The sequence below is a fragment of the Acinonyx jubatus genome, chromosome C1 (genome assembly GCF_027475565.1).
Source record: "Acinonyx jubatus isolate Ajub_Pintada_27869175 chromosome C1, VMU_Ajub_asm_v1.0, whole genome shotgun sequence".
NCBI lineage: Eukaryota > Metazoa > Chordata > Mammalia > Carnivora > Felidae > Acinonyx > Acinonyx jubatus.
This window is the reverse complement of record NC_069381.1, coordinates 214,807,274-214,863,486: the sequence shown is the minus strand read 5'-3', so window position 1 is coordinate 214,863,486 and position 56,213 is coordinate 214,807,274. Positions and strand designations below refer to the sequence as shown.

General features: G+C 56.5%; 1 protein-coding gene across 1 annotated transcript; it reads right to left on the bottom strand.

The window, feature by feature from the left end:
* Window positions 1-2,647: 2,647 nt before the first annotated feature.
* Window positions 2,648-47,954, bottom strand: MLPH (melanophilin). The gene is made up of 15 exons (XM_027046824.2): window positions 47,713-47,954; window positions 43,590-43,720; window positions 28,343-28,564; window positions 28,103-28,215; window positions 24,063-24,166; window positions 22,781-22,897; window positions 21,451-21,652; window positions 19,276-19,415; window positions 14,639-14,824; window positions 14,217-14,372; window positions 12,700-12,792; window positions 12,096-12,173; window positions 10,489-10,546; window positions 8,284-8,384; window positions 2,648-4,808 (listed from the first exon to the last, which is right to left on the bottom strand). Exons 2-15 carry the CDS (start codon window positions 43,697-43,699, stop codon window positions 4,782-4,784), a joined length of 1,707 nt encoding a protein of 568 aa, XP_026902625.2. The 5' UTR covers window positions 43,700-43,720; window positions 47,713-47,954; the 3' UTR covers window positions 2,648-4,781.
* Window positions 47,955-56,213: the final 8,259 nt, after the last annotated feature.

The following is a 56,213-nucleotide window of genomic DNA, read 5'->3' as shown; positions in this document are numbered from 1 at the left end:
TCTGGGCCTGGACCGCCATGTGTTGGGCGCTAGGTGATCTGAGCAGAGGGACTCATGCTGCCTATTCTAAGCTCACTTTAAACCATGAAGGATCCAGGGCACCTGGGTGGCTCAGTCGGTCGAGTGTCCGACTTCGGCTCAGGTCATGATCTCGCGGTTTGTGAGTTCGAGCCTGAGTCGGGCTCTGTGCCGACAGCTCGGAGCCTGGAGCCTGCTTCGGGTTCCGTGTCTCCCTCTCTCTCTGCCCCTCCCCAGCTCATGCTCTGTCTCTCTCTCTCTGTCAAAAATAAATAAACATTAAAAAGAAAATAAACTACAAGATCTGCACATTCAGCTCCTCATGATGCTTCTTTTCTTTTCTCTGATAAAGAAGACTGTTGGAGAATAAAACTCTGGAGAAATATTTTACTTTTTTATTTAAGTAGGCTTCATGCCCAGCTTGGGGCTTAAACTCACGGCCCCGAGATCAAGAGTCACATGCTCTACCGACTGAGCGCCCCCGGAGAGATGTTTTCAACGCTAACTCTAATACCCACTTGGAGTTGTAATGAAACCACGGACTCCTCTCGCTCTTGGTTGGAAGCAGCTGAACACCAGGGTCCCTGGTCACCCACCTCCCCGTAATCAGCTTCCAGGAAAGGTGCTTCTGGAATGACCGTCTGCTAGAAAAGGGACTCGGGAAAGCTCTTTCAAAGAATGGAATTTATTATATGAAAACGACCACCTCTTATTTGCTGCCATGGGGAGCCAGCACTCAGCTGTCGGCGTGGGCACCCAGTGAGCTCTGTGGATTAGACACCAGTCTGGGGAGAGTCCCACTGCGAGGGGGCAGGAAGCGCTTCCCTTGGGGACACAGCTGACTTTCGTCTCTGCCCCCCGTTTGACTCCCAGGGAAGCCCTGCCCCCAAGCAGGGCTGCAGCCTCAGGGCTCTGTCTGGAGTGAGCCACAGCGTTACCCCTGGAAAGGCCAGCACGGAGTGGGCAGTTCGGGGGCACTTTGAAATTGTAACCGTGGTGACAGCCACAGGGAGCCTCCCCTCTCTCCGAGTGGGGAACGCTGGTCCTACTCAGGCTGTCCACATGCCACTGCCTCTTGGGGGGGGGGGGGGACGGTCAGTCGTGCCTGGGAGCCTCCTGGAAACCGGCAGTCTGGTGGCTCCGTGGCCGTTCCTGGGTGCTGTGCTGGCTGCCGTGGACTCCACGGGCGTGGGCCTGCTTGTGCCCAAGCCCCCAGGTCACTGCTCGGTGAGGTCACACGCACAGCCATTGTTCCTGAAGCTTTTCTACCACGTCTCGGCAGGCTGGGCCGTGGACACTCGATGCACTCAATGCACCGTCTACCCCCTCCCAGTCCCCCTTCCCTGAACTGGTGGGACAGGAGGTTTACTTGCACAGAGTGGGTCCTCTGGCCTTGAGTGGGGCAGTGAGTGCCAAGTGTCCTGCTGCTGGGTGATGTGAGAACAGTCACGGGGGGGGGGGATTCTATGAGGATGGGGGTGCAGAGGACAAGGGGGAGCGTGTGGCAAAGCCAGTGGACGGGACGGGGAGGATGCCTGTTGTCCATGCTCCTGGTGGCTCTCGGAAGTGAAGCGTGTGCCTGAGCCCAGGGCTCCCTGGGAGGCTGGGAGGAGGCCGTTCACGGGAGCATGTGCCATGAACTTCTGCTTTCCCCGTGCTCTCTCTTAGGGTCTGGCCGGGGGAGGGGGGGTGTTCCACTGATCTCTCTGTCAGCATGATTATAATTTAGCTACAGTGGGCTGAATGGTGGCTCCCCAGACTCCTATCCTAACTCCTAGAACCTGTGGATGTGACCCTATTTGGAAAACGGGTCCTTGCACATGAATTTAGGGTAAAGATCTCCAGATGAGATTACCCTGGATAATCCAGCTGGGTCCTAAATCCAAGGGCAAGCGTCCTCATGAGAGAAGGGCAGAGGGAGACTTGGGAGACCCAGAAGGCCTCGTGAGTCCTTCCCGTGAAGGGTCAGATGGTATACCCTCAACTCTGTTTTTGCAGCACAAAAGCGACACAGACAATAAGGTGGCAGGTGGGCGTGGCCAGGTTTGTGGACCGAGGCCCAGAGGCTGGGCAGGCGACCTGAGGAAGGAGGAGCTTTGGAGAAAAGAGACGGGGCCGGCTTGCCTTGGACAGGGGTCCCCCAAACCCCCAAACCGACAGGCCTGGCGGATCCCAGGCTGGGGCTTGTTTGGAAGGCACGGGGATCCCTGTAGTGAGGTTCACGGCCACCCTTCTGACTCCCGGGCTGCCCCCATGCACGGCACGTGGAGTAGCTGGGGCTCCCTGGGGACGCGCGTTCGTTCACAAGTCACAACGAAGGTCTCGGTAGAGTAACGGAGCACCGGCCACGGAAGCGAGAGCAGAGACAGCACGGATACGACAGGACACAGCTGTAGACTAAACACACGGATTTGTCACGAGACGAGGGACAAGATCCAGGCGTCGTGGAAAAGAACTGAGTGGCAGTCTTTGGCGTAAAGGTATATTCCCAACAGCCAGGTTCTCCCGACAGAATGTTGGGGTGAAGGAGAAGACAGCCCCAAGCCCTGGAGCGAGCTGCTGGAAGGCTGGGGTGGACATTACTGGGCACAGCAAGGGGCTGGGGGCGGTGAGGCCAAGTTCGGCCGGAGGAGGGGGTGGCTGGTCTCCGGTGTGGAATTGGCTGCACTTCCAGCCCACAGGTGCGCAGAGCCGTGGGGCTTGATGGGGGTTGGAGAGGAGCTTTGGAGGGGTGGAGGGACCGGTGCTGGGGGCTGGGAGGACGCCCGCCAGGTCAGCACAGGTCACCGGGCCTCTGTGGTGCCGCTGAGTGAACGAGTGAATGAGTGAATGAGTACGTGCTCTCGCTCTGATGGCGCTCGAGTCGGCAGTGGAGGAACGAACGTGGCTAATAAAGCCCTCCGGTAGGAACAAGTAGTACCTGGGACCCTTTGTCCCTATTACATGAACACTCGGGGACACACGGCCGGCAGACCGTCTCCTCTCTAACTCCTAGGAACTCACGTTGACTTTGATTTACTTTGTGGATAAGGAGAGGTGTACCCCCCCCTCCCCATTGATCTCCTTTCATTTGTAGGAAGCTTTTAATCGTTTTTAGCACTGAATTAGGAGCTACGTATTTGCACCAGCTTCCATCCAGAGAAGGGGCCTCACGTCTGTCTTTTCTACAGACCCCAGCATAACCTGAAGCCCAGTCGTTCAAATTGATTTCTGAAACCCGCGGGCGGGCCTGGGGACGGCGTGAGCTCTGCGGCCGTCGCCTTTGGGCTCAGTGGAAACACAGAGCTAGCGGTCCAGGGTCCGCACGGCGGTGGGTGGGGGTGGGACTCTGACCCCCGTCAGGTCAGAAGACAGGCTCGCTCGCTCCCCTTGCTTCTCCACCTGCCTTTCGTTCCCTTCCGTCCCCGAGCAGTTTAAGAGAGAAAAGTTCAAGCTGGCCCAAAGTCACTTTAGAAAGTATCACGTGGTAGCCTCTAGCTCCCAGGGCTGGCTGCCTCACACACAGGGCTCAGTGTCCCCTTCTGCAAAATGGGCTTAAAAGTGGGGCGCCTGGGTGGCCCGGTCGGTTAAGTGTCCAACTCTGGATGTCAGCTCAGGTCACGATCGCACAGTGGGTGGGACCGAGCTCCACGTGGGGCCTTGCGATGACAGCGCAGAGCCTGCTTGGGATTCTCTCTCACTCTCTCTCTCTCTCTGCCCCTCCCCAACTCATGTTCTCTCTCTTTCTCACAAAATAAGTAACCTAAAAAAATTGGCTTAAATTTAACCCAAGGAGTAAAGAGTCTCTGGGAAGCATGTAATGATGCTCAGTTGGGGGGGAGTGCCATTACCATTACTATGTTCCAGGGCAGCCCCAAGGGTCCCAGTGGGCTCCCCTTAAAGCTGGATAAGCCACACAGATGCCCAGAAGTAACCCCGAATCCCAGGCTGTCCTGGTGGAGGAGCACTCGGAGCTCACCTACAAGACTGACGACAGGTGGGCAGCAGGCATCACTAAGCGGTCCTGCTCCCCTGTCCCACTGGATGCCACCGCAGGAGTGGCAGTGCCGGCTGGAACCCGCCGTCCTGCCTGTCTAGAGCCCCAGCGTCCACCTCTCCAGCAGGTCCTCTGTACCTGCACTTGGACATCGATCAGATGCTCACCAGCTACCAAGTGCTTGCTCTGCCCTTGACCCCAGTGGAATTTCTCCTGGTCTGTGAGCCACAGATGAACTTGCAGAATAGGTGTGAGGGGCGGGGGGCGGGAATCAATCCCTCTCTGTCAGCTGGCCATGAGTTCAGTCACTTGCCTTGACGCCCAATTTCCTTGTCTGACTGCACACACGCGCACACACACACACCTGCTCGTGCTCCGGTACGGTGTGGGGCACACACATAGCAGGTGCTACGCGGGGCCAGCCCTTTACTGTCCCAGCCAGCAGGGAAAGGGCTGAAAGATGACACTGAGAACATTCCACTTTGTGTCCTCCAAAAAGTTGAACACGGTCCTAAAGGAAAGAGTGTCAGCTTAGATGTTTCTCACAGATCAGAGCAGGCCGGCAGGGGTGGTGTTGGAGGGCGTCAGGGAACGTGGGCAAATAGCTGAAGGTCTGACGACGGCAGTCCCCTCGCAGGTGGGGTTCCATTACGGACGCTGTTCTGTCGCGTCTCTCTGCTGGACTGAGTGCAGCACAAAGTGCACGGCAGGCGGAGGAATGTGATGGTTGAGGTGGAGGGAAAGCCGGGGCTCCGGGGTCGCTCCGTCCTCTTCTGACAACCCCCCTTCAGGGCCGCTGGGTCATCACGGGTTTCTGCGAAGCACAAATACGTGTAGGCGTGGCTGTGCACAGCTGGGTGTACACACAGACATGTGCGCACAGGCATGCACACACATGCACACACGCGAGAGTGCACACAGGCATACAAGCGTGGGCACACGTGCACAGACATATGAGCACGTACACACGTGCAGAGGAGTGCACTCATGCAGACACACGGTACACACACACAATACACATGAGCGTGCACACAGATACAGACGTATGATCATACACAGACACAAGCGTGCACACACGAGCATGCACACACGTAGACACATGAACATGCACGCACACGCGCGGCACACGTGCACAGACACACTAGTGTGTACACACAGGCACATGAGCACACACACGTGCAGACATATGAGCACGCACAGACACACGAGTGTGCAGACATACGAGCACACACATACACAGACACACAAGCACGCACATATGCACACACAGGAGCATGCACACAAGACACATGAGCGTGTACACACGCACAGACACACTGGCATGCACACAAGACACACAAGCACTCACATGCACAGACACATCAACGCGCAAGCAAGACACACGAGCGTGTGCACATGCACAGGCATGCCAGTGTGCATACACACAGACACATGAGTGTGCACCTAAGACACACGAGCGTGCACACAAGCACAGACATACAAGTGTGCACACACAGGCATATGAGCGCACATGTGCACAGACACACAAGCGTGCACATGCGAGCATGCACACACGTAGACACATGAACATGCACACACACGCGCGGCACACATGCAGACACACTAGTGTGCACACACACAGGCACAGGAGCACACACACATGCACAGACATATGAGCACGCACAGACACACGAGCGTGCACACACATGCACACACGAGTGTGCACACAAGACACACGAGCGTGTACACACGCACAGACATGCCGGCGTGCGCACAAGACACGCAAGCACGCACACGCAGACACATCAGTGTGCACACAAGACAAATGAGCATGTGCACACGCACAGACACACGAGTGCGCACATAAGACACACGAGCGTGCACACACAGAGTGTACACAAGACACATGAACATGTAGTCAATCCCCTTGGGGGTTTTTACACAACTTGTCTACCTCTGTTTCCCCAGCTCTGAAGCTGGGTCAGTGGCACTGGCCTCTCATCAAAGGGGGTGAGTGGACGGAAAGTATCTGAAAACTTAAGGCTCGGAAATACAGGGAGGTATATTCTAATTTGAAAGCATTTAGGTTTTCAATCCCTGTTGGCAAGTTTCTTATTAATGGTTATCAGCCCTCCGTCGGGGACGGCCATGCTCCAGCCACAGTCCCGATGCCTCCTTCTGGTGAAGGTGGGGCCCACGGGGCGCCTCCGTTCTTTGTCATTGTCCCTACACACAGCCCTGTCCCCCCGTCGGTGCGGCTTAATGACAGCCATATCGCCCCCATCCCCGTCTGCCAGCACGAGGCTCACACAGTTAGGGACAGCCTTATCCCTGTATTGGGGTATCGCTATCACGAGAGGCTTTGAAATTCTTTTTAAAAGCCAGAGTCCATGGAGAGAATAAGTCACCGGTGGGAGGTGGGGGTGCAGAGCCATCTGGGCCTTGACTGTGACCACTGGCACCCACTCATCACGTCCATCCCCAGGACGTGGGCGTGGCCTTGAGGTCCCAAGAGATCAGCTTTTCTGAGCTGTGACAGTGCCATGTTTGCGATGTGCCGCTGGGGTCGCCTTGACCTCTCTCCCACAGACCTGGGGACACCCTGACCCCAGCATCTGTACATGCGGTTTGCTGAATGACCTTTACAGCACCGGTAAGCCGGTGGGGCTATGAGGACAGTGTTCTCACTGTCTCCTGGACACTCTCTTCCCCCGAGTGTCCTGTTTCGTGGAGGATCCCCTCCCCCTCCCCCGAATGTCCTGTCTCGTGGATGGTCCCCTCCCCCTCCCCCGAGTGTCCTGTCTTGTGGAGGGTCCCCTCCCCAGTGTCCTGTCTCGTGGATGGTCCTCTCCCCCTCCCCCAAGTGTCCTGTCTCATGGAGGGTCCCCTCCCCCGAGTGTCCTGTCTCGTGGATGGTCCCCTCGCCCGAGTGTCCTGTCTCGTGGATGGTCCCCTCCCCCGAGTGTCCTGTCTCAAGGATGGTCCCCTCCCCCTCCCCCGAGTGTCCTGTCTCGTGGAGGGTCCCCTTGCCTGAGTGTCCTGTGTCGTGGATGGTCCCCTCCCCTGAGTGTCCTGTCTCGTGGAGGGTCCCCTCCCCCGAGTGTTCTGTCTCGTGGAGGGTCCCCTCCCCTGAGTGTCCTGTCTCGTGGATGGTCCCTTCCCCCGAGTGTCCTGTCTTGTGGATGGTCCCCTCCCCCTCCCCCGAGTGTCCTGTCTTGTGGAGGGTCCCCTCCCGAGTGTCCTGTCTCGTGGATGGTCCTCTCCCCCTCCCCCAAGTGTCCTGTCTCATGGAGGGTCCCCTCCCCCAAGTGTCCTATCTCGTGGATGGTCCCCTCCCCCTCCCCCGAGTGTCCTGTCTCGTGGATGGTCCCCTCCCCCTCCCCCGAGTGTCCTGTCTCGTGGATGGTCCCCTCCCCCGAGTGTCCTCTCTCGTGGATGGTCCCCTCCCCGAGTGTCCTGTCTCGTGGAGGGTCCCCTCCCCCGAGTGTTCTGTCTTGTGGAGGGTCCCCTCCCCCTCCCCCAGGTGTCCTGTCTCCTGGATGGTCCCCTCCCCCGAGTGTCCTGTGTCGTGGATGGTCCCCTCCCCCGAGTGTCCTGTGTCGTGGATGGTCCCTTCCCCCGAGTGTCCTGTGTCGTGGATGGTCCCCTCCCCCGAGTGTCCTGTGTCGTGGATGGTCCCCTCCCCCGAGTGTCCTGTGTCGTGGAGGGTCCCCTCCCCCTCCCCTGGGTGTCCTGTCTCGTGGAGGGTCCCCTCCCCCTCCCCCGAGTGTCCTGTCTCATGGATGGTCCCCTCCCCTGAGTGTCCTGTCTCGTGGAGGGTCCCCTCCCCCGAGGGTCCTGTCTCGTGGATGGTCCCCTCCCCCTCCCCCGAGTGTCCTGTCTCGTGGATGGTCCCCTCCCCCGAGTGTCCTGTCTTGTGGATGGTCCCCTCCCCCTCCCCCGAGTGTCCTGTCTGATGGATGGTCCCCTCGCCCGAGTGTCCTGTCTCATGGATGGTCCCCTCCCCCGAGGGTCCTGTCTCGTGGATGGTCCCCTCCCCCGACTATCCTCACTGTCTCATGGTCGGTCCCCTCCCCTGAGTGTCCTTTCTCCATGGATGGTCCCCTTCCCCGAGCTGAGACCCATCCCTGGGTAGGCAGAGACCCTTATCATCGGTGTATTCTGGTACCTTTAAGAAACCGTGTTCAACTTTCCTTTAAATTTTTGCTGGTTTTACTGCACTTGTCAGTTTATCCCTATTTTCTTTGCTCCACAGTCTTAACGTCAATCTGTAAATCTGACAGGCCTCAGGAAGCAAGGTCAAAGCTTACTGCAAAGCTGTGGTTGGCCACTCCCTTCCTGCTGTTGGGGTTTCTCTGCGTCAGGGATCCGCGGTACGCTGACTGCCGGTCAAAGGAGTCGCCAGCCTTATCTTTAGGGGAAACAGAGGCACGTCAGCAGGTGTGCAAGTGAACAACAGCAGGTGTGCAACAATTCAGTCCAATTCTTTCTCCCTGCCTTGGAGTGAGCACTAAAGCCCCACCTCACCAGGGCTCCAGAGACTGCCACTGCCTCTCCTTTAGTTCCGTGATGTGACACGGGCTGCGGGGGTCTCAGGACCCCGCCCCTCAGAGCGAGGCATTTGGGGTCACACCCTAGTGAACTGTTTGCGTGCGTGGCCACAAGCGAGCAGAGCCCGGGGGTGGGCAGGCAGCCCCCCTTCCTCTCTGGCAGGTGTGGCGTGGGCCCCGCCTGGCACACTGCACCTGTTCCTCGGGGGTGTGGGGGGCACGTCCCCTCTTCCCAGCCCCGAGTTCCGGGACATCAAGGCGGCAGCTTGAGATCAGCCCCGGGGGAGGTGTTCACACCAGGGAAATCGGCAGATGCTGCAAAGGGTTCTGGGTGGTGGCTTGTTCGTCGGCAGGGGGCTGGCGAACCCGTCCATGGTTCCGTGCTGGGCAGAGGGCGTGTGGCCTGCCTTGGCCACACGTCCCTGCTCTGGGACCAAACTCCAACGAGGGAGTTGCTAAGCCAGCAATCCCAACTCCGGGGCGGTGAGGACACACGTGGCCCTTCCCATCTGTCACGCAGGCGTGGGGACCTGCGGCCCGCGCGGGGGTGGCCCTCTGGCAGAGGGCGAGAAGCCCCCCGCGGGGGCTGGCCGCGGTGGCAGGCGAGTAGCCTCGCCTGTGCCGTTTAGACCCTAAAATGCCCGTCGGCTTCAGGGGGCCCGGCGGCAAGGTGCCCTGGGCTGGGACTGGTGAGAGGCCTCTGACCGACAAGGGGCTCATCGCTCGTCCCCCTGCTGGAAACGTGGGCCTCCACTTGGGTTGTAGCCTTGAGACCTGCTGGGAGCGCCCCCAGCGTCAGCGCACCCGGGAACCTCCCGCTGGCCCCGTGGCAGGTGGTGTCTCTGGCAAAGTCCATCACGTGGCCGGTGGCTCTGAGTCGGGGATTCGCCTCAAAGGACCTCGGGACCCACCGTGTCTCTGGACTGACCTGCCTGTGTCTGGGGAGCTCTGGGGCGGAAGGAGGGGGCCGGCACGGAGGTGAGCTGGGTGCAAACATGGACGCTCAAAGTCGTGCCCGAGGAGGTGGAGGAGAACGTCCTGGGAGGAGGCACTGCACTTGGCCTGGAAGGGCTTTGGAAGGTGGAGGCGGGTGGGAAAGGAAGAGAGCACCCCAGGCAGAAAGCCCGGCCCAGGCAAAGGCACGGAGGCGTGTGTTTGCACCGGGCGCTCTGAACCCCACGTGTGGCTGTGAGGTGTGTGTTGTCCAGTGTGGAGGAAAGCGCTCCCAGGGCACCCATGTGGCTCAGGCAGCGAGGGTCTGGAAGCCCGTGCTAAGTAATCCCACTCATTCTGCAGGCAGGTGGGAGCCAACGATTGTTCTGGAGCAGAGCAGGAGCGGAAAGAGAGCTTGGGCTGGGACCATGGCTATGACAGGGCTGTAATGATGGAGTGGTGAGGACAGAGCTCAGATGCAGGGATAACAGGGGATGCCACGGTGGCGAAGGGACTCAAATGGCAGTGGAGGGACTGGACCCTGACGGGGGAGGGGGCCACTTTCTTCTGGTGACCCGCACTCAGGCTGCAAGGGGAGCAACGGACGAGTATACGATTCCCCGAGAGCCCGGCCACGTGCTGTGGATGGGGCAGCCAGGCTTTCCATCCTGTTCCATCTGGAACAAAGTTGATGTCCTAGTCACCATGGAGACATCAAGGGCGGCTAAGGTATGTTCTGTGCTTTGCATAAGGAGGTGGGGGGGTTGAGCACAGCATCAGAGCAATTCACAGGGCAACACCCCCCCCCCCACCTCTGCATGCTCAACCAGCAAATTCCAGTTATCCAGAACACCAACCCACTGGAGTGCTCCCCGATGGTGGCCGGAGTGGTCCCGGGAGTGTCCCAGGCACAGGGACATGGGATGCCGTGTCCCCGGATTACACAGAAATGCAGAACTCCCACTGGCCACTTTCACAGCCCTGAGCTCACCTCCCAGGCCCACGGGGACTGGGGAAGCCACTAAACCTTACCTTGACTTTTTGGGGGATTACTGAACTTCCTTCTCAGAAGGTAGGGTGCAGTCATCACCTGGAAGAAAGAAGAAGTCTCTGGGCTTCGCGAAATTGCTGTAATTCTCAGCCACACTGGGAGCCAAATTTGGACTTTTTATCATTCTTCCAGATTCTAGAGAATCGGGTCAGCCGTCTCCTGTTCTCAGGCAGCATCTGAACTTTCGTCGTATTAATATACATGGTGTCAGTACACAAAGCACCAAACTCCAGAGTATAAAAGAGAGGTTTATGCTCGTCAACTGTGGGCGGACAGTAGGGAGGGCACACGTCTCAGCCGCGCAGACCTGGGTTCACATCCAGGCACCACCCCCACCCCCGTGGTGTGGACGACTTGCGTGTCCTCTCTGGACTCATCTGGAAACCGGGCCAGCGGCCCCTTCTCGGGGACTCTGGAAGATGAACTGTTCCTCACGGCTGGGGGTCCCCACACCTTCCCTTCCGTCCCACCTTCCTGTTGACTGCCTCTCTGCCGGGGGATCGTCCACTCCCCGTTTTGCCCCCTTCGGGCACGAGCGGTTGGCCTGGCTCCCCCGGATATCTTCCTAGAATCTGGCACCCTGGGATTCTGCCTGGCTCCTTCCGTGGGCTGCCCCCGGAGACCCACTGCACAGAGGCCTTCGGGGCCGGGCTTCCCTGGGCAGATCGGGAAGGATCCTAGAAGAGGGAGGGAGGTCAGGGCCAGGAGGCCTGGGCTGAGACCCCCTCCGTCACTTACGGTCTGCGTGATCTCAGTCATAGATGTCAACCTCCCTGAGCTTCTGTTTGCTCATTGCTATGACAGGGTGAATACCAGTGTCTACTCACCAGCTTTGTAAACGTCACTTGGAAGGAGGGGAAAAACGCTGTTCCCAACTGTGAAAAGCTACCCGGTGTCACCGTTACGATAAGCAGAAGTGACTGGATGTTCCCTACGGCTCCTAGCGGGCAGCAGGCAGGGCTGGGAGCAGGTACCATACTTTCTGGGGCACTGAGGGTGGCACCCGCACCCCTATACCCAGGAGATCTGGCTCCCTCCCAGGCCGGCCCCTCCCCTGCATGCTGCAGCTGTTAATAGTGCCATCGTCGCCCACGGTCCTGGTCCCTGGGCCACTGCACACACACACACACACGCACACGCACACACACACACGGGCTCCTGCTGCTCCCACCGCTGAGTCGGCACCTGCCTCCCCTAGACGTGGGTCCATCCCCAGGCTGCTGGAACCCGCCAGCCTGCACGGGGCCTGGGAGAAGAGCCCAGAATGGATGTCGTCCATGACGGACGGGCCCTGCACAGGAGACTGTGCTGCGTTACTCCGAGCTGAGGACCCCTTGCGTGGGGTCTGTCACCGTGGGAGGTTTGCTTTGTGTTTCCCTCTCTGTCCCACCTTCCCGCGCCCCAGCTGGGTGTTCCTGGGTTTCCCCAACAAACACGTCAACGCTCACCCTGTCTCAGCACGCGCCTCTGAGGAAGCCACCCTGAGGGACTGGCCGAGAAAGCAAGCTCTGTGTGGCTCAGCCCCACCACTCCCTGGAACCTTCTGGAAAAAGCTGTGCCGACCTCTTACTCTTGGAACAACACATACCTTGACCTCATCCGAAGGCCCTGTGTTTGGATCCTTAGGGGTCTGGTCCAATCTCCCAGCGAGTCGGGGAAGAAATATCTGTGGAGGACGAGGAAGAGGCCTATACCTGATTACTGCTTATCTGATCCCTGTCACAGGAGGGCTGGAGGCCGGAGGGACCGAAGGACAGGATGCCTGTTCTCTGTAAATACTCGGCCCGTCAGCAAACCACCCCCCCCACCCCCACACACCCCCCTGCACCACCCCTGCACCCTGCCAAAGTGGCTGGTTAGCGTTGAATTTCAGACAAATGACGAATGTTTGTTTATAAGAATGTTTCAAATATTGCACGGGATGTACTTACACTAGAAAATGATGTGTCCTTTATCTGAAGTTCAGGTGCACTGGGCGTCCTGTATCTTCCCTGCAGTGGGACCTAGGGCCCTCCCCAGACCATCCTCCGCTGGCCTTCCAGGTTTCCCCACTGCTGTGACCCGCCTAGAGACCGCAGCTGGAATCTGGGGAGGAGGCCGTTGGCCCCAGACCTGCCCTGCCATCCCCAGCCGTCTGCTCCGGTCACACCCAGCTGGGCACAGACCTGCGGGCTCTGGCCCCCCGCACTCACCGGGAGGTTGGACCTCCGCTGGGGATTTCCCGAGGGTCTCACCGAGAGCCCGGCAGCCTGCAAGGCGGCAATCTTGGACTTGATGTTAGAAACCTGGGGGGACAAAGGACAGGCACACGGACGTTATTCTGATGTGCCAACCCAATGTCCCAGTAGAGCAGCTGCTGATTCACTGATTTTGTTGTCTCCCCTCCTGGGGTCCCGTTGTCATTCATCTTGCAGGGCCATCGGGAGGGGGCTGGTGTTCCTTGTAGGTCACCCTAGGCAGGAGCAGGGGGGCTCTGGACCTTTCCTGGCACATCAGGGAGCTTGGCTCCCACAGGGATGGAAGAAGCAGCAGTGATCGGGGACCGTGTCACCGCAGCCCTACGGGACGGGGCTACATTTTATGGGCAAAGGCTTGGCTGGCATCGGGCAGGGTCTGCCTTCCTGGCATCATTTCAAATCACCCCCCGACCCCAGCTCTCACACCAGCCAGAAGAAACTTCTGGAAACAGAAACAAGGCCCCATTGCCCCTGTTCTGATCCCTCCAACAGCTCTCTGTAATCTGCTCTCCTCTCAGACCTGCCTCCCACCCCCGCCCCCTCGCTCCCTCTGCCCCAGGCTCAGGGTTTCACTGCTGATTCCTGAACATGCCAAGTCCGACAGCACCCCAGGACCTTTGCACGTATGCACTGCCATCTTCTTGTAACATCCCTTCCTGAGCAGCTCACCTGACCGCTCTGCCGGGCTACCGTCACTTCCTGCCTGCACGGCTCTCTTCCTGAACTGAGTTCCTCCATCAATGGCCTGTCCTCTGTCCCCACCTGCTACAGGCGTAAGCTCCATGAAGACAGAGGCCCCATCTAAGAATGTTACAGCTGTGTCTTTTGTGTTCTACACAACGCCCGCCACATTCAGGAGTTTGAAAACTGTTTGCCGGGCAAGAAGGAATAAAAGAATACAGTCGTTGGGCTGACCTGGCCTCCTAATGTGCACAGCTCTGGGGACACGCCCCATCCTCCTGGGCCTGGAGAGCACTTGCTGATGAGCAGAAGTGCTGGCTCCTCTTGTAGCCTGAGGGGGAGACGCTCTCTTCCCTGCAGGCCCCCAGGGGGAGGGCAGAGCGGAGCCCGGTCACCTCGCCGTCTCTGGGAGGCCCCGGCTCTGCCCTTTGACCTTTGTATGCTACGGACACAACCCTCACCCAACTCAAGCCCTGGCCCTATGCTCAGGCTCACAGGATGTCCCTCGGGTGACAGTCTGGTCCTGAGCCCCAGGGCTGTCCTGAGCCTGCTTCTAGAGAAGCCCCTCCTCCTGGGAAGCCCCTCCTCCAGCATCTTCCTAAGGGCGGAAAACCCTGCCTGCCTCTCTCCAAGGCAAACGGGATGGCGGCCAGGGTAGTGCCCTGGGTGATTCCCACAGAAACCCCCGAGCTCCTCTTCTGGAGCTCGGGTGGATGTCCACGGCTGCCAGACCTTCAGGGCCCATCACTATCCCTCCTGGGGAGCCGCCCGCCCCTGGGGCTAGTGGCTACCTCACTCTCCACCTGCTGAACCTCGGAGGCCGTCACGGCCACTCTGTCTTCCAGCTCCAGCAGCTCCTGGTCCGTGGTTCTGCCGGGCTGCATGAGTTCCTGAGGACCCCGGGGGCTTGTTTCCTGTCTGGACATTTGGCCCGCAGCCATGAGCACCTAGGAGAGGGGAGCACGGAACATGACCACCAGCGGGAGAGACCGCAGGGCTCTCCCCAAGACGGGCCCAGGCTTACGACACTCTTCCCCTGAACTCAGAGCTGATCGGCCAGCGGGGGCTGGGTCTCCCGTGCAGCTCTTGCTGGGGCCCAGTGCCCACCGGGGGGGTGGCTTCCTGCCTGGGGTGGGCCAGTGGCTTGGTTACAAACCCTTGACTCCTGGCCCCACCTCTGCCCAGGTCTTGCCAAGCCCTCGGGTGGCCTCACCTCTGGGGCTGCCCCAGGGAGGCCCTCGATGGAGGTTTTCCTGTTCAGTCCTGCCTCTTCCTCCTTGCTCCCCTCCTCCTCGGACGAGGCCCCCTGGTCACTGATGTGGCTGGTCATCTCCTCCAGCTTCCTCTTTAGGGTCTCTTCTTCTCTGTCGGCGTCTGTGGGCTGGTGGCCGGTGAGATGCTGAAATGCACAAGCGGATCTGTGTTCAGTTGGTCCCCTGTGTGCACCGTGCTCAGAGGCAGGGCTCTGGGAGAGGTCTCCGTCCACACTCCAGAAGAGCCTGTCCGCAGTGCCCGTGCTGGGGGGCCAGTCCCGGCCCTCAGGAAGCAGGCTGTCAGGGGAGGGGGGGCACTCCCAGCGATGCTGCCACCACCCACGCCAAAGACCCACGATGTGTGAACTAGACATTGAGCTTTCCTTCGTGGACATTTTCACCACGGGAGGACGCTTCTGCCCTCTAGTCCCAAATCAGGTCCCCAAGCCGAGGGGGTGGCCGGGGGACACAGTCCGGTCTCACCAGGCACCCATCACGGCACAAATTCCTGAGCAGCGGAAGGCCAGCTAAGGCCGCCATCCGTGACGTGAGCTGGGAAGGGTAAGCACGAAGCCCATTTTGACACAGAAAGTTCTGGAACACCAAGAGAAAGCTGGGAGCGGTCCCAGCAGAGAGGGTAAGGGGGTGAGCACAGCAGGGGAGGTGACAAATTCAGCAAGACCAGGAAGCTGCATCTGAAGGGCGTCTGACACGGCCCGGCCGCTCCCCATCCGCACAGGAAGGCGCCAATGAATTACGCCAGGTTGCTTGACCTGAAAGTCGTCAGCTGGCCAGAGCCGGGGTCACTGCGGGCCAGGAGGGACCACTAACACCTGAAACAACGAAAAACACAACTTCCTCGTCCCCTGAGTCACCAGAGTCTCTCAGCTCCCAGACCAGGACCCGAGAAAACCAATTCTTCGGTTTTCCTCCAAGCCCAGCCTCCGCGTCCTTCCGGCCATTATCTCCTCCGTGGCTCACCTGGTTTTAAAAGGGACATTTAAGAGGCACTTGTGGAGTGGGAAGGTGCTTTTGCTTTGTGGGGCAGGTCATTAGTTTGGTGTCCACGGCAGTGCCGCAGCCAAAGCTGCCCAGAAAAGAGCGGAAAGCTGAGCGACACAAGGCAAGGGTCTCGGTTAGGATTCGGCCCTCAGTCTGAGTGGCGACTGGTGACGGAGCCCCCCCTCTGGTGGCACTGGGTGGCCGGAGGCGCGATCGATACGGGGAGGCGGGGGCAGTGTTCACAGACAGCTCGTCTCCCTGAGAGCAGCGTGCGTGGGACACGTCCTGCCACCACACGCCCCAAGAAGAGTCCTGACGCCATCATGGTCTAACGTCACCTCCAGAGTGGCAAAGAGAGAAAAGCACCCAAGACGAGTTGGAAAGTTCTCATCTGGGGCTGGGGGGCAGCAGGGAGCCACGGAGAGGCTGGAAGGCCGCGGCCGGGATCTGAGGGCCCAGGGCTGCTCTGAGCAGGGCCCTGGCGGCCTCCGGGCTCCCGAGGCAGGGGGAGGTAGGAGGCATCCAGGACGGCGTGGACGCCGCAACTGTAACACCACTCTGGTCTTCCATCTGGTGTGCACGGCCGCCGGCCCCTTCCCGGAACCCCTGTGGGACGCCCGCTTCTCAGGTACTCGTGAGGGACCCCCACGAGGCTGGTGTGGCCTCGTCCTTTCTGCCCAAAGCAGCAGCTGCTTGGCTGGTGGCCTCCGCCCCTGTGTGAGCTCCAGCTGTCGGCCTTACCACGTTTCGTGGACACATTCGGACATAAAGCTCGGCACGGACGCCTGGTGCTTTCAACTCGGAGGCAACAAAACCGAAATTCGCAATTTATAAACACAACGCAGACTCAGGCCGTGGATTAAAATGGAACCACCACAATTTGGCACCCGTGAGGCTTCTGCGGGGAAACCGAGTCAGAGTCTGCAGCCTGTGCCCAGCATCAGGGGCCTCGAGGCTGGGTTTGGGGAGTGGGGGCTCGCACCCCACCACGGGGAGGCGTGGGGGTGCATGCCGGGGCTGTGGTTTCCCGGCTTTCCGGATCTCAGCCCCATGGAAGCGCCCTTCACACCCATGCTGGCCTTCTCTTGGCGTGAGCAATTCTTTACAGAAGGCCTTTCCTGAATGTCCATCATCCAGAAAGTCTTGACCTTGAATACAGGACAGAGACAGGGACCAGAGCACAACAGGACATGCCGATGAACCCCAGGGCGCATCATGCTGAAGGACTCTGGGCACCCCAGGGCGTGTCTGTGAGTCTGGGTTCAGGAACAATGCTCTGGGGGCAGGCAGGCGTGGGGGGGTCCTGCAGCGGCTCTCACATGGTCCCCTGAAAGAGTCTGTCCCAGGCTTTTACCCACATGCCGGGCCCCCTGCCCTTTGCACCAGCCCTGTGAGCAGCCGGTCGCCTTTACGTGAAGATTCAGGGGAAGGGAGATGTCGCTCAAAGTGGAGTCAGTGGAAATAAGTGAAGACAGGAAATTCCAAAGATGAGCTAGAGGAACGAAATGGGGGATAATTCAAGGATTCAAGGAGGCACAAAGGACGGCCGGCCCTGGGAGGGCTAGAGACCAGCGCGTGTGTGTTCTTGCAAGTTCCCACAGTCGTTAAATTAAAAACTGACTGAAAGGCAATTCTAGTCTGGATCCCACTGTCTTCTGATCCGGCTCCTCTGCCCGCTGTGGTCCTGCCACACGGGACGGTCCCTGCCCTGGCCTCACTCCCCCCTCCACCACCATCCCCCCCGGCCCTCCCGGGGCCAAGCCTTGGTCTGGTCAAAGGTCACTTCCTTGAGCCAGTGTTTTCCTTGCTATTCTGTAAAAGGGGGTTCAGGCTCCAAGAAGTGTGGGCCACCCTGGGTGCAGAATGCTAGGTGGCTTTTCACTACAGACCTTCTCAGGGCCTTTCACACCCTGCCTAGCTCAGGGCAGAAGGGGCGGGGGTTGCACTGCTTCCAGAGACAGAAAGTGGGCAGGAGAGCTTCCAGCCCATGCTTGTAGGACAATTCTGGGTGGCATCCCAGGAAGGGGAGTCAGCTGTGACTCTGGAGAGGCCGAGTTCAAAGACGCCATGTTTCTGTCCTGCTGACGTTTTTTAGCCCCATCAATTTTACAACAAAAAACGTACAGTGGTTCCTCAAAACCCATGCAAGACAGGACTCCTTCTCCAAGCCTGCCGCTGTTTTCAGCAGATCGTGTCCTGGGGCTCGGCAGCGAGAGGATGGAGGTTAGAGGAAACCCTGACCCTTCCTACATCAGCCGAGCCTGGGGAGCCTGGGGACAGTGGGTTCAGCAGAGCCCAGGCCCTGCCGGGCAGCTCCATCCGTCAGCGATGGTCCTGGGCAGCGCTGGTCTACCCACGGCCAGGACTCAGCCCGCCGTGGAGCCTGTGGCTGTGAGTCAGGCTCCTCCTGGGTCGTCCGGGTGCCCGGAAGGGGTGAGGGGCCGGGGAAGGCCCAAGTCCCCTGCGGAGCAGCCCCTCCCAGCTCGGGCCCCTCGCCTGCCCCTACCATCTGCTCCTTGAACTGCAGCGACCACAACCGTCCTCCCCTGTCCTCTTCCTGCCTTTTCTGAACACGCTCAACATCTGCTCAGTCTTTCCACCTGGCGGCCCGGAGCTCAGTCCGTGGGTGCCCGGAAGGGAAGCTCGCCGGAGGCATCCCCGACCCCTCAAACCTCCCTGGGGGAGGGTCCCAGGAGGAGCTCTGTGCCATGCATCATGGTGCACGGGAGGCTGAACCAGCACTCATCCTGGCTCCTGCAAATGTGCCTGAGACGGGCCTGGGCTGAGCTACAGTTCAGAGTTCTCCATCCCGAGTGGGGGCCCTTCTCCTACTCAACCTGCCTCTGGGCTCCTCAGTTACAAAACGGCCCGGCCTCACGATTTCACCCGTAGCAGTCGAGACCTTATCAGGATCATTGATGAGTCTTTATCAACCTAGCGGTCACGACGGCCTCATATAAAGCATCGTTGCCTTTCCCCCCAGTTAAGTGTACCTGCTCAAACCGAAATCAGTGGTCTGTAAACGGGATCATGGTTTGAATTCCGCGAAGGAAACCTGGGTACTTACAGGAATCTTGTGACCGATTTTATAAATCAGGGCTTGCAGTGTGAGTCGCACTCATTCAACAGGCGTCAAGTGTTGTAAGTTACATTTTCTTAAAAGCTGCATAAAGTCTGCTAAAGGTATAAATCGACGGATTATTTCCTCCTCTTATAAATGACATAATGCTTAATAGGGTGCATAGTAAACATTTTCATCACAAGGAATCAAGTATTGGGACACCTGGGTGGCTCAGCTGGTTAACTGTCTGACTTCGGCTCAGGTCATGATCTCACAGTCTGTGAGTTCGAGCCCCACATCGGGCTCTGTGCTGACAGCCCGGAGCCTGGAGCCTGCTTCCGATTCTGTGTCTCCCTCTCTCTCTGCCCCTCCTCCACTCATGCTCTGTTTCTGTCTCTCTCAAAAACAAATAAGCGTTAAAAAAAATTAAAATGAAATATCAGAAGCTTTGATTCCTCTGTCGTGACTTGGTGTGAAGGTAAAAGGCCTCCATCCACAGCGACGGCAAGAACGGATCCGTCCCAGCTGCCTTACCTGACTCTCAGCCGGGGCGCAGTCCCTCCACGTGAGGCTCTGGGAGGCCACACCATCAGCCCCGGTGTCCTCGTCATCGGAGGTGCCTTCGTCAGCCGGGTACCAGGAGGAGAGCCGCTCACTGCTGCTGACGCCCGGACCTTTGGAGTGACAGTGGGTTCGAATTATTTGTGGTGAAAAGCCGAAAGCCGGCGGACACGTTTTTCCCAATAAGAGGTCAAAGAAACCGAAGACGTGACCGCCGCCCCCTGAGGTCAGGGAGCGGAGTGCCTGAAATCGAAGTAAGAGTGGGGCTCGTTGTGCGTCCTCTCGCAAGGAGCTTCAGGCCCCTCGCGGTGACGCCCGGAGAGGAGGAAGCCAGGTCCGCAAAGCAGCAGGTGGGGGATGATTACAGCACACCCCTGTCCACGTGCCTGGAGGGTGGCACACGTGGGTCCTGGGGAGTTTCCCCGAGTGGAGGAGGCATCGGAAGTCTTTCCACATCGGGCACTCCGGGCCGTTTCTCATGCCAGACTCTTGGAGGGCAGGGATCACCTGGGTGTCGGGCCGTGCTTGTCCTGGGCTCCAGCCGTGGCGGGAAGCTCGCCGTCCCCACCGCCTCACCCACGGCCCCAGGCAGCCTGGGCGGCACCACACACGGCCACGCGAGGTGCGTTCAGGGTTGACCAGCCCGGAGGCACGGCGGGAGCGGCTCTGCAGGGCCCCACGGGTGCCGTGAGCTCTGCCGAGAACCCGAGTGAGCCTGGGGAGAGGGTCCCCGAGCTCCAGCGAGACTCCAGTGCAGGGAACACGCGGGTTTTAGCCTGGGACACCGTGTGCTGAGGGCGCCTGGACTCCGCCCACAGTGAGATTTCCAGCCGGTGTGTTGGTGACGATTTGCTGTGTGGTAACACTTAGCGGACACGACCGTCTCTTTTCCGCCTATAACCGTGCCGCGCGTTGGGCACACGCCCCTCTTGGCAACGAGGAAACGGAGTCACGATGGCCAAGTGGGTTGATCAGGTGGCAGCACATCTCACCTCAGGTGATGCACCTGCAGGCCGTGATGTGCTCCCAATGCAACGCGGCCGATCAAACTCCCCGGTTAAGGGACGGGGTGCAAATTGTGTGTTAGCATCAGTCAAATAGAGCAACTATTGGTCAGGAACGCCGGGGCTGGAGCTCAGTGCGGACGGTCTCCCTCGGCCTCTCCTTCCCCGCCCGCCGCCCTGCGTGCTCGGGGAGGCCAGGGATCACGGGGCAGGGGAAGGGACACCATGTCTGTGCAAGTCCCCATCCTACGACCTGTTCAATGTAGATACATTTATTCACTGATTAGAGGGAACAATGCCTCCCCAATGCCTCCCGCATCCTAATCGGCCTGCAGACCATGAGATTATGTCCCTGTAATATAATGAGAAGGGAAAACAGAAAAAGGACCTATTTCCTGGCAGACGGTGTGTTAACCACATTTCCCCGGCAGCTGGCCCCACGCCGCGGCCACGTGGGGGCTCATTAGCAGGAAGGCTGCGCGGCCACCGTGATCTCATTTGCTGCGACATCAGTAGGGGGTCTCAACTCCTGAACCCACACGCCCACAGGGCACAGGAAAAGACGGCGATTCAGGATTTCATTACGAAGCGAACTGTCTGACAACGAAATTACACTGAGCAAATCCAGGTTCTGGGCATGTACAGACCTCCTGAGTCACAGCTGGGAGCCAACGGTGGGCCAGGGGAAGCAGTGCCCCAATGGAGCCTGTGCCACCGTCCCCGAGTGTACCAACCATCCCCGAGTGGACTCTTGGTCTCCAAGTGTACCATCAGTCTCCAGGTTTGGAGCTGCCCTATTCTTTGGTCAGGATTGTTGGTCCAGGTGACCAGGGATCCTAATCATTTCAGGGAAACGTGCGTCTCCCTACCCCAAGCCAGGTCCATATCCTCCCTAAAAGGCGTCAGGGTTAGAGCTGTGTGGCCAGATGAGGCGTTAATGCTGGGTATTCTGAGCGTTACGAGAGAAGCACCCAGCCCGGAGGAGGCCGGTGTTGATGGCGTTAGCCGGGACTGGCCGTGCTGGACAATCACGGGGAAGGAAGGAGTTGCTACAAACCGGCCAGTGTGTCTGCAGGAATCAGGACCTCCAGGCAGGTCTTTACCTTCCCCTCCCCCACCTGCACACCCCAGCCAGGGCACCTACCGGGTGTGACAGCCGACCCCAGGGCTGTTGTGCAGGACTGTCTGGGGAAGTGGGGCTCAGTGAGGGTGTCCTGTCTGGCAGCTGAGAGGCTGTCTGTCTGCTCTTCTGGATGAGGGTGGCGTCCAGGGGCACCGACATCAGCCTCTTCCGGGACCACGGTCTCCTGGGAGGTGTCCTTGGCACGGGGTTCACCTGTGAGGGCCTGAGCACACAGGACCCCCCAGTTGCGGGACGTTTCACCAGGAGGGGGCTGCTCCTTGGCATGGGGGTCTTTCCAGTCCCGGTCTTGGGGGTGTCCACACATCATCCGACTGACCGCACGCTAGACAGCCATCTGCTATGCCCCCTTCCAACTCAGTTCCCTTCGATTTCAGAAATTCTGCCAAAACCATTTATTGCCCACTCTGTATCATGTGTCCATGGAAGGTTGGGGCTCCCGATGCCCTGACCCCTCATCACACAAGGGAACTGAAACCGATTTGACAGCCTCGGGGGCTCTGACCCTCCTAGAGATGGAACCCTTGAGAATACGGATGGGGAAGTTATCTTTTTTGGGGGCGGGTGCATTTTTCTAACTGCGTGCACCTTAATACTCCTAGAAGACCAGGGGGGCAAGAGTGAGTGCGGGCAGGGCTCCCGGGTGGCCCCTTGGCTGCAACCCCAACACTCTCCCTTCCTCAGGCGGCAGAGGGTTCTCTCTGCTGTGCCGTCACCCTAAGGGAACCAAGGTGCTGAGGGCTTCGGGAAGCCACGTGCCCCAGCCCCTTTCCAGCTGGAGGGGGGCAGGAAGGAAGCAGTCCTCAGGCCCTGGAGGCCACGGGAAACGGAGACGGCAGTGGCTGGTCCTGTGGCCGGAGCAGGACCTGGGGCCCAGAGACCTCTGGGGTGCCGGCTCCCTGCCCTGCTGTCCTCTCCCCCAAAGCAGTTTGCAGATCAGCCAGGGCAGGTGCGTCCCTGCCCCAGCTCTGGCCTGGTACCTCCAGATGGATGTCCAGGCACACGTCAGGCCCGGACTCCAGGGCAGAAGCCATTCTTCTGGCCCTCCCAAATCACGGGGTTTCTGCCTTACTTCTGGGACAAGCAGCCAGCCCGAATTCCCTCGGCCCCTTCGTCTGTCCAGCCTTAGTTCCCATCCTGCACTCCACTTGCCCAAGCTGCCAGCCCCGTCTCTGCAGAGACCCTGGGCCCCCTCCCCAACTCTCCCCTGGCCTGTTGTGCCCTGATACTGGCTATGGTCATCGGACTCCTTCCCAGAGTGCCCTCCCCCACCTACCCCCCCGGGGCCCCGAGTGGCCGGGAAGGACGGGGGCAGAAACGAGAGCCCACTGACCTGCATGCTGTCTGTGGCCATCGGGACTGGGGACAGATATGGGGGGTGACCGCAGGACTGAGTCGAGCCATCAGAGTCTGCCTCAAAGTCCAAGCCGTGAATGGAGAGGCGCTTTTTCTGAGCAGGTGTAGACACGGGCAAGAAGGGGGGAGTCAGGGTCAGCCTGACAGAGAGGACGGGGGCCCCCTCAGCCCTGGGGTGGGAGCCTCCACGGGCATATGTCCACCTCCCGCACTAGAAACAGACCCAAAGGAGCTCCAAGGCCGCGCCAAGGGGCCCAGAGCGCCTTTCCCCGACTCTGCGAGACCTGCTTCCTCAGCATCTCCTAGAGGAGCAGGGCAGGTATCCAGCTGCTCAGAAGTGCTGAGGACACAGGCCCCGGAGCACCGCGGCCCTAGGGTGCGGGGAGGGCAGGCAGTCTGCTTGAGGGCCGACAGGTGCCTCTCTCCCTTGGGAGGTGTCAGGGGGCGGGGGGAGGAGGCTCAGACAAATGAGGGGCACCTGCTGTGGGGGTGCAGAGGCGGGGAAGAGTTCCATGCTGTTCAGATGAAGGGCATACGTCTACTGAAATCCTCCCTCACAATGATCTTGATCCTTTAAAGGTATTGTATAGGGAATATTCCAGACACTGGCTAGTGCTCTTTAAGCTCAGGACGAGGCAGGAACACAGTGTTCTCACTGTAGACTGGCCAGACGTGTCCAGTGTCATATCTCAAAGACCCTGGCCTCCTCCCCGTGGCTCCATCATTGTCCCCCTGCCCCAGCCTGCTCCCCTTCCGTCATCCCACCCAGATGCTTCTCTATCACCAAAACTAACTGAAAAATAAGTTGCTGTTCTTAAGACAGAAACAAACACCAACAAAGGCAAGGCTCGTGGTTGGCTTTTAAACAGAAGCAGAAGTGTTCACAGAGGGGAGTCTAAAGGGGCCTTGCTTCCCTCAAAGATGCAAAGGCCACCTTGGGAGACACCAGCGCGCCCTCTGGGACCCCTGCCTGCCCTGACAACCTGACACGCGGGGCCCCGGGGCCCTGACCCGCAGGCCAAGCAGGCTTCGCGGCAGGCTCTGCCTACCCCGCAGCCTGCCCCCGGGGTTTCTGATGGTGACACCACATGGTGAAAGCACGCTCTCATTTGCTGCTCAGTGTCTCACGGACCGTCTGGGCATGGCAGAGGGGGCAGGCTCTCCGTGCTCCTGCTGGAGTGGAGAGCACTGAGATTCTTAGGAAATCTGAGCCCAAGGCTCCAGGTGGGGGAGGGGCGGGGTGACTGGGGAAGACTTACTTTGCTCCCAAGGGGTTGGGCCTGGGCCACTGTGTCCAGTTCTCCATCCTCTTCTGTCTGCTCACTGTCTCCACTTCCCTCTCCAGGGCTTGGCTCAGGCCCACCTGCAGCGGATACCGGCATGAGTCCACCCAGGGCGGGGAAGATGGGGGCAAACCATCCATCCACCCACCCACCTGCTCATCCATCCACCCATCCCACCTGCCCATCTACCACCCCCCCACCCATCCATCCATCCACCCACCCACCCTCCTACCCATCCACCTGCCCACCTGCCCATCTAGCAGCCATCCACACACCCATCCATCCACCCACCCACTGTGACACTTCCAGGCAAGGCCATCTGCTGGCCTTACAAAGACCTAGCCAAGCATCAGTTAGAACCGGTCTGAATCTCAGCAGAAAGCTATTATTCTGCATCAATTTTGTCGAGGTTCACCCCTACAAACCCATTCATCGGTTCCCTCTTGGGCAATCGGAATCACTGATGTTTGTGGTGGGTGAAGGAGGACTCTAGCTACGTCATGTTTTCTCAGATGGACTGCTTCACCCACAATCAGTTCATCTGCTTGTCTGCAGGCGTCAGACACAATTGGGACGGAGGTGAGCCTCAGCCCCGGGGCTCCCACCCCTCCTTTCTCGGCCCCCCAGACCCCCTGCTTCACCTGAGCACCCAGGTGGCCCCCTGTCAAGACCTCTTCCCCCTCTTCTCCTGCTCACCCTGGCCTGGCCTGCCCCTCTAGGCCGCCAGAGAGGGATCCAGGAAATGGGCCCTGGGGTGGATCACCCGCCGTCTCTCAGGGGCCACAAGGGCCGGCACTGGGTGCTTAGGCCTGTGGGACCTGGCCCAGCACGTGCTGCCCTGCACGCCCGCACCCCGTATCCCGGCCCTCAGCCCCTGGGCCTTTGGGTGCGGGGAGGTCTCAAGTGCAAGCAAGCAGTGAATTGCACATATCTGCGAGCGCCCTGCAAGCCCTTCTCTGCCCCCCTCAGAACTCAGAACCGTGCAGCCGGCAGACTGGGTAATTATTTTCGATTCTCTGGGTAGTGGCAGTCTTGAGGGAATGCACCCCAAACTGCCAGACAGAAGACGGAGAGACGAACGCTATCTGCACTACGGGAATGTAGAAGTGCTTCCTGGAGGCCTGTGTGTGTGTGTGTGTGTGTGTGTGTGTGTGACATCCCCCCCCCCCAACCCCAGACTGAATATGAACAGGATCTCTGTGCCCCTGTTTGTAACCAACTCCTTCCGTCCCTCTCTCCACCTGGGACAAGGGTTTGAACGACTTTAAGCCATCTCCGGAGATCAAGTCATTCTTAATAAAACCCAAGGAAGAGATTTCTCGACCGCTCTTGATAGCGGGGTGGAAACAAAAGTAAAGCCATGTGAGCACGAAGGACTTACTGTGGCGGTCAGGTGAGTCACGTGCCCTGTCAGGCAAACCTACAGCCAAAGAAAAGGCTCTGAGAAACACAGACACCCTCCGGAGACTGTGTGCTGAAGGATGGGGTTTCCTGTCATTTCCTTCCTGGCCCTGGGACCGTCTCCCGCAGCATCTGCCCATCCTGATGTGGGGGACTCGGGAAAACACCCCCATTGCTCTGCGGAGCACAGCACCCCCCCCCCCAGTGGCTGAAACACCCCCATTGCTCTGTGGATTCCCTGGGAGAAGACCCCCCAGTGGCCCCCACCAGCTCACCAGTCATTAACTTCAATCGTTTCTATTTTGTTCAGTTTGACCGCTTAAAAAAAGCCACACACAACCTTCCTTCCCTGCACCCTCTCTGACTCAGTGTGCTGGGCTCCCAGGCGCCCAGCAGGGAGAATGCACCCTGGGCATCCCTCCGGCGGACCTGAGACGCCCCTCACTGGGGAGGGCAGCCACTGGGAGCCAGGGTTCCTGTTGCCCCACAGCGCCACCTGGTGGCCGTCGGTGGTGACTACTTTGAAACTGGAAGGTTACTTGGGGTGTTGGCTCCAGCAGCTGGGGACGCTGGCCGGGCATCAGAATCCCCACAGCCTTTCACACAACACAGATTCCTGAGCCCACCCGGCCCCTGGAAATCCGCACCTCTCAGGGTGAGGCCAGGTCCCCAGGGGTTCTAACGCGGTGGCCTGCGGTTTCCTCTGTGAGCAGGGCCGCCTCTGGGCTTGAGGGTCTCAAATGCTTTGCAGTGTGGCTTTCCGCCCTGCTTCCTGTGGTTCTCACCCGTGAGCCCTGTCAACCTCCTTCACCTGCCAAGCCGGCTCCTGGCTGGCCAAGGGGGCATGGGGTCATGGGCTTTACTGATGGGCTCCAGCCTGAGACACAGATACGGCCTTGAGAAGCAGTGGGAGGGCAGAGGGAGATGAGGAAGGGCCTTCAAGGATTGGGCACCTTCCTGTGCCACCTCGGTCACATCTGTTGTCTCGGCATAGTTATCCAGAAAGTCTCCTTTTACTCATGAAAATGTTCTTATTTGAATGATTTATCATATGCCTCCCTCCCCAAGAAGCCCCCTCACCCCACGGTCCACTGTTCCAGGTGCTACAAGTCATTCCGAGTGAGGGTGCCTCGGGGTGGTCCCCGTCCTAAATTCAGGAGTGTGCTAAGATGCCTCAGAAACACCTCAGTGGACGCCCAAGCGCTCTGGGGGTGGCTGTGCCCAACTTCAGGTCCTGCCTACCAGCGTGGGGCTTTATAGGACACGGACACAAGTAAGACCTCTCCCCAGAAGGCCTGGGAGGAGACACCTCCAATCCAAACAGCACAGAACCTGCCCCCGATGTGCCTCCTGCCTTAGGGCCCTTGCCTCCCGGTCCCCCAGATGGAGATATTCAAGACGCCCAGCCTGCCCCCCCACCCCCACCCCCAGCCTGGTGAGCTCTCCCAGCCTGAAGCCTTGGCCAGGCTTAATGGCAGAGCCTGGGATTCAAGTGGCAGCGAATGACAGCGACAAGGCACGCTCCCTGCAAACACTGCTTAATTATCTCCGCTCAAGTTCAACTTCCAAACTTCAACCTTCCCCTGAAATGATCTCCCTTTCCAAACACCTTAAAGGTGGACAAGACAGGTGAACATACCTGTCAGGTTTGGTGTAAGATCACAGTATGGATTTCAAGTTCATTATGAAATAATACCTGGCGGGGGGGCCTGGGGGGCTCCGTCGGTTAAGCATCCGACTTTGGCTCAGGTCATGATCTCGCAGTTTGTGAGTTTGAGCCCCGTGTCCAGCCCTGTGCTGACAGCTCGGAGCCTGGAGCCTGCTTCGGATGCTGTGTCTCCCTCTCTCTCTGCCCCTCCCTGCTTGTTTTCTCTCTCTCTCTCTCTCTCTCAAAAATAAATAAACATTAAAAAAATTATTAAAAAGAAATGGGACTTCCAGGTGCCTGGGTAGCTCAGTCAGTTAATCATCTGACTTCAGCTCAAGTCATGATCTCCCTGTTCCCAAGTTCAAGCCCCACGTGGGGCTCTGTGCTGACAGCTCAAGCCTGGAGCCTGCTTCGGATTCTGTGTCTCCCCCCCTCTCTTCCCCTCCCCCTCTCATGCTCTGTCTCTCTCTGTCTCAGAAATAAATAAACGTTAAAAAAATGAAATCAATACTTGGATTCAAAATATGAAAACACACCATTGAGTTAGAACGAATTTCTTTAAGTCTTGATAAACACCCAACTCCCAGGGAATGTGTGTGGAAAGAGGGAGTCTCGGCCCCAAACCAGGCGCCCAGGGAGGAGGGGTCTGGAGAACACAAGTGCCTTATTATTCGATTAGCCACTGAGGTTCAGAATCTTTGGCTCTGAGTTCTCAACTTGCTAGGAAGCACTGGAAAAATATGACTTCAAAGAGTGGGGGGTGTGAATAGCATGCAGGACTTCCCAGGGGGCCAGGCCAGGGGGGTGCAGAAGTTTGCACCACATGAAAAGCAGCCAGTTTCACAGAAAATACCCGAAATGCACGGACAGGTGCACACACACATTCCAAAGGATCTGCTGGGTCCGGAAACGTTACGACACGCCTGGGAACAGAAAAGAGCCCCCCCGAGACAGGTACACTCCTCACCTCCACCCTGCAGCCGCCCGCACAGGGACCGGATCACTTTGGCACTCCCGAACCGCTTGAAGCGGGCTCTCAGGTGCCCGTAGTACCACTCCAGTGAGCCCATCTTCACAACCCTGCGGACACACGGAGCTCAGGCCCACGGCCCCGCCCACCCTTTCTTCGGCCAGCCGCTCTGAGGGGACGTGTCGGGCCCTGAAACCCACAGGGTCACCTGGACCCCAGGCACCCGCCCCGGCTCACCTGGCCAGGTGGCAGGGGTCACAGAGCCAGCCCTCCTCCTCCGGGTGGGCGTGGCTACAGTCTTGGCAGGTGAAGAGGTGACAGTCCAGGCATTGCCTCTTGGGGGCCACGAGGAGCCGGTAGGGCTGCAGGCAGAGGGCGCAGTGGGTCTCATGCAGGTGGGCGGCATCCGAGAGCAGCTCCCTCTGGGAGCTCTCCTTCTTAATCCTGTCCTTCAGTCCCCTAAGGAAGATATCAGACACAAGAACTATATTAGACACCTTGTTCTTGCAACAGGTTTTACACGCCTGCACGCGTGTGTGTGCAAACACACACACACACACACACACACACACGGGAACTTTCTCATACGCAGAGAAAAGTGACCCCAACTCGGGTAAAGGCACCCACGGGCAGCCTTTACTCTCTGCCGTGGGAGCTCCACGCTCCCACTGTCTCCCGACGGGGGAGCCCAGCAGGCCGGGTTCACACATGTGCAGTCTGAGTAGGCTGGAATTGAAACACCTGACTCTTAAAGAAATGAAACCGCGTTTAAACATATCTGTGACTGTTCACAATTGTACAAATTTTCAGGCTGCGTACCCGTGACTTTCATCCAGTGCCAAAGAGCCAAGAACCATAAAGGCTCGGGATCACAGGCTGGGACAGCTGTCACCTGCCCGCGCAACCTCACACAACTCATAACGGAAAGATGGACAGAGGTCCTGAACTCCAGGTTTGAGCTGGAGCCCGCGGAGCCTGGAGCTTTTCTGCTGCACAGCGTGGAACTCGGAGACCGTGTTCGGGCTCCCTGCTTCACCGGACGACGGTGAGCCTGCAGTCATCACCACTGGGTGTCCAGCCTTCCTTGGAGGGGGCGAGGTTGGTGGCTTTGGGGAGCCCCGCAGGGCCAGGGGGAGTCCTGGGAGTGTAGCCGGTCAGGCCACGCGGTTACTTAGAACCAATCTGTTGCACAGGCTAAGAGGAGGCTAGAGAAGAGAGAAAAATCCAAGCGGTTCACAGCAGAAGCCACAGAGAAGGCAGAGATCAAGCTCATCAGGGGGGCGAGGCTGGCGCTCCTCTCCGTGAGGGCCTGGCCGCTCACACCTACTCTGTGTGCCGGCCCAACCTGACGTCTGGTCACACCTGCTCCATGGGCCGGCCCGACCTGATGGCCAGTCACACCTGCTCCACACGCCAGCCTGAGCTAATGGCCCTGCGTGGAGGACAATACCAGGTAAGTGGGGGTTGGGCTGTGACCCTACTGAGAAAGTGACAGGTCACTGCACTCTCCCTAGGAGGTCACACAGGGTTCTGGGGGCCAAGCCAGGAGGGATCCCTCGCAAGCAGTTTTGGGTGTCTTCCAGCAGGGAAGCAAGTTGAGCTGACCCCCCACGGAGCAAGGCTGACGTGGCCTGGTTTGCACAGTGTCCGTGGCGGGAACCATCCAGCACCACGGGGTCCTGGGAAAACCACAGTTCTCCCAGACCTTTCTGGTGAGCTTGCCCAAACTGAACGGACTAGAAGATGTACACATTCCTTTTGTTCTGGATTTCAGAGAATGTCTGCCAAAGGCAATATTTCTAGCTTTAGATGCGATCAAACCGATCCATTCTTAGTGACAAAAACCAGACCCTGGGTGCCACGGTCTTATGAGAACTCTGCACCTGTGGTTTCTGGTGGGGTCGCCCCAGGGCCGGTGGAGATGAAGGACAAGACAGCAGCTCTAAGAGGCCCTGGGACACCACTTCCCGCGTTGAGTGACACGGACTGCACATCGCCGATTTCCCTCTCCCCACTCTCCGTTCAAACACTCTGGAAGACAGGCACACACACGAAACTCTTGTGTCAGCTTGGAAAACCAAGAGAGCATGGCCGAGCGCTGGTGGCATCCAGGGTGGGTGATGTCATCCACCGACCACGGTCCAGACACAGCTGTGTCGACAAGGTAGACTTTGCCTCACAGAGACAAGTACAGGCACCTGAAGCCAGGAGGGGAGGGCCAACCCTCCTCCACTTCCACTTGGACTGTATCTGCATCAGTCAGAAAATCTAGAGGCCACCCTGTGTCCCTCTCCTACTGAATGCCCGTCATTCTCTATCCAGGCAGAACTACCTCCCAGCACGGCAGGAAGAAAGATGAGGACATGTGAGGCACCGTGCGTCCCAGGATGCAAAGTCCCCTGAAATAACAGCCCCAGGGGTGGTGGCTGGAGACAGACAGTGCCAACTATGGGGGAAGGGACAATTATACTCTGCCTCAGATTCTCTAAAACATAACTTCTCTTCTTCATAGCTGGACAGCAGGAAAGGAGAGAAGGGGAGAGCCCGTGCTGGTCCAGCGCAGTGACCCCAGCTGGCTCCTGCCGGCTGCAGGGCAATCACCCTGACCTGGAGCTGCACAGGGAAGAGGTGGGCGGGGCCAGGCCAATGCACACAGGATGCTCATTGCAAACACGGGGTTGACCAGATGTCCTTCCACTGTGGGTGCCTCGGCAGACATAAGTCTAAGTCACCGTCAGGAAGAAAAGACACCCTGAGTGCGACTGTCGGAAACAGAAGACAACTTGAAACAAGTGTGTTTGGCACGTTCACTGGGATTGAGAGAGAGGAGGGGATAAAGAAGGAACCAGGCTGAGATGGAAAGACCACAGGCTATGTTCACCGAGGTGGGGAAGAGACGGCCAAAATAAAGATGGGAAGGAATGAAGACGGACAGTGGGGAGGAAGATGGGCAGAATTACCACCGGAGCTTACGAAGCCCAAAGATTTCGACCAGTGGCCCTCAAGGCGGGGTCCGGGAACCTCTGGAAGTACCCAAGACCCTTTCAAAGGGTTCACAAGGCCAAAATTATTTTAGTAATGATGCTGAAATGCTATTCCTCGTTTGCTCTCTGACGCCTACAGTGGCGGTAGAAAAGCAATGATGGCCAAACAGCTAGGACCTCAGCACGAGTCAAGGCAGAGGGACAAACTGTACAAATTGCCATTCCAGTCTTTGTCACAGAAGTAGAGGAGAGCATGTCTTTGATGAAGTGTGTCCTGATGAAAGGCAGGTGCTCGATGCTACAATGACAGGTATTCAACTAATTACACCTTGACCCTTGAGCACGTGTCTTTTTAATATTCTGCATGAATGGAGAGACGGGACGCACACACAGGAAGCGTTTCTGCTACATTCTGAAACACCACCAAGGTCCTGATGAGGGGAAGCAGGCACTCGCCGGACTTCCAACGGGAGCTAGAAGCTTTTTTCACGGGACATCACTTTTACTTAAAAGAACAAATGAAAGAGAAACTATTCTGACTTGGGCGTTCGCCAGACATTGTCTTAGGAATGAACAGAGGGAGCCCGTCACCTCGAGGAAACAAGTGACAGTTTGTGGCCAATGACAAAATTCAAGCTTTCAAGCACCAAGAAGGATCTTGGGAGATTTATGTCTGCCGCCATGAGTTTGATGGTGGCCAATGCTAATGTTTATTTATTTATTTATTTATTTTTGCTAATGTTTTTTTAGAGGTTGCTGATGACATCAGTGGCGATGGAGTCAATGTGATTCCTTTGGGTATATAATGAGATGTGTCACCAGAAGATGCATACTGCGCAAGAAAACTACAAATGGATAAAAGATTCACTTTGAGTGCAAGACAGATCAATGGATTTTAATGTAAAAGGGAGGGAAAAGTTCACTGATATGGTTTCAGATTCCACCGTGCAACCTCCTTTAAGAAATTACTAGTTGTGGGGCTCCTGGGTGGCTCAGTCAGTTGAGCGTCCAACTTCGGCTCAGGTCATGATCTCGTGGTTCGCGGGTTCGAGGCCCGTGTTGGGCTCTGTGCTGACAGCTCGGAGCCTGGAGTCTTCTTCGGATTCTGTGTCTCCCTCTCTCTCTGCCCCTCTGCTATTCTCTCTCTCAAAAATAAATAAACCTTAAAAATTTTTTTAAAAAATTACCCATTTGTTGTGTTTCCATGTAGAATCAAAATACAATGTTCATAATCATCTAGCTATTGAAACACCCCTCTTTTTTCCAAATATACATTTGGAGGAGGCCAGATTTTCTTCAAATTCCTCAGCCAAGACAACATACTACAATGCACTGAAAACAGAAGCAGATATGAGAATCCAACCATCTCCTCTTACACCAGACACTGAAGGGATTTCCAAAAATATAGAACATGCCAGGGGCACCTGGGTGGCTCAGTCGGTTGAGCGTCCGACTTCGGCTCAGGTCATGATCTCACGGCTGGTGGGTTCGAGCCCCACACTGGGCTCTGTGCTGACAGCTCAGAGCCTGGAGCCTGTTTCAGATTCTGTGTCTCCCTCTTTCTCTGCCCCGCCCCCACTCATGCTCTGTCTCTCTCTCTCAAAAAATAAACATTAAAAAAATTTTTAAAAATATAGAACGTGCCAGACTTCTCATTTGCTACGGAAAAAGTTATTGTTCATAAAAAATGTTATTTATGTTAACACATACGGGGTTTACTGTTGTTACTTAAGCGAATGAATGAATATTTTTTAAATGTCTGGTTTCAATTTCTGATAGGGTAAATATTGACATGAATAACCCACATGAACAGAAGCTCTTGGGGGTTTCTCTATAATTTAAGAATGTAAAGGGGACCCTGAGGCCAAAATACTTGAGAACGGCGGACTTGGAAGCAAGTTTGCTGCCCCAGACGCAGAGAAAAGGGCTAAAGGGACGGGAACGAGGAGGAGGAGGGCAGAGGTGGAAACAGGGACGGATGGAGGAGGAGATTAGCAGAGGGGTGTCTGGGGACCAGAAGCCCACAGCCGACTTCCAGCCCCCTCTGAGACACCAACGTCAAGTGCTCTCTGCAAGACAGGCTGAGGGTCCTCTGAGGACAAGGTGGAGCGGGGGGTCTGGTGCAAGGAAAGCCCTTTCAAGACAGGGCAGGGCAGGGAAGTCCCCGCTTGGCAATGACCGGGCGTGGAAGGGAGAAGGGCTGGAGGTGACGCAAAGAGGTCAGAACTATCTGTCCTTGCTCTCCTCCTCTCGGGGGGAGTCCGGAGGGGAGCGGGGTGGAAATGTGTGAGTACCGGGGACAGCCAGGACCCAGGGGCTGGTGGTGCGCCCTCCAGGTCCGCTAGGGAGGAGCACACTGTGGCCACAGCACCAACGTCCCACAGCAGTCACTGAAAGAGGGATGGGCTCGGACCAGTGTTCTGCTCTCTGCCTTTTGGGCCGGGCGGTCCTTAGCCTGTGTCCCTGCAGGGTGGCACGAGGTGCCGAGGGACCAGGGGACTGGCAGTCTGGGGGCTGGGGCGGAGAGGGGTTGATGGCTGGGATCGGGGATCTCAGCAGCGGGTGCCAGCCGTGCCAGACGCCGGGAGATTTCACACACAAGTGATGGTCCCGATCCTGGAAGCAGACCTGACCCTCCACTCCGTCACAGGGACCAGCAAGGAGCCAGGAGACAGTGGGTGGAGTCGAGACCCCAGCAGCACTGTCACCCTGGGGGCCAGGAGCTGCTCCCCCCACACCCACCGCTGCCCTGGCCACAAGCAGGGGCTGTGGGGATGCGGGACTCGGAAGGAGAAGACTGAGCCGCGAAGAGTCCGTCCGTGTAAGTGAGCAGAGTCTCGGAAACTGGAAACCGACAGGCTGAAGCCATCTCCTGCCCCAGCGGTGGGGACTCACGGGCAATCTTGGACGGGTACTAAACGGACTGCTTTTCTCGGCACGGCTTGGTTGGCTGTGAGTCCTGACCAAGCTGCGGAGACAGTGATCACCGGAAGAACACGCAGTCTCCTGGCCAGGAGACAAGGAGGATCCGGGCCTTCAGGTCAGGAGTTGCTGGCCTGTAGACCGCACAGGGGCAGGCTGCCGGCACCGCTCGGTTCCGACGAAGCGGGCTCGCTCTCGGGGAACGTGGGTGGGCTGGCAGGTGGCTTCTCTGCAAGGCCGAGAGAGAGAGAGAGAGAGCTAGCAGCAATGGGCCAGCTTCCTGTTGCTGCTGTCGCAAATTCCCACACATCTCGTGGCTTAAAATAACACCTTCTCTTCATTTGATGGCTCCGAAGGTCAGAAGCCTGACGTGGGTGTCACTGGGCCCAAATCAAGCTGTTGGCAGCACGGAATCCTTCCGGGAGGCCCTGGGGGAGTACCTGTTCTTGTGCTCTTTCCAGCGTCCAGAGGGCTCGTCGCGGGCCCGCGGCCCCGTCCTCCACCTTCAGAGCCCGTGTGGCAGGGGGGCTCCTCCCCACGGCGGAGCATCTGGCTCTTGTGCTGTCCTGCCTCCCTTCCTTCCACCTGCCGGCCCCCTTCTGATCACCCTGGGCCATGCGGGTCATCCAGGACCGTCTCCCCAGGTCCAGGCCAGCTGATTAGAGGCCTTAATGGCCTCTGCAACCTAATCTTCCTTTGGCACACGGCCGGACGCGCTCACGGATTCGGGGGATCAGCACGTGGGCGTCTTTGGCGGGGGAGGGTGTTATCCCACCAAAATTCCAAAGGGGAAGTGTGAGCAGAGGTCTCCCTCCCGGCTGAGAGATTCCCGATCGCCAGTTCCACGGGCCACGCCTCTCTGGAGAACGTAAGCTGCAGACGTGCCCCCCACGGAGAGACGGGTCCCAGGGGTGACCCTAAGAATGGGGCGTGGGGGCCCGAAGGCACCATTGAATCGCAAACTCAAGAGGCAAAATTCTTGAAGGTATGGCGCCCAAACGCAGCGTGACCGTCCCACACAACTGAGGAAAGAGACCGTGTCGTGCAACGGTAACTGAAGAGCGGACACGGGGCTCTAAAGTCCCGATTATGGGAAGGAGTATCGGGAATGATAGGGAACGAGAACAGAAACTTGCTAACGTCCCGTGCAGTCCTTGGAAGAGAGCGGCCACAGGATGAGGAGGAAATCCTTGCGGCTGCGTGAGCCACGGGCCCCGAGTGTCATGGGAGTCTCGGCAGTGGTCTCGGTCGGTCTGGGGTGCCAGGGGGCCCGGCTGGGGGCACACTTCACATTCCTTGGTGGCAGTATCTCCAAAGCGAGCCACGAAAGCTCACGTCTCACGCAGGGAGAACTTTCAGAGAGGATCTCAGGAGCCCTGGTCTGTTTGCGGAAACAGCAATCCACAACCCCACCTGTTTGCCTTCCTGGGGAAGGTTCGCAGGCCTAATATTTGATTTTCGGGCTGTGCCCTTTGAAACAGGGTGTTCTATTTAGGTAAGCTCCGTCCTCACCCAGGGGCATGAGTCACTGTGCTGAGCACTCTTGTGCCCCCAGGGCTTTCGGATTACCCAACCCTTCCCACCCCGGACACAGCTGCGAGGCCACTCCGGGTGGATCTGCGGGAAGGTCCTCATGGGAGCACAGCAGACAGCAGGCTCTCCGGCAGGGGGTGCGGGCTCCGGATGCCACACGCAGGCTCGCCATCCTCTCCCCTGCGCGCATCCGTGGGGTCCAGGATGCGGGTGTCCACAGGACTGGCTCTTCCCCAGATGGAGCGAGCGAAAGAGCGGGGCCACTATCTGGAGGTTTACTACTCTGTACCGATGCGACATCAAAAAATAACGTGTATCTTTCCTGTAGCTAACGTTCTCAACACCCGAATAACGGGAACAAACGGCGAACACGGAGAGGAGCGATGGTACAGACCGACACCCAGCAAGACGTCCCCTCCCCCCGATATTCCCATGGCTAAAGACTCCTGGACATTCTTCACAGCCGGGAGACCTGGCCCATTCCCAGTGTCCTCCCCTACGAACGGGGATAATAGTAAGAGCCGCGTGGCAGGCTTGTCCGGGGAGTAACCGATGTAACTCAGTGCACATTCATAATGATCCGTGCGCAAAGACAGCTTTTGAGTCTGTCCGTGGTCAGGTACTGTGCTGGGTGCTAGTGACAAAATAGAGCCCTCCCTGGGCTGAGACGTGGGTGGGGAGGCCAACTCTAACTCAACAAGTACGGGACTCATATGGATTCAGACGGGCCCTAAGTGCTATGGAGGGAGATCCAGGAGGCTACGCAGAAAGAAGTGGAACTGGGAGGGTGGTGGCTATTTTAGAAAGGGCAATCCAGGGAGGCCTCTCTGAGGAGGTGACATCGGAGAAGGGACGTGAGGGAGGCAGCAATAGGAGGAAAGGAGCTTCCTGGGGGCCACAGAGAGAAAGACAACAGGGCAGGGAGGGCGGAGGGGAGACGTCCAGCAGAGGTGGTGTGGCATGAACTGGGTTGGCTGTGTGGCTGGTGAGCCACAGCTGGGATTTATCTTGAGGGCTGAGCCAACAGGGCTTGCTGAGGCACGGAATGTGGGACGAGGGGAAGGAGCCAACCGTGATCCCTGGGCACCAGACCTCAGCAACCAGGCTGTTTCCGAGATGGGGAAGTGGGGGCCTTGGGTGAATCGAGACTTGCCTTAGGCACACTGGATTAGAGATGCTGGTTAGACCCCCGGCCAAGGTGCTCAGTGGGCACTCGTCCCCATGTGTCACAGGTTCAGAGGCAAGTTCTCGGCTGAGGGCATCACTTCAGGACTTGTTGTCTAGACCTGCACTGTCCAATATGGCAGCCACTAGGCACGTGTGGCTATTTTAGTTCCAATGAAGAAAAGGAAGACAAAGCTGATTCCCCGGTTGCACGAGCCCATTTCAAGTGCTTAACAGGTGCGGAGGCTGGAGTGCAGAGGGAGGCCAGCGGCTCATTCTGTGGGACAGTGCTGGTCTAGAGGGCATTAGAGCCACAGTGCAGTGAAGACCACTCGGGGAGCGAGTGTGCACAGAGGTGAGAAGGGGTGGGGGCCCCGGACCCTCTGAAAGTGAATCCTGGGGGGTCCAGGAAGATCAGCAAAGGAAACAGAAGGAGCTGGACCCCACGACATGAGTGGGCAGCAAGAAAAAGCTCAGTGGGTACTGAGTCTCCGTTACTGCTAGACTTTTCTATGCATTTTTTTTTCAACGTTTATTTTTTTATTTTTGGGACAGAGAGAGACAAAGCATGAACGGGGGAAGGGCAGAGAGAGAGGGAGACACAGAATTGGAAACAGGCTCCAGGCTCTGAGCCATCAGCCCAGAGCCTGACGCGGGGCTCGAACCCACGGACCGCGAGATCGTGACCTGGCTGAAGTCGGACGCTTAACCGACTGCGCCACCCAGGCGCCCCACTATGCATTTTTTAAAAAGTGAAATGTCAGGGAGCCTGGGTGGCTCAGCCAGTTAAGTGTCCAACTTGTGATTTCGGCTCAGGTCACTATCTCACGGTTCATGGGTTCGAGCCCCGTGTCGGGCTCTGTGCTGACAGCTCAAAGCCTGGAGCCTGCTTCAGATTCAGTGTCTCCTTCTCTCTCTGTCCCTCCCCTGCTCAGGTGTTCTCTCCCTCTCTTTCTCTCTCTTTCAAATAAACAAACATTAAAATTAAAAAAAAAAATCACAATATGCTTTTTCCACATAACCAAAGCTTATAATTTTGGACACTCGGGTCTTAGTTCTTGGCTCTTATGATCCTTGCTGTGAAGAATAGCTTCTCCTAATTCTTTCTGTAGGATGACTTTTCACAGGTTCAAAGGGTGAACACACATTTAGGGCTTTTGCTACGTGATGCCAGCCAGACTGGCCTCTGCAAAGGTCAACTTTATCCCTCTCTTTGTGCATTTGCCTGAACCCTTTAGCCAGGCTGCAGACTGGGAGTCTCATTCATCTTTGGAAATATGTGAAAACAATATATTTTGTTTAGTTTGTATTTCTATCGTCATGCTTTTAGCTATTGCTTTGTGTTTATTGGTTATGTGCATTTTTTAGCTGGTGAATTTCCTATTCGTATTCTTTTCCTATTTCATTGGGCTCTTCATGGCTTTCTAATTTGGAAAACTTATGTATCTTTCTGATATTATGAAGCTCCTTATACATCGAGGATATGAATCGTTGCCATTTCTGTTAAATTGTTTCTTCTAACTTTTTAAACATTAAAATTTTCAGAAAATTTTTTTCTTTTAAAATTCACATGTATATAATGCATATATTTACTTAGTTGATACTAAGTTCATAGACCAATACTAAGTTCATATTTACCTCTATTCTGTTCCAGGAATCTTCATAGTTGCATGTTTTATATTTTTAACAAATCAATTACAAATCTCACTGAGGTTAAACCTCACCCATGGTCAACTGTCCCTAAAGTAACCTTTCCCACTGCTACAAAATGTTACCTTTACTGTACTAGAAATTGTTACACATACTTTGCTGTGTTTTAGACCTTTCCATGTTGTTTCCTTGATGACAGCCATGGAGAACCGATTTATTTTCATTAATGTAGCACTGAAATAAATTATCTCACGGAACAAGGTCCTTCTTACTATTTTTACGTCCTTGTTCCTCCATACCATTTTCTCACGTTCCCCAACCTGCCGCGGGGATTTGACTGGGGTTACAATTCACTGATTCCTCTGCAGTATGATGCTTGCACCACTTAGAATGTATGGTATCACTTGCTATTTATTTAAAATTTTTGTATGCTGCTTAATAATGTTTTGTGCTACTCGTCATACCGCATTTGCACATTTCTGATACATGTATCTCTAGGTACCTCATGTTTTTATCGTAAATAGAATTTTTTTCTATATATTTTCTTATTATTTTTGGTGTCTAAGAGGGGGACACCGATTTTCTTCTACATTCTTTTGTAATTAGGCAGTCTACTAAATTCTCTTTTTTCTTTGTCTTTCAGAGAACTTGGGTTTTCACACCTGTAGATAATAGCTCTGTTTTGCTATCTTCTCTAATCGCATTGGCTAGCATATCAACAACAATGATAAATTAGTGGTGATGAGTGGTGCCGACAGAAATCCTTTTCTTGTTTCTAACATTAATCTATCCTGATGGCTATTCTTTGGGGGATATTTTTATCATGTTAAGAAAGAATTTTTATTTCCACTTTACTAATTAAAAAAAAAAAATGATCGGAAAGAGCACACTACCAAACACTCCTCGGTGGCACTGAGATAATTCTAAGTTTTGTCTCCCTGACAGTCATGAAGGCTCACGGCCCAAGCCCTGCCCCAGGTAGCAGACTTAGCATAAGGGGGGCCGTTGTCTCACACAAGCGTCCGCCATGTTTGAAGGCTCAAAGTTCATTCACAGGAAGACACACATCCTCGTTATAGCCCAACGCTCAGGACTCGATGGTAGGAAACAGGTAGTATGTGAAATCTATCCTAAAGCACCTTTCTGATGCCAATGGTGTGAACACCCTGATTTTGTATATCTTTGAATTTCCCACTCTTTGGGGTGCAGCAGCACGTCCTGAAGGGAAGCCAGGAATAACATGACACCCTCACCCTGTATGGTAAACATGGCCCTCCCCAGTCCCTGGTCCCACACGCCACCCTCAGGGGGCGACTTCTGTGTGCCTGCGGCTAAGTCAAAGATGGCGTGGCCTCCACCTTCTTTCTAGTCGATTCTGAGGGAAGCCATCTGTGTCGTCTATTTGGAAGGCCACCTCAGGAGCTTCGGGCTGAGGCAGTGGCCAAAATCCTTCATCCCTTGCCTCTCACAGCTGGGACGGGCTCTGTCTTCCCCACGGGGCTGTGAGTGTCCTCACCACAGGCTGGGGAGGGTCAGGCCCAGCGAGGGACCAGGGGCTTCAGTGTTTGGGGGATACTCTACTACCTGTGGGTGTTACTGAAACCAGTCTCACAGCCACGTGGACTTCGTCCTCCCCATATCGGGGATCTTCAGCCTGGCCCTGCCCCAGCATCCTCTACAACAGGTTGGTACTCTCACGTCTGGGGACAGGTCTGCCTGGCACACGTTTCCATTAACTTGTAAATATTGAAAGAAATATTCTTGCTGTTGTCTTCAAATTGGTCTATTCGGTGGACTGCTTGTTTAGCAAAGCGCCCCTTGGCAGGTCTGCTCCTGGGGAATCAGGCCCACACACTGTGCCCACCTGAGGCACATTCAGGGCAGGAGAATTCTTTCCCTTTAGCGAACATGCCTGTTTCTTGGTTTCATAATTCTTCCCCCATGAGCTCTGTTCTGTCAGCCCCTGTGGCGGGTTCCTCCAGCTCTGCCGTCCGTCCAGCCGGCATCTCTTTGGGAGAATGGCAAAGACATCAGAAACCCATCTGAGCGACCCCCGAGCTGCCACCCACCTGGTGGTCATTGGAGGACTGGTTTCTCAGCTCAGCCCATGACTGATTCACAGATCAGAGAACCAGAGTGAGGCATGTTAGCTAACGGCTCTGTAGAACGAGTCTTGGCGTCGGGAACCCAGAGTGTTTATGCTGTGCTGCTTGTAGCATTTCTAAGCAGAATTGCCCGTCTGGGCAGAACTCGAACCCATGGGTTCTGACCTCATGGTGCTCATCACGTCTACCTGCCTCGAGACCTCGCGCCTGGGTCCTGCGGCACCCCGGGGTCAGGGGACACTGGAGGAAAGGTTCCTCACGGACAGAAGCAGCTTTACTCTTTGTGGCATGTTTAACAATGCTGTGAACATCCTGCTTTTGCATTAACACCCTAATTTTGTATTTGAGGCAAAACCATCAAATATGATAAGAAATGCAAAAACCCTTCCCTCCCTGCACCCCCTGAAACGACTCTTTACTTCCCAAACGTGATCACCTGCTAGATCCGGCCATGGTAGCGCCATTTGGGCGTCCCTGCCCTTGACCTAATGTTACTTGGACACAAACTTTCCACACCGCTGCATGCTTGCATTTCTGGGAGAGACACAACCTCCCACTGCATTAACGTTCCCCGTACAACCTCTCCCTGTCTGATGTCTGATGGGGGATGTTTAAGAAGCCCGTCCCCAACCACAAGGCAGACAGAGTAGACACGGCAGAACGGGCCAGTCCCCCAACACGCCCTGCCTCCCACTCCCCACCCTGGCCCTTTCTGAGCAGACGGCTTTGGGCACCTCCTGACGAGGAGAGAGGAGGTTGCCCTGACCATAACTGGCCCGGGGACCTGGCCTGAGCTACAGGCTGTGCGCCAGAGAGGGGGTGACACAGCCCACATCCTTGTAGGAGCCTTCTGGTTCTGACAGTGTGGAGAGGTCCCCGGGCCCGTTTCCTCTTTGCAATGCGAAATGACCAAAGGAGTAGGAAGATGAGGAAGGACGGATGTCAGAAGGGACTCACCTTTGTGCAAGAAACACAGGGATTTCTGCAAAACCCACATCAGCCGTCTAGATGAAGGAGGAGCTGCCCAGCTCATGGGTCTCTGGGAAAGGGGGTGCCTCTTGGGACCTGGCCTGCGGGGTCCTCCCTCTGCTCCCTGGGGAGCTGGGCTCCCCTCCTGTCCCATTTATCTGTGTTTCTGTACACATTTAAAATAAAAGTTGCCAACAGCTGAGCTGCCTGGAGGCAGCGTTTGGTCCCTCCCCGGGGAAGAGGGTGCTGTGAACGGGAAAGGCTGGGCTGGTTTTGCTGGCACAGGCATCGTGGGCCTTGGCAGAGCCAGGCGGCCGGGCCAGGGCAGGTGGATGCAAAGCTCTGACCCCTGCTTGGTACTCAGAAGTCGGGTCAGGTCAAGGCTGGCCATGGGCCCCGGTGTCAGGTCTCATGTGGGTGGGTGAGCGGCTGACAATCCCTGGAGGCCAGCAGGGTGGAAGTGTCTTAGCGACAAAAGCCCAGGGGGTGACCCGGGAGCCCAGGGCAGAATGGAGGGCAGGGGGCTGCACAGAGAAACAGCTGGAAGCCTGGGCAGCACTGACCCGGACCCCTCCCCACAGACCCTGGGGGCACCGATCAGAAACAGGCTTGTTTCTCTTCGTGCCTTGTCTGTTTCTCGTGGCCTTTGTCCCGTGTCCGGACCTAGAGTTCCTCCCAGCCCCGGTCTGTCTCTGTCATCTCAGGGGCCCTGCCTTCCCCTCTGGATCCCCTCCTGCGGGGTCTCCTCCTGTCTGGTGCCTAAACACCGGGGGCAGCTGAATAATGCTTCTCCCGCATGAAAAATGTCACGTTCCTGGTTCCCAGGTGTAAACATGTCACCTCACATGGCAAAAGAGGCCATGCCAAGTTAAGGATCTTAGGCGGGAGGTTACCCTGGATTACCTGGGTGGGCCCTGTGTCGTCACGGGTCTGTATAAGGGACAGAGGGAGAAGGGGAGCAGAGTCGGGGGCTGTGGAAGACGCCGTGATGAAGGTCCTGAAGACAGGCAGGGCTGGGGGGGAGGGGGCTCGGGAAGCTGGAAAAGGCAAGGACACAGACTCTCGCCTGGAGCTTCTAGAAGGAACGCAAACCCGCCGACACCTTGACTGGAAGACTTCTGGCCTCCAGAACCACGGGACATTTGTGCATTTGAAGCCACTAGACTTGTGGCGACTGTAGCGGCCCCAGGAAACAGATTGAATATCATCTACCGGTGACAATGCCACCATCCCTTCTGGGCTCGCGGCCAGCACGCGTGGAGCCCTCTTGTCCGCCGGGCATCCGACAGGCAACCTAACCCCCGTGTCCGAACCCTCTCCTGGTTTCCCCCAGACCCGCTCCACCTCACTGCACCTTCCGGGTCACTCAGGCCACGAGTCGCCCTCGTCACCCCCACTTGCAGTCGTGGGCAGACTGGCTGGTTCTGCCCTCCCAGTACATTTGGCTGGCACACTTGGCCGGTACATTTGGCGGTACACTTGGACAGCACAGAGCCCGGGGGCCCACAGCTGGCAGGGCAGAAGCCGGCTCTCGTTGCGGCCTTGCCCCTGCCTGCGCTGCTCTCTCAGACATGTTCTTGCTCCCCCCTCGCCAGGAGTCCTTGCCCCCGTGTCTCCTCGACAGGCCTTCCAGCCACACGGACACCAGGAAAGTCTCGTAAGCAAGCACACAGTACAGCTAAGCCTTAGAGGTGGGGGAGGAGTAGATAATGGCAGAGGGTGTTGGCTCAGTCCATGGCCACACACTGGGGGATAGGGTCCCCCCCCCAACACACTGGAAAGAAAGACAAACTCAGCCTCGATGCTAAAACCCCTCCAGCCTGACATCCGGGTGTTTCCGTATTTTATCACCTTCACCTTGCCCTGCCACGGTTGAAGCATCTCCTGGCTCAGGAGACGGGACCCAAAGCTGAACCAGGATGAACTAAAAGTATTCAGAGCACAGTGGGATGCACCGGAATGCAGGCTGGGGAGTCGGATCCCCTCACTTTAATTATGAGGAAACTGAGCCCAGACAGCAGGACGTTTCCCAGCGTCTGGCTTCCCATCCGGCGTCCTGCCCCCCGAGGATCCTGCTGTCTGCTCACCCCCAGCGTCCCGGGGAGGCCCCCCCATCCAGGGGACACCGGAGGGACGGGCTCGGCCTCATACACTCACCCCAGCCTTTCCTCTTCTTTCCTTCTCAGATCAAAGTCCCGCTGAACCACTTCCCAGATGTGCTTGGCCTCGTCGTCCGTGAGCTTGGAAAGATCCAGTTTTTTCCCCATCTCTGCCTGTCAGGATCACACCTGGAATAAGACAGGATAGAAATAGACTCTGATTTGTTTCACAGGGGGTTAATTATGACACGTGACCATCACCCAGGCAGCATTTAGAATGAAAATTTCCTCAGAGGTCCTATGGCGCTCAACTAAAAGATTCCCTGACTTGTGCCTTAAATTGGTGAAAAATAATTTACTAATTAAAAAAATGTTTTAACGTTTACTCATTTTTGAGAGACAGAGCGCCAGCGGAGAGGAGGACAGAGAGGGGGACGGAGAGGGGGACGGAGAGGGAGACACAGAATCCGAAGCAGGCTCCAGGCTCCGAGCTGTCAGCACAGAGCCCGATGCGGGGCTCGAACTCGTGAATCGCGAGAACATGACCTGAGCTGAAGTCAGACACTCAACCAACTGAGCCACCCAGGCACCCCAATTTCTTAAAATTTTTTTTGCACCAAACCCTCAGTATTTCCACCCTCAAGCACAATGCTGGCTGTGAATGGTGCATCCAGAAGTCGCCCTGATATGCCAGAGTCATTCAGACTATATTCACTTATGGTTGAATTTAGATTTTGGGCAAGAAAATGTGAAAACAAAATTCACTGCTGTTTCCCTAGAACCCATAGTTTCTGGTTTTTAAAAACCTGGATGAAAAAATTCTTTTTTCATAGATGACTGAAGTTTATTCTTTTTTTTTTTTTTGCCATTTTTGAAAAAAAAAATTGTATCATAAGAAGCACATTCATCGAAGCTCTGTTTTCAGAGCAGATGAGAGAGCTGTGACTGTCAGCTGACTAGTTCCCACTTTGTCTCCTCTCTGAAGGGACACAATTCCGGGCTTCCTGGAAGACGGCAAGGGGTGAGGCAGCAAAGCAAAACAAAAGGAAAGTAGCACGCTTTTCGCACCTAAGTATCTTAGAGCATGGTCAGTGGCCGGTCAGCGGATGGACGGGAGGCCACTACTTAGTCAAGAGTTGCCCCCTCAGCCCCAGAGGCTGGGGACGTGTCTCCCCCAAGCCCCCTTCCCCACCTGTTCCTTCTTTCTGAAGCTTCTTGCTCGTAACGATGGCTTGGTTTCCCAGCTTGGATAGCAAAGATCACCAAGGTCGGGGGGACCAGATGCATGCTGGACACAGTGGGTCTGGGCACCTGTGGTGAGGGGGGTGCCTGCCGCGGGGTGAGGCCTCAGGAGCAGCTGAGATGTGAACAGGGGAGACCAGTAGGCAGAGGGTGGCCGGTGGCCCCACCTGCTTCTACAGAAAGTGTGACCTAACACCTTCCAGAACGTGCCAGTCATGACCCTGAGTTTTTAAGGGAAGTGACCTCTGTTCGCTATGCGGTGTTTACTAAAACCAGAGCTGATGTGATAACAGACTTTGAATAACATACACCCGGCATAGCTAAACCAACAACAGGTGCTTCGCTCCCAGTCCGACATCACCTGAAAGATTTTACTCTGATGTTTAGGTTCAGCTCGGACCCAGCTTCCAGGGGAGCCGGTGGGTGGGGGGGAGAGGGGTACAGGGAGGGGAGGGAAGGAAGACGAAGTCCCAAGTTCAGATTTGCCCGTAGGGAGGCAGTGGCGGGAGGGGGGCAGGGGGTGGATCCCCAGGGGAGCGTGTTCCCAGCATGGCCAGGGATTGAGAGCCAGTGGCCCACGACACGGGTCTTTATCTACTGTGACCGAATCTTCCCATGTAGTGAATTAATGACATGGAGAGGCTTTTCATGCTTTTTGAAAACTATGTTTAAAAAGTTACCTTAAATTGAACGGAGAGTATGTTTGAGTTTAGCGTTTAAAACGCACATCCCACAAGTCCCTGTCGTCCCAAGCACCCGCCCTGGCTTGGCTCCGACTGGGACACAGATGCGGGCTGTCCCTCAGCCAGACACAGCCACACTGTGGGACCCCCCCCCCCCCCCCCCCGCCCTGGGCTCATTGGAGGGGATGGCCTTTCAGCCAGCGATCTCCTCTCCCATCACTACACACCGTGCTGGCTCGCCCCGACCCCGATCTGTTCCCGGAACCCCTCCACCCGCAGCAGTCACGGGGAAGCATGAGGGCAGAAGGCTAACGCAGGGGCAGGGTGGTGGGGGGGACCTCCCAGGGCACGTGTGTTGGGGCTGGCGGATTCCACCAGGCTCCTAGTTCTGTCTCAGAGCCTATCACTCCTGGTCACGAGGTTCCCAAACGAAATGCTTTCAGTTTTGCCCGTCCCACTGCTCGGATTTAATCACAGTCTTAATCTCTGAGACCGTTAGCCCTCCCGAACCGGTTTGGAGTGACAGTGGAGAAAAGCCATTAGGGCAAGGAGGTTGACCAGTTGCAAGGACAGCGGAATGGGTCTTATAAAGTGGATACCCCAGATGCAGACCACTGAATTTCGATGGTGTGTCCATCTCTGTCTGCTAAAGAACTGAGTTCACGTTCTGGCCAAATCAAAGGGAAGTCCGGGCCGGGGTTCCGCCCACACGACACTTGGCTTGACCACCTCTGGGGTCAGCTGCCCTCGGAGCCTTGGAGCACAATGGCGATTGGGAGTGGTCACCCGCCTGAGCGAATAAAACTGGAAAGCAAGTCAAAGTTTCTCAGCAAATGCCCAGCTAACAAAGGCAGGAGTGCTCCCTGACTCATGGTCAAGGCTGAGCTGGTGCGTCTGCTGATAAAGGTGCAGGCACGTTCCTGAGCGCAGGTGGAGGTGCCCACTCGGGGGCCCTGCGTGTTAACCTTGTCTGTCTCTCAGCACCACCCTCACGCTGGCTGGTGTCGTTACTCCCGCGGGCAGGACTTGCTGTCCATTTGCAGCCACCAAAGCCCCAGCCCTCGTCGGCTGCAAAGTGGCGCATTTCCATTCAGAAGCTTCCCCCGACCCCTGCTCAAGGGGCACCAGGCACAAGTTGCCCCAGCAGCAACCGCGCTGGATGGCACTCTAGCTTTGCCTGCCCACCTGCCCTTCCTCTCTGCTCTCTCAGGTCCCTGGGAAGTCGTTGGCAATCCTCATGTATACCCGGACATGGGTTCTGCATGTCTGGCTGAAGCCTCAGCTCTAGTGTCCACAGCAAGCACGGGTCCCAGGGCGAGGCTGTGGGAGAGGACAGGGCCAGGAGCTGGGAGCCGGCTTCCTGTCTCAGTTCAGGCACCAGCTGGCCTCCTCCCTGGGCCTCAGCTCTGTGGGCTCCACAGCCATGACCGGTGCCTGCCACGGGCTAGTGGGTCTCACCTCCCCCACCACCATTGCAACCTCTCAGAAGGAAAGAAGATTTTTACAAAACACACCACATAGAAAAAGAAAATGTAAAAGCCCGACCCAACTGAAAATGGAGTTTTCAACATCTGCTTAAGGTTAGTAGGAAACCGGGGTCCAAGTCTACGGAGCTCTAGTGGATTTCTACGGGAGGCTGAGCTCAGGCCAGGAGCTAATGTCCCATAGTGGGACCAGGGCCGGCTACGCAATGTCCATCACCCACGGACTCTTCCCCACATCTCTGCAGCAGGTGGATGGGCGGTGGGGGTGGGTGAGGAGGGGGGCTGTTGGCAAACAGAAGGTGATTTGGTTGTGATAAAGCTGGGGCTTTGCAGGAGCCCAGAGGAAGGCCAGGACCCTTCTCCCATGGCGAAACATCACCCGGTTCTGTGCCCCCAAATCGGCACCGAAGTGCAGAGGTCAGTCTTTGATCAGCTAGCCTCGGGCCCCTGGGCATCCAGCCTTAAGTCTCCTGGGCTGACCACAGCCTCAGCCCCACTGGCACGCGGACCCGCGGCAGGGCTCTGGGTGAAACCACTCTTTTGTCCAAAACGGGCTGGCTGAGAACCCAGGCGGGTCTGATCAGGGTGGAAAGGGAGGCCCGGGTTCGGTGGAAAGGGAGCGCCCCCACCCCCCCTCACTAGCCGGGACAAAGACCGGGGAGCCGCTGGGGTCCGGTGGGGCTGCACACGTCACCGCGGACTCTCCCTACGCCCAGTCCCCAGTCCTGGGCGCCACACCGGCCTCCACATGCCCCCTTCTGACGGCACTCACCGGCTCCTTTCTAGGGGTGTGCAGGCCCTGGCCCGGCCCCCGGGGCTGCTCTTTCCGGTCCTCCGAGGGAAAAGAAGGCGACAAGACAGGGTGTCGGGTCCGGGCACACTGGGGCGAGGCGGTATAGTCGGGGCCAGGCGGGGCGTTGAGCGCAGGGGGCCAGGCAGGGCGCGGGGCGCTGGGCACGGGGCACCTGACCTGCAAGGGTGGCCGGGCTCGGACCACAGCCGGGTGGGGCCCGCCTGGGTCACGAGGGCCGAGCCCCGCCCCGCCCCGCCCAGCTCCGGGTGCGCCTCCGGGTGCCGCGCGAAGGGCGCAGGCGCTGAAGGCGTAGGTGCAGAGGCTCGCCCCGGGCTCCGCGCCCCAAGCCACCCTCCGGGACAAAGGTGGCGGCGGGGAGGGGGTTGAGCCCATACCGGGAGTTGCGGCGACTCTGCCGGGGCGACGCGGCTGCGGCGGCCCGGCCCTGGGCGCCACGACCCGCTTGTCTGAACGCGCCCTCGGAGCGCGCGGGACTTTGAACTGCCATCCCAAAGCTGCAGGCGAACGCAATTTACTCCGGTTTTACCGGTGGGCGAACTGAGGCTCAGGAAAGAGCCTTACCGAAAGCCACCCCCTAATAAATGGGAATGCCAACTGGTAAGCGGGACCGGGGGCCCAGGGCTTCGTCGCGCGGGTCCTGTGCCTCTGGCCGCCCTCCATCCTGCCCGGCCTCGGGGCGCGGCTGGGCCGGGAAGCCCACAGCGCCAGGAGCCCCGCGCGGGGAGCGCACCCGGGGCTTTGCCTACCGAGGACAGTCCCGCGGGTCGCACAGCCGCGGCTGGGGGCGGAGGCAGCAGACGGGGCGCGCAGACCAGACGAGGTGCCTTCGGAGGACGCAGTGGAGGGGACCCCTCCTCCGAGTTCCCCGCACCCTCCCCGCCAGGACCCCGCGCGCGCGCTCAGGGGCGCTTCGAGTTCCGGTTCCAAGCGCCGCCACCAGCCCCGGCCCCCGCCGGTCCTTGGGAACTCGCGGGGACAATTAGGGAAGCTCCCAACTTCCCGCTGTCTTCCGGAGTTGGGCGCATCAGAGCGCTCCCCCCTCCACCGTCTCTCTTATCCTTAAAAAATTCTGAAACGAAAAGTACACCGCCCCCTGCGCCAGGAGGTACCTTTGAAACTCAGTTTCCTTATCTGCGAAATGGGGGTAGGATGAGTAATAGATACAGAATGGATGCAGTTGGGTGGACAGATACATACAGAAGAGGAAACTAAACCTTGTGGGAACACTGGGAAGTCACATTAGGTATGATTCCTAAGGAGTTTTCAGAAGCCACACATTGCGACCCCGGTTAGAGTGGTTGGTTACCTGGCTGTGCCCACGAAGCACCGCAAGTGAATTTGGGTATTTCAGGCGCTTGGGCTCCGTTAGGATAGGAACCCTCCCCAAACATGATCAACTGGTGTGTGGGGGGGGGAGGGGGGGGCGTGGGGGGGGGTGCAAACCCTGGAAATAATTGCAACTTACAAGCCAGTTTCCACAGCCCACATGAGCCGGTTCTTACGTTTTTCATTTCCTTACCACGTATTTTGCTATTTCTTGTAAAGTGAATAAATCCTTTAAAAGTTGGCATCGGGACTGTGAGTTCCTTAAGGGCAGGAGGGTGTTTTTTTCAATGTTATTTTTTATACTTTATTTTAATGGGTGGGTTTTTAAAAATGCACAGTAGTGATACTTGGTGACACATGATAAAGAGTCGTGGTAAAGGACATAAACGGCATGAAGTGAAAAGTCAGATTTGCCCGTTTCTGCTCCCGACCCCGCTCCCCAAAGGCAATTATTGCTAATGGTGTCTTGTGTATTGTTCCGGAATTACTGTGGTTGTGGGAAAGGACATAGACTCTGGATCCAATTGCAAGATTGGACCCCCAACTGGGTGTATTCCCTTCTAGCTGTGATGTCCTGGGCATGTTATTCCCCACCCCCCTCGGGGAGCTCACTTCTCCGTCTACATGGTGGGGATAGCAATGGGACCCACATAGTCGGTGATTCTGAATCGATACACAGAAAGCGCTTGGATGACACCTGCCACATGGTGAATATTTGGTAAATATTGACTGCTACTGCTATAGACCCAATTCTTTCTTTAAAAAAAAATTTTTTTTTTAACATTATTCATTTTTGAGAGACCGAGAAAGACAGAGTACGAGTCGCGGAGGGGCAGAGAGAGACACACACACAGAATCCGAAGCAGGCTCCAGGCTCTGAGCTGTCAGCACAGAGCCCGAGGCGGGGCTTGAACCCACAAACTGTGAGATAATGGCCTGAGCCAAAGTTGGGTGCTCAACCGACCGAGCCACCCAGGTGTCCCCCAAATTCATTCTTTTTAATTGTTGCAGAGTATTCATTGCATGAGTTTATCGTAATTATTTTACCATTCTCCTATTGATGGACAGCCAATGTTTGATTTTTTGCAATGTAAAAAAATTCTGTCATGTAGATATTGTAGACAATACATCATATCATTGACATATTTATAATGATACAAAATATTGTACATACATACATATCATGGTACATGCATACTTATACCTATATATTTATGGAATAAAATCCTAAAATTGAATCGTGGAGTCAAAGAATGTATGCAATTTTTACAAGGAAACTCTAGAATTAAAATATTTTTAATTGTAGAAACAATCTCAAAATTAGAGAAATTTGCAACTATCGCACAAAGATCTCCTCCCCTCCATTTGTGAGTTGATGACATGATTTTTCTTTAGTCTGCATTTTACACAAACAAGGGCAATTTCCTCCCAAACTGGTCTAACCAGCAAAATCGTGATCCATTGCTGTATCTCCTCACGAGAGCCCTTCTAAATTTCGCCAGTCGTCTCAATAATATCCTTTGGAGCGTAGGATCCAGTTGAGAATACCTTGATTTCCTACTTTAGCTATTTAGGGGAAACCAGGAGAGGACAGGGAAGCAAAGAGAGAGAGCTCAGAGTGGCGCTTGGTGAGTTCTGACCGGGATCTTGGGGCTTGGTTGTTTGTCCTCACCCAACATTCTTGCCTTATCTGGGCCTCACCTTTGGGACTCCGCCCACTCCCACCCCTTCCCAGCTTCTCAGGGCTCCCAGCGTGCCCTTGGTGGTACCCTCTGGATCCCTGACATTTTGCTCCTGCCCCTGTGACTATCCTTCCTTGTTCACTTGCTTGGGGCTGGCTTTCTCCTCAGCGCTCTGTGGTTCGATCCTATCTCTTGGTCGATTGATTGATCGATTGACGGAGTTGACCAACGATGTCCTGTTCGTTTCAGGTGTACGACACAGGGATTCCACAATTCTATGCATGATGCTGTGCTCGCCACGTAAGTGAAGTTATCACCTGTCCCCCTACAAGGCTATTACAATAGTGTGACTGTACCCCCATCCCCGCGACTAACTTATTTTCTAACTGGACGTTTGTACCTCTCACTCCCCTTCCCCCGTTGGCCCATCTCCCTATCCCCTCCCCTCTGGCAACAACTAGTTTCTCCTCTGCCTTTGTGAGTCTGTTCCTGTTTTGCTTCTTCATCCGTTCTGTTTAAATTCCGCATCTAGTGAAAGCACACGGTATTTGTGTCGTGCTGTCTGACTGATGTCCCTTAGCATAATACCCTCTAGTTCCATCCGTGTTGTCACAAGTGGCAAGCTGTCATTCCTTTTTGTGGCTCGTTGTCTACACCACCTTGCAGAAATCCATCTCAAGTCTTGATGGGCACTTGGGTTGCTTCCGTATCTTGGCTATTGTTGATAATGCTGCAGTAAACTTAGGGGTGCCTCTATCTTTCTGAACTAGGTTTTCTGTCTCTTAGAGACAGAGACGGGGCGGTGCATACCTGAGGTCACACAGTGGGTTAGGAACAGCTTACCTCTCTAGCAGTGAGCTGCTCACCGAGCCGTCAGACTCTTCTGCAATCTGGTTGATGGGTGGACACCAGAGGGCAGTAGAGGCCTCCTCCCCACCTCCTTGTCTTAGGGGTGGCTGTCTGGAGACCCTGCCTTTGCTGGGACGTTGGGGCAGGCATGACAGGCAGGGAAGCATTAGGGTCTGGGCCATTCCCACAGGAAGCTCAACATGGAAGACGGCCTTCAGAAAAGGATCCTTGAATTTCACAGTTGGGGAGACCCCGCCTCTCCAGGGCAAGAGCCACGCAGGCAAGTTTCGCTGAAGCCTGGGCTTGGGCTGAGCCTGATCTCTGCTCATAGATAGGGGGCTCCAGGGGGAAGGAGGTCCGTGGCCTACCAGAGAGCACCCTACAGCATCTCCGAGGTGGCAGGGTCCAGGATTTGTGCTGAAAGGCTGGCTGTCCCCAACCCACAACCCTCTCCCGGGTCCTCTAGCTTGCTGCAGGCAGCCGTTAAAATCCTTCCCTCGCTCTCCCCTGTCTAAATCCTCTGGGCCAGGTCAGCATTGGGTTGGCAAGAGGCAACTGAATTTTGGAGGTGAACTTACAGGAAGCTGAACGCATACGAAACAGGGCCCCAAACCCCAGCCATGTCCAGGAAACCACCTGTATGTTACAGGAAAACATGTTCTCATCAGGTACCGAATGACTTCATTTTTCTTTTATGAATCTGAGAAGTTGGGGAAAATCCCATTTTTTGGAAGCACTCTTTGGGCTCTGTGGTTGTGGGGACCGGGCAGGGAATCACTTCGAGGCAGTGTCACCTGACCCTGCTTCAGTCAGCTCTTCAGTGCACAGGGCCCCGTGACTGCCCCCCACCCCCCACATTTGGGGACACACACTGACCCTGACCTCTGTGACACACCTGTTTGCTGTCTCCGAGCTGTCCCGCCCTCCCCCCCTTGTTCTCTGAGCTCCAGCCCTGGATGGCTCCCCTCCCCTCCCCTGGTCTGGTCTTTCTCCCTTTTTCATTCCTAGCTCAACACCCCTCCCTCTGAAAAGCATTTTCTGAGCATCCAGCCCTCCCCACATGGGGTGCCCTTATTCCCTGCACGTTCCTGCAGAACCACCCCAATGTAGTTTACCTGCCATGTGTGTGGGGACCTGGCTCACGTCTGGGCTCCCCTGCTCCAGTCTCTGAGGGTACTAGGACTGGCATGTTCACTCTGATGTGCCTGGTGCACAGTAGGTCTTTGAGAACTATTTGTTGAATAAACCGGTAGTCAGAATGATGTTTTAGTGATGTCCTTGATTTTTAAGAAAGATTTTATTTAAATTCCGGTGAGTTAGCCTACAGCGTAATATCCGTCTCAGGTATGCAATGTAGTGATTCAACACTTTGCTACGATACCCGGTGCTCATCACGACAGGTGCACTCCCTAAACCCCAGCACCTGTTTCCCTGATCCCCCCTCCCCCCCCCCCACTCCCACACCTCCCCTCTGGCAACCAGCAGGGTGTTCTGTGTGGTTAAGAGTCTGTTTCTTGGTTTGCCTCTCTCTCTTCTTTCCCCCCTGTGCTCATTTGTTTAGTTTCTTAAATTCCGCATGTGAGTGAAATCAAATGGTATCTGTCTTTCTCCGACTTATTTCACTTAGCGTGATACCCTCCAGTTCCATCCGTGTCATTGCCGATGATGATGCCTTGGTTGTTAACTTTGACTGATGGGCATTTTCCAAACAGAGATCTGCCCCTACCACCCAGTGCCCACGGCGCCCTCCTGGGGAAAGGGGTCTGCTGGGAAGGGGCCAACATTCTCCTCTTGCTTCTGCCACCCCCCCCCCCGACCCTTATAGTGTTGGGAGATCCCGGGCCCCAACCCAGCTCAGCCTCCTCCTCCTCTATCTTGAGTTGGGCCGAGGTCGTCCTTGCTTTCTCTCCCCAGGAAGGAGGTCAGAGGGCAAGAAAAGTTTCCTTCTACCCAAAGCTGGACAGGATTTCATTTGCCTGTTCCTACCCTGTGTTCAAGGGCTCAGAAACGTAGGATTCGCAAATTCGTTTAGGCAATGTGCTTTTCCTCATCGGAACACGTAAGGAATTAGATTTTGATATTGCTGAGAGGAAGCTCTAAGCAGCCAGAGAGGCCCAGGCCGAAGAGAGAGACAAGTCGCCCGAGGAACGAAGCCCGTGACTCTAAAACCGTCAGACCACTCAGGCTTTCGGGGTTCTGGAGGCTTCAGGTCATGTGAGGCACGGGCCAGTGAACACTTGCCTTTCCCTGGACGAGCTCAGTTAGGGGCTTTCGCTACCAGGGGTTCAGGCCCGGAGCAGAAATGGTTCGAACGGAAGGGAAAGAATCCGGGCCATATGGTTGCATGCTCTATCTCGTGCCAAGACCCCCTTCCGCAGGGAGGAGGGCCGGTCCTCCCTGAAGATCCGCTGAGTGCCGGGCAGCGTGGGTGCCTGACCACGCGCGTCTCCTGTGCGGGGTGCCTGCTGGCACCACCTGGGCTGAGCAGGTGAGGAAGCCCAGACGCCGGGCCAGTTGTCACCGTCGGAGAGGGGAGACCAGATTGAAGCGCAGCCCGGCGGGGCACCAGCACCACAGGGGAGGCCACCTGTGCCCGGGCAGCGCGGCCAGAGGAACAGACCCGGACGTCAAGCCACAGCCCCTCTGCGGCTCACCTGCCGGAGCAAAGCGCGGGGGCGGCCCGGGGAGCCCCTGACCATGCACCACGAGGCATCCGGTGGCCGTGACCCCCCCCTTCCCGCGTCACCATGGTTACATCAGGCGCCCCAACTCTCCCCACCCCCTCTTCACGTCCACACTTCGGAGTGACCTAATTTCGGTCTCGACCGCATGAGCTGCGGTTCATACTTCCCATGACACTCTTGCAACGAATGTTCCCGAACATCGGCCGTGTGGCTAATCTGTCACCCGCTGGCTCCCCTGAACCGCTGCCCCCGAACCTCCTCAGGTCATCCCGCCACCAGCCAGCAAGGGCTCCGAGGTCAGGGCCAACCGGAGAGCGAGCCAGAGCCAGAGCAAGAGCCCTGCGGCCCCTCACGCCGTCCTCCCTCCAGTCTGCAGCCCACCCTGTGCCCACTCACCCCGCCCCACCTTCCCCTATGCCCATGCTCCCTCGTCTTCACGTGAACCAGCCACCTGCACCCCAAAGCCAGTTCAAATGCCCAGCCCCCTCTCCTAGAGCTCCTGCCCCCCAAGCCCAGATGGGCACACTTGTTTCCTGGAGCACAGATGTGCCTTCGGTCCAGGGTGGAAACCTGATGCCCACCTGCTTCTGTGCCTTCCCTTTCGAACTCCACCCTTCCCAAGTTAACCTTCCAAACTGGCTCAGATCCCTCTGCCCAGGAGCATGGGCTAGGTCACCGCTTTTGACATTATAATTATTATTTTTTTAATGTTTACTTATTTTGAGAGAGACAGAGAGAGAGAGAGAATCCCAAGCAATCTTTGTGCATTAGGGCAGAGCCCGATAGCAGGGCTCAACCCCATGACCCTGGGATCATGACTGACGGGAAATCAAGAGTCCTACGCTCAACTGACTGAGCCACTCAGGCGCCCCTGAAATTAGTTTTGTAAATGCAGTTCAGGGTTTCGGAGACACTCGATTAGAATTTTCAGGTATTTAAAGTCATTTAAAAACTGTAATACAGACCTAATGCAACCTAACCCTAACCCTAACCCTAACGCAAACCTGAGAAATAAATGGCAGGTACAGGTGTCTCTCAGGACATACTGGGAAAGCCAGAGGGCCTCCAGGTGATGCTGTTGAAAGAAATCCGTATCTCTTGACACCTTTGGGCAGCCTGTGCTGATAATCAGACCCAGCTTTTAATAGTAAGGGTGCCAGTGGAGGGTTTCCAGATTAAATTCGGGCTGCCTAGTTTAATTTCAATTTTAGGTTAACAGCGAACAGTTGTTTTTTTCCCCAAGTAGAAGTATGTTCTAAATATTTCATGAAACATACTTATTTTTACTAAAATGTTTGCTCTTTTTCTGAAATTCAGGTTTCACGGGACAGCTGATACCGATATCTGGCAAATGTGTGCCACAGCTACAGAGGGAATGCCCTGAATAGGTTTTCTGTGGTGCAGCCAGGGCCTTCATAGGGCAGTGGTGGCATCCTGGGACGGGGACGTTTGGGTGGATGAGTCTGAGTTTGAACACCCAGATTCCCCAGAACGCTCTGAGTGTGAAGAAGCAGCCTCTGGTCCAGTTGGTGCCTGGACATCAGCTTCACCCGACGTAGCTGTCCGACAACAGGATGCCATTCTCAAGACCTGTCCCCGTCTGTCCTTCTTTCCTCTAGGCCAGCGACGGGGGCCAGGTCTCAGCGAAGCCCAAGTGAGGAAACAAAATTCCTGCTCTGGGCGTAAACGGCATCTTCACGGATGGGAGCGCAGGTCCCGGCTTGTATATGTCACTGAGCGACAGAAGAAATGTGTGGGGCAGACTGGAGGATAATGAATTGGGTTTATTGATTTGGCAGAGTGTGGCCGTGTCTCAGGATCTGACCTCCCAGCAGGCATACTTGGGAGTTATCCAGATGCTGTAGGTGAGGTGTTGTGCTGAGGCTGTCTCTCTAGAGTGTTGAGAAAGAGCGGAGAG

Excerpts from the sequence above, each read along its gene's own strand:
- MLPH (XM_027046824.2), bottom strand. The coding sequence starts at position 43,699 with ATGGGGAAAAAACTGGATCTTTCCAAGCTCACGGACGACGAGGCCAAG. Across the intron at positions 21,653-22,780 it reads TGGCCACAGACAGCATGCAG|GCCCTCACAGGTGAACCCCG; the intron begins GTCAGTGGGCTC and ends CTGTGTGCTCAG. Across the intron at positions 14,373-14,638 it reads TCCCTGGGGCAGCCCCAGAG|GTGCTCATGGCTGCGGGCCA; the intron begins GTGAGGCCACCC and ends CCCCTCTCCTAG.